Source organism: Schistocerca nitens, chromosome 5 (genome assembly GCF_023898315.1).
Source record: "Schistocerca nitens isolate TAMUIC-IGC-003100 chromosome 5, iqSchNite1.1, whole genome shotgun sequence".
Classification (NCBI taxonomy): domain Eukaryota; kingdom Metazoa; phylum Arthropoda; class Insecta; order Orthoptera; family Acrididae; genus Schistocerca; species Schistocerca nitens.
The window spans coordinates 290,363,673-290,435,761 of NC_064618.1; the positions used below are offsets into that span (position 1 = coordinate 290,363,673).

General features: G+C 43.3%; 1 pseudogene; it reads left to right on the forward strand.

Moving 5' to 3' along the window:
• The first annotated feature begins 45,093 nt into the window (after positions 1-45,093).
• On the forward strand, positions 45,094-45,211 carry LOC126261288 (5S ribosomal RNA; annotated as a pseudogene).
• The last annotated feature ends 26,878 nt before the right edge of the window (positions 45,212-72,089 follow it).

Below are 72,089 nucleotides of genomic sequence, written 5' to 3' on the forward strand. Positions count from 1 at the left end.
TTAAGTAGACGTACGAGAAATTATGAAATTATTATTTTAAAACATAACTGTTTAATGAACTCCAGTCTTCAAGGAGTGGATTTATTGCAGAGGCGCTGCAGTCTGGAACCGCGCGACCGCTACGGTCGCAGGTTCGAATCCTGCCTCGGACATGGATGTGTGTGATGTCCTTAGGTTAGTTAGGTTTAAGTAGTTCCAAGTTCTAGTCGACTGATGACCTCAGAAGTTAAGTCCCATAGTGCTCAGAGCCATTTTTTTTATTTTTTTTTATTGCAGAGGAATGAAATGCACAATTCCAGGTACAGCACCTCCAACGTGACGTCCCCGCAGCCGACATCATGTGTACACCGAGCACAGGGCGCCGCCTGGACAGGAGTGTGGACAGTAGTTTGCGTAAGGCAAGTCTGCGGGACGGAATCGATGCGGCGGCGCTTGCGTACGAGGCCAGGCAGAGCGGGCATCGGTATGCCCCTCCCTGCATTCCGGCGCACAGCCTGCGCGCCTAATGGGATTGGCCGGAGACCGCTGCCATTGGCCGGCGCCGCGCGTGGGAGGGCCCGGGCTCGGGGCAGCAAGGGTTGGCAGCCCGCCTCTCTCTCCGCTCTCTGCTCTCCTGGCCCGGACGCCGAGGCAGAGGCTGCGCCGCCATACCACACAGCTCGCTTCTCCCACACCCACGTCTGCATCACGTCGGTCGTGAGTTCTATCATGTCCTAAACGTGGTTATCCCATGCATCTTTATTACTCCTCTGCAACTGACGCTTATGTGCTCACCACGGAGTTTATAAAACTACCATAGCGAATACAAGAGAAAGTGTTCTGGCTCTCCTAGCTGACCGGTTCCACCGCTGGATGTCAGGTGCTCTGCTTGTGACCCAAGGAAGCACACCTTAGTGCGGCATTCGCAGTACATGAGCACGATACGCGAACAGGATCTTACGTAATGAAATGAAAAGTATGTGTGTTTAGTTAACATACCTCAGTGAAAATCAGTTGCCAGCTAGTTTAGATTAGTTTCCGGCCAGACTTCGACATTTTTCGAGAAGTTTTTATAATGAATAATTTACTTAGCTTTCGCTGACTCACTACCATCTGATCTTGTAGCTTATTTTCCCGTCAAGAAGATTGTGCCGTTGGCTACAGACTTACCGAATTAATCTTACGTTCTTTCGTTGAAATGGCGTCGGGTACAACTGACTTAAAGTTAATTCGTGGCAAACTTTCGATCTCGTGATTCATGCCAATTATCCTGTTCATCAATTCGTCGATAAAAGTTATAAGTGACACAGTCATAATTAAGAAGAACATTTATTTTATCACAAAAATTATTTCTTACTTTATTAAAAGTGTTTTTTAAATATAGGATGTCAAAAACAAACACGCTATGATACTGCGTTCTTCTGTTATTTTTCAGTTACCATTTCTTTCATACTGTGTCAACTATGTTTATTACTGAGTCTGGAACGATATTGCTTGTAGAAGATCTAACTGAGTTGTCTTGCGCTTTTAATCTGCCAGCTGTTTTAGCAATAGATTTATTTTGTCATTCTCTGTTCTCAGTTTATTACGTAATCCTCTCTGGCTTCCGGCGGCTATCTGATTTGGTGAAGACTGCCAGTCTCGCTAGCGGGATGAAAGCAGAGGTCACCATCTGCAGCATCGTCGACAGGACTGACTGCGGACCTTTGGTAAAGAGCCGAGTGGAGGGTCTGGATCATAGGCTGAGACGCTTCTGCGACCGTGTGGGCTGCAGATTTCTCGACTTGTGCCATAGGGTGGTGGGGTTTCGGGTTCCGCTGGATAGGTTCTGAGTCCACTACACACAGCAGGCGGCTACACGGGTAGCAGGGGTCGTGTGGCGTTGACTGGGCGGTTTTTTAGGTTAGATGGCCTCGGGCAAGTACAGAAAGGGCAACAGCCTCAAAGGGTGCGGGGCAAAGTCAGGACATGCGGGGACCAAGCAGCAATCGGTATTGTAATTGTAAACTGTCGAAGCTGCGTTGGTAAAGTACCGGAACTTCAAGCACTGATAGAAAGCACCGAAGCTGAAATCGTTATAGGTATGGAAAGCTGGCTGAAGCCAGAGATAAATTCTGCCGAAATTTTTGCAAAGTCACAGACTGTGTTTAGAAAGGACAGATTGCATGCCACCGGTGGTGGCGTGTTTGTCGCTGATAGTAGTAGTTTATCCTGTAGTGAAATAGAAGTGGATAGTTCCTGTGAATTATTATGGGTGGAAGTTATACTCAACAACCGAGCTAGGTTAATAATTGGCTCATTTTACCGACCTCCCGACTCAGCAGCGTTAGTGGCAGAACAACTGAGAGAAAATTTGGAATACATTTCACATAAATCTCCTCAGCATGTTATAGTCTTAGGAAGAGATTTCAATTTACAAGATATAGACTGGGACACTCAGATGTTTAGGACGGGTGGTAGGGACAGAGCATCGAGTGACATTGCACTGAGTGCACTATCCGAAAATTACCTCGAACAATTAAACAGAGAACCGACTCGTGGAGATAACATCTTGGACCTACTTATAAGTCAGCAAGACTCAGCGGAGCAGCGCCTCTGAGGAAGTCCAGCGCAGTTCTGGACGAAACGTAAGGAGCAGAAAAGTTCTTGGACCACGACCTCACATCCCGAAAAGTATATCAACAGCTACTTATAACAAACAGACCCGAACTTTTCGACTCTGTAAGCGCAGGACAAGGAATCAGTGATCATAAGGCCGTTGCAGCATCCCTGAGTATGGAAGTTAATAGGAATATAAAAAAAGGGAGGAAGGTTTATCTGTTTAGCAAGGGTAATAGGAAGCAGATTTCAAACTACCTAACAGATCAAAATGAAACTTTCTGTTCCGACGATGACAATGCTGAGTGTTTATGGAAAAAGTTCAAGGCAATCGTAAAATGCGTTTTAGACAGGTACGTGGCGAGTAAAACTGTGAGGGACGGGAAAAACCCACCGTGGTTCAACAACAAAGTTAGGAAACTACTGCGAAAGCAAAGAGAGCTTCACTGCAAATTTAAACGCAGCCAAAACCTCTCAGACAAACAGAAGCTAAGCGATGTCAAAGTTAGCGTAAGGAGGGCTAGGCGTGAAGCTTTCAGTGAATTCTAAAGTAAAATTCTATGTACCAACTTGACAGAAAATTCTAGGAAGTTCTGATCTTACGTTAAATCAGTAAGTAGATCGAAACAGCATATCCAGACACTCTGGGATGATAATGGCATTGAAACAGAGGATGACACTCGTAAAGTTGAAATATTAAACACATATTTCCAAAGCTGTTTCACAGATGAAGACCGCACTGCAGTTCCTTCTCTAAATCCTAGCACGAACGAAAAAATGGCCGACATCGAAATAACTATCCAAGGAATAGAAAAGCAACTGAAATCACTCAACAGAGGAAAATCCATTGGACCTGACAGGATACCACAGCCGTGTACCGCAAGTCTCTAGAGGAACGGGAGGTTCCAAATGATTGGAAAAGAGCACAGGTAGTTCCAGTTTTCAAGAAGGGTCGTCGAGCAGATGCGCAAAACGATAGGCCTATATCTCTGACATCTATCTGTTGTATAATTTTAGAGCATGTTTTTTGCTCGCGTATCATGTCACTCCTGGAAACCCAAAATCTACTCTGTAGGAATCAACTTGGATTCCGGAAACAGCGATCGTGTGAGACCCCACACGCTTTATTTGTTCATGAGACCCCGAAAATATTAGATACAGGCCATTTTCCTTGACTTCCGGAAGGCGTTGTATACAGTTCCGCACTGTCGCCTGAAAAGCAAAGTAAGAGCCTACGGAATATCAGACCAGCTGTGTGACTGGATTGAAGAGATTTTAGAAAACAGAACACAGCATGTTGTTCTCAAGGGAGAGACGTCTACATACACTAAAGTAACCTCTGGCGTGCCACAGGGGAGTGTTATGGGACCATTGCGTTTCACAATATACATAAATGACCTAGTAGATAGTGCCGGAAGTTCCATGCGGCTTTTCGCGGATGATGCTGTAGTATACAGAGAAGTCGCAGCATTAGAAAATTGCAGCGAAATGCAGGAAGGTCTGCAGTGGATAGGCACTTGGTGCAGGGAGTGACAACTGACCCTTAACACAGACAAATTTAATGTATTGCGAATACATAGAAAGAAGGATTCTTTATTGTATGATTATATGATAGCGGAACAAACACTGGTAGCAGTTACTCCTGTAAAATATCTGGAAGTATGCGTACGGAACGATTTGAAGTGGAATGATCATATAAAATTAATTGTTAGTAAGTCGGATGCCAGGTTGAGATTCATTGGGAGAGTCCTTAGGAAATGTAGACCATCAACAAAGGAAGTGGCTTACAAAACACTCGTTCGAGTATTGCTCATCAGTGTGGGATCCGTACCAAGTCGGGTGACAGAGGAGATAGAGAAGATCCAAAGAAGAACGGCGCGTTTCGTCACAGGGTTATTTGGTAAGCGTGATAGCGTTACGGAGATGTTTAGCAAACTCAAGAGGCAGACTCTGCAAGAGAGGCGCTCTGCATCGCGGTGTAGCTTGCTGTCCAGGTTTCGAGAGGGTGCGCTTCTGGATGAGGTATCGAATATATTGCTGCCCCTTACTTATACCTCCCGAAAAGATCACGAATGTAAAAAATAGAGAGATTCGAGCGCGCACGGAGGCTTTCTGGCAGTCGTTCTTCCCGCGAACCGTACGCGACTGGAACGGGAAAGGGAGGTAATGACAGTGGCACGAAAGTGCCCTCCGCCACACACCGTTGGGTGGTTTGCGGAGTATAAATGTAGATGTAGATGTAGAAAAACACAAGTTTCAGTTTTTTACGCTGTTGTGTTTTTTTTACTGACACTACTGCTGCGTCCGACATTGATTCGTTCTGCATATTTTCCTCGACTGAAGAAACAGTGACACACATCACAACATTTTCTGGCTTACAATATTCTGGGCCACAACTTCTTTTTTTACGAATGTTCTACGGGGAATTTTCTTTTATGTAATATTTTAAAAAGACGTTACTGTAAACGAGGAAATAATCAGGGAACAACACTGGCTTTTAGAGAAAATCTTTTACTGCTGGAATTTCAGCCCGTTTATGTAATATGTTCCTCTACGACACATGAGCCGTACACTAATCAATTTTTAGTCAGATATTTGTATTTTGAAGGAACTGCTCTCAGCAATTTTAAAAGTTTTACTCCCTTTTTTGGATTTCTGAAACATATTTGCCTTTACTTTCTCTACAATCTGATCAGTACGCTGGAACTAACATGTGGACTGTTTCTTCCTTCTTCTCTTTTAAATACGAATAAATAGAAGTCCTACAACCACTTCATGACAGCAGACTGCAGCTATTCAACGTTTCCCACAGAACACCGTAAGCAAACCCACAAAACAAGCACATAAAATACACAGTGCTGTACAGAGGCGCACCAAGTCGAGTCTCAAGTGAATAGTGCTGCTCGTGTTTCGCGGGCACGCCACGTGTCCTCTGGTACCTGTGCTAACGCGCAGTCAGCACACTTTCTCTTCTAGAACTACTTTTCGATTATTCCAAGTTGATCAAATGAACACCGAAATCTTTCCGTGGGAGCTCTGAATTCTCTTATTTTATCTCTATGGTCGTTTCGTCTTATGTAGGCGGAGCTCAGCAAAATATTTTTGCATTTGCAGGAGAAAGTTGGTTCGAAATTGTGCAAATGGCTCTGCGCACTATGGGACTTAACATCTAAGGTCATCAGTCCCCTAACTTTCCTGAGGTCATCAGTCCCTTAGAACTACTTAAACCTAACTAACCTAAGGACGTCACACACACCCATGCCCGAGGCAGGATTCAAACCTGCGACCGTAGCGGTCGCGCGGTTCCAGACTGAAGCGCCTAGAACCGCTCGGCCACACCGACCGGCAGAAAGTTGGTGAATGAAATTCTACGAAAAGACCTCGTCATAACTAAATAGGCCTTTGTTTTCATAATTGCCACCCAACTCGCCTATTAGTGACCTTCTCTGCTCTACTTCGCGATAATATGAAACGAGTTTGCCTTCTTAGAACTTTTTCAATGTCCTCCGTCAATCCTACCTGGCAAGGCTCCCACACTGTGCAGCAGTATTCGAAAAGATGTGAGACAGACGTGGTGTAGGCAGTCTCTTCAGTACATTTCTTGCATCTTCTAAGCGTCTGGCAATAAAAAGCAGTCTTTGGTTCGCCTTTCCCAAAAATTTTCTATGTTACGGTTCCTGTTAGAGTTGTTCGTAATTGTAATCCCTAGATATTTAGCTGAACAGACGATCTTTAAGGCAGGGTGTTCAAAAAGTCTCTCCTCAGTGCCGTACAATTGTTAGCCGCGCGTGCCGTATGCCGCAGTGAATATACCGAAATAAACTCAGTGAAATACAAGTTATTAATTTATTGAATATTCATTTTTACTTACAAATTTTCGCATTAAATGTTGAAAAGTGTCCCCCTTGTTGCTGATACATAATTCATTTCGTCTACTCATGTTTCCAAACACAAGCTGTAACATTTCTTCCGTAACAGAAGCAGTGAAAGTGGATATTGCAGTTTTTAATTTATCAATGGATATTGGACGGTTTTTATAGACAGTTGCTTTCGCTGCACCCCAGAAGAAAAATTCAGGTGGTGTTAGGTCAGGCGTTCGTTGAGGCCAAAGTCCCTGTGAAATTATGCGATCACAAAAAACATCAGCAAGCAGTGACATTGAAACGCGAGCTGTATGTGCGGTTGCACCGTCTTGTTGAAAATAACCGTTCAGTATTTCACTTAACACAAGTTCTCCTATGAATGGGTACAGAATACCACTACAGTATCGTTGTGCGTTTACTTTTTCGTTGAAAAATATAGGACCCACAATCCCACGTCTAGAAATTGCAATCCAAATTCCCATTTTCACAGAATGAAGTGGTTCCTCATGAATACACAATGGATTTACAGTACTCCACATACCAGAATTTTGCGAGTTCATGTACCCGGATAAATAAAACCACGCCTCATCAGTGAAAAAAGTTTCATTAAGAATATCCCTTCCATTTTGTTGAACGAAATTTTTGAACCATTGACAATAACGCAGTCTCTTCCCATGATCAGTATTTTTCATTTCTCGCACGACTGTCACTTTGTATGGGAAAAGTTCTAATTTTTTTCCTTACAGTTATGTGGGCCGTTCCGACACTAACATCGGTTTCCTGGGCTCGTTTTATTACTGACGTGTTCGGACTCACGGACATTTTATCGGAAATATCGAGTAGTTTATCCTCAGACAAAACGCTAGGACGACCACTTCTCGGTACATCTGTCACTGAACCCGTACTTCGAAATTTGTTAATCAAATCTCGCACAGTATCGCGATGTGGGAAAGTGTCTCCGGGAAAACTGAATTAAATGTTTGACGAACTGAAACTGTGTATTTATCGCCAGCTTTGAACACTTGTTCTACCAAAAACACCCGTTCTTCAATGGTTTACATTTTAACAGCGACAAAAACGAAACAAACGAACAAAGGAACTAAACTTAAACGTTAACGTCAACACGTAATGACACACACCAACGATACTACTGACGCAGGCTGATATAAAAGAAACAGTGGAATGTTGGGAGAGTCCACTTGAAGGGAAGTAACCAGGCAGGCGAACAATCATAGGGCACTGGCGGCTAACAGTCATACGGCACTGCGGAGAGACTTTTTGAACACCCCGACTTAAAGATCGTCTGTTCAGCTAAATATCTAGGGATTACAATTATGAACAACTCTAACAGAAACCGCAACATAGAAAATGTTTGGGAAAGACGAACCATAGACTGCTTTTTATTGTCAGACGCTTAGAAGACGCAAGAAATGTACTGAAGAGACTGCTTACATCACGTCTGTCTCTCAGTTTTTCGAGTACTGTTGCACAATGTGGGAGCTTTGCTAGGAAAGATTGACGAAGGACACTGATAAAGTTCTAAAGAAGGGAATCTCGTTTCATATTATCGCGAAGTAGATCAGAGAATGTCACTAATAGGCGAGCTGGGTGGCTGTTATGCTTCAGTCAGCTGCCACTTTTCGCGTCATGCAGATATGTTGTGTAAATCATTCTGCAATTCATATTCATTTTCTGACGAGCTTTTGAGACGGTGGACGACAGCATTATCTGTAATCAATCTAAAAGGGCGGCTCATATTGCCTCCTAAATCACTTACAAACATTATCGTGTAAAACATAAGGACAAAATTAAGTTTTACATGATGTGCCAGTGCAAAGTAACACAGCTCGATGAAACTTGGTCAATTCAGAGAAAAAACTATACTGTATACTAAAGAAAGTAAATGAAATGAATAGCAGTGAGACGAAGAGAAATTACACGTTTTATTGAAAGGCAATAATTTCATTGAAGCCACCGCGATTCATGCTAGTTCCCGGGATATTACAAAATGCAGTACATGGTTGTTAATAGCATGTGCCGTTAACACGGACGGCAATGCATTCTCTGCAATGTGCTCCTCTTCTGGCCACAAGGTTGGTAAGGAGTTCCGCTGGTACGCCGTTCCATTACTGCACCAGAGCGGGTGACAACTGCTGGATGGTTGCTGGCGCATGTTGTGCTGACGTATGCCTCCCCAACAACGCAACCCACAAGTGCTCGATGGAATGTAAGTCAGCGGAATGGACAAGGCAGTCCATTCGCCAAATATCCTCTCATTGCAAGAGCTTCTGCACCTGCGCTGTGAACGATAAAAATTCCTTTCGAAAGTCAGGAAAATCGGCATATTGCCCGCTGTTCAAAATGGTTCAAATGGCTCTGAGCACTATGGGACTTAACTGCTGTGGTCATCAGTCCCCTAGAACTTAGAACTACTTAAACCTAACTAACCTAAGGCCATCACACACATCCATGCCCGAGGCAGGATTCGAACCTGCGACCGTAGCGGCCACGCGGTTCCGGACTGTAGCGCCTAGAACCGCACGGCCACTCCGGCCGGCTTGCCCGCTGTAACTTGGCGTAACTGCCCCTCGATATATTTATTCATTTGCGCGGTGGTTGCCTGTTCCAGGCTGTATCCCACATATTATTCTGCTTCGCATACGCGATTAGCTTATCAGAATTTCATTTCTTCATTTTACTTTCCGAATTGTTCGGTGTTTACCATGCATTACTCGCAGCTGTACTGATGTAACTCTTGAGCGGTTAGGACGTAGTTACTAGTAATGTAGACGGGTGATCACATTGGATTTTGGTATCAGACTGCTGGTGACATCCAGATTTCTCTGTTCACATCTCTTCTAGGCGCGCGGGATCTCCTCTAACAGTGGAACAGCAAGCTTCCCACGCTCTAGTACCTGGGTTCCCGAGAGAACAGCTCTGTGGCGAACGGCGGCCCGGATATTATCCAAATGCCGCGTCTGGTCGATGGGAGATACATCAGAAGGCGCTCAGGCCGTTTTACAGACATTAACGTCCGGTACCTCACGGTCTCAAAATATGGTAGAAAACTCAGAGATTCTGTGCGTATGTAAAGCACATCAGTGGCAAAAAACAGCCAATACCGTCACTGCGCGATAGCGATGGAAATGTTACCGATGATGGTGCCACTAAAGCGGAGTTACTAAATACAGTTTTTCGTAATTCCTTCACGAAAAAAGACGAAGTAAATATTCCAGAATTCGAAACCAGAACCGCTGTTAGCATGAGTGGCATAAAAGTAGATATCTTAGGTGTTTCTAAACAACTCAAATCACATATGAAAGGCAAATCTTCCGGTCCAGATGGTACACCAATCAGGTTCCTTTCAGAGTATGAAGACGCAATAGCGCCTTTCTTAGCAATCATAAACAACAGCTCACTTGACGAAAGGTCTGTTCCTAAAGACTGGAAAGCAGAACAGGTCACACCAATATTCAATAAAGGAAATAGGAGTAACCCACTGAATTACAGACCCATATCACTGACCTCAATTTGCAGTAGGATTTTTGAGCATATACTGTACTCGAACATTATGAATCATCTTGAAGAAAATGACTTATTGATACATAACCAACACGGATTCAGAAAATATCGTTCTTGTGCAAAGCAGCTAGCTCTTTATTCCCATTAAGTAATGAGTGCTGTCGACAAGGGATCTCAGATCCATTCCATACTCATAGATTTCCAGAAGGCTTTTGATACCGTTCCTCAAAAGCAACTATTAATCAAATTGCGTGCATATGGAGTATCGTCTCAGTTGTGTGACTGGATTCGTGATTTCCTCTCAGAGAGGTCACAGTTTGTAGTGATAGACGGTAAATCATCAAGTAGAAAAGAAGTGATATCTGGAATTCAGCAAGGCAGTGTCATAGACCCTCTGCTGTTCCTGATTTACATAAATGATGTAGGTGATAATCTGAGCAGCCCACTTAGATTGTTTGCAGATGACGATGTAATTTACCGTCTAGTAAAATCATCAGACGATCAGTTCCAATTACAAAATGATCTAGAGAGAGTTTCTATAGGGTGCGAAAAGTGGCAATTGGTACTAAACACAGAAAAGTGCGAAGTCATCCACATGGGTACTAAAAGAAATCCCATAAATTTTGGGTGTACGATAAATCGCACAAATCTAAGGGCTGTCAGTTCGACTAAATACCAAGGAATTACAATAACGAGCAACTTAAATTGGAAAGACCACATAGATAATATTGTCGGGAAGGCGAAACAAAGACTGCGCTTTGTTGGCAGAACACTTAGAAGCTGCGACAAACCCACTAAAGAGACAGCCTATATTACACTTGTCAGTCCTCTGCTGGAATACTTCTGCACCGTGTGGGATCGTTACCAGGTAGGATTGACGGAGGATATCGAAAAAGTGCAAAGAAGGGCAGTTCGTTTCGTGTTATCGCGCGATAGGGGTGAGGGTGTCACTGATATGATACGCGAGTTGGGGTGGCAGTCACTGAAACAAAGGCGGTTTTCTTTGCGGCGTGATCTATTAACGAAATTTCAATCACCAACTTTCTATTCCGAATGAGAAAATATTTTGTTGACACCCGCCTACGTAGGGAGAAATGATCATCATAATAAAATAAGATAAATCAGAGCTCGAACGCCGGCCGCGGTGGTCTCGCGGTTCTAGGCGCTCAGTCCGGAACCGCGTGACTGCTACGGTCGCAGGTTCGAATCCTGCCTCGGGCATTGTGTGTGATGTCCTTAGGTTAGTTAGGTTTAAGTAGTTCTAAGTTCTAGGGGACTGATGACCACAGATGTTAAGTCCCATAGTGCTCAGAGCCATTTGAACCATTTTTTGAGCTCGAACGGAAAGATTTAGTTGTTCCTTTTTCCCAAGCGTCATTCGAGAGTGGAATGGTAGAGAAGTAGTATGAAAATCGTTCGATGAACCCTCTGCCAGGCATTTAAGTGCCACTTGCAAAGTAACCATGTAGATGTAGATGTAAATGGTTGGTCAGGCTGAGACTCGGATGTCCTTAAGGGGCACTAACGAGTGGTTTTGGCCGTCCACAGTTAAACAGCCTGCTATGTTTGCTTTCGCGGCACTATCTGGCTAAGGCAGAAATATTGCGTCACGTACATTTCGAAAACTTTCCCAGCGTTCCTCCCCTGCGCACGAGGTTGGCAGCCTCCCTAAAATTTGCTGATTTTCCTATCGTGGGGAACCGGCCGATGGAACCTTCGCCCCGCCTTTACCGGCAAAGGTTTTTACTTTAAATTACAAGATGGGAGACAGTGAACCAATTTCCAGGTATGGGATTGGCGGTTGACTTACGCCCTTTTGCTGATTGGTCGCTGAGAAGCTTTTCGCAAGTGTTGTTCCGAGCTGTGGAGGAAGACCTTATGCGCCAAATGGAGGAGAGTCATGTTGGTGTCTAGTTAAGGAGATGGTTGGTTCAAATGGCTCCGAGCACTATGGGACTCAACTGCTGAGGTCATTAGTCCCCTAGAACTTAGAACTAGTTAAACCTAACTAACCTAAAGACATCACAAACATCCATGCCCGAGGCAGGATTCGAACCTGCGACCGTAGCGGTCATGCGGTTCCAGACTGGAGCGCCTTTAACCGCACGGCCACTTCGGCCGGCAAGGAGATGGTTGGACTTTGGCCTTTTGCCACGTTATTCCGGAGTTATACTGAAACGTTTTCGCGACTTCGAAGTTATTCAGCTGCGTCAGTATCGACAAGATGATGTTTTCGGCTTCACGCAGCCAACTCACTACAATCAGCGGCGTTCTCCATTAGCAACTCATGCCTCAGCGGTCGGCGCCACCATCTACGGTTACGCGGCCACAGTAACACTCAAACTGCGATTTAAGCTTTCAATCTTCTCAGGTTGTGTGGCAGAGAGTAAAAAGAGAGGCTTAACCTCACTTAACGGTGCAGTTAGAACTCTGAGGTACTGTTTGATTTACAGGGTACTGTTTGATTTACAGGAACTCGTGCATTTTTTCTACAAGGCAACTTTTCTTTTCTAGGGCATTTTCAATCACTAACCGCCATTAATCAGTTATCGGCTGTAGGTCTCGTGACTGGCAAAATTATTTTGCAACTGTTTGATTCGAAATTACAGTCCAGTTGTGCACACTGTTGGGACCATGTCAATTTGTTTCTTTCACTACCACGGTTGAAATTATTGTTTGTGTGCCCGTAAATTGTTATGTGACCACTATTTGAGTCGACTTTTCCAGTGTAATGTTGGAAGTGATCATTTGTAATTAATTACTCTAAATATATATTATTAAACTAAAATCGCCCTAGTTTCTTCTTGAGTAAAAATAGTTACCTAGGCCTTAATCTCCCATTTAGTATTTATTAGATTACCCCATTTATTGATTGAGTGAATTGTCTAATAGTAAAATAGTGGACGAGGCCGTTTGATAGTTTAAGGTATTTAATTTCAGCATTTCTCATGCGCAGTAGTCGGCTTCTCCGGGTAATCCATGTACTTCATGGGCGTATTTTATCATCTCTTAGGATAAGGTACTGTCAGTTAGCAAGATTTGCTCATTTGCATACCCTTGCTGAATTCTTCGAGGCGGTGTCTGTACTACCAGAACACCGACTTTTGACACATTCTGGATATATTTGGAGTGGCCTATTTTAGCTGCCTCACCCTGTATAATGCAGTACTTTGCATTCGTTTGTAATTCTTGATTGAGTTCACGCCAGTGTACCGGAAACCAGGTGCAGTATCTTGTTCAACGTTTTGAATTTTGTGATTTGCAATTTTACCTTCAGCAGAGTTTTTATTAGTAAATCTAGCGAAATTTAAACGTCACTGTACATCCGTTATAAAGTTGACAGGTAATTTATATTTGGGTATGAACAGTGACATTTGCTTCATCGTATGACAAAAACACAAACAGTGTTAGCTCAAATGGATTCGGTGTCGTCAGCCAGTGGATCGGCACGACAATGTAAACGTCGAAAAGCCACTGATATCACTGGTAAAGAATTACTGAGGAAGTTGGATCAACCAGATTTTGATGTCGGTGATCCAAAGCTATCGAAGTTTTCTGACGAAGGAGATGCTTTTATTGACTCAACTGATAGCGACAGAAGTGACTGTGACAATAATTGTGTTGATCATCGTGATGCCAATGGACTGCAAGAACCTTACAGTAAGCAAAACTGCAAGAATCCACAACTGCGACCACTAAACAAAAAAAAAAAAAAAAAAAAATTACCAACCCAAGACTGTATTTACAAGTGACGTTCAACCACCGCATATGTATCGCCAACAAACCGCACGTGACTATGATTCTATTACAGACACGTCAACCAAAGACATGCCGTAATGTTAAACAGAGTGGAGCTTGTGACCGCCGGTGGGCTCACGGAGGAATTTTGTAATAAACAACCCTCGAAACTTGCATTTCAGTGAAATTTCGAATTAGTAGTTTATAAGACAGTAATCAAGGACGCGATATTATTACACAATTTACGGGTTAATAAACCGGCTACATTAAAAAGACGGAGAGTACTGAAATCATAAAGGTATTCAACACGATTTATTTACATCGTTGTGGATAACTTAACTTTTTTAAGAAAGAAAAAAATTCGAATTCATGTTCATGAAATATCAGCACTTCAGTTTTAAAGATATAATGATATCTATGTTCTTAGGCAAATGCAAGATAACAAAAGGAATATATCAATCAAGAAAATTTTATCAAAGTTTGGTTAAAATACAGTACTTTCCCAAATAACCAGTCTTAAAAAGAAACTAAATATATTTCCATGACTACTTGTCTCAAAATGGCACTTTCAGTAGCGAGCGAAGTTAAAAAGTTTAACCCGTCTTGTAGAGGTTCGAAGCCTGTTTTTAATCAACTTCAGTTTTGAAAAAAATCTTTTCACTGCTGTTTGTGATCATAAATACTTTCTTAGGGCGATTTCGATGTTAAGAAAAACACTTCTGACTTGTTATGGGTTCTGGTTTGGATGCAGTGAGGTATTCCGAGCAATCTAATTAATTTCAAACTATCAGAATTCCATTTCCATTGTTTTAGATGTCTTAGTGGTTTTGTTAACTTAAGTGCCACGCACTTGACCGGGAGCTACTGGGAATTTGACGAGAGAGATCGTGAGATTTGAGAGTTGAGTGCTGTCTTGATTCATATCAGTTGTCCACTGAAGTGCGCTCTGAGGATGGTTTATTCAAGAGAAGCACCCACGTAGCGAAAGTAGACGTCCAACCTAACTCAGTTATGAGAGTAATTAGTGGTACTTTCCGGTCTACACCTACTTGCTGGCTACCAGTGCTTTCAAACATCTGTCCGCCAGACCTCCGTCGAAAGGCTGCTCTTTACAACCTCTGTCAGCAAGTTTCTGAAAACAACTCGATCACTCTTCATGACGATTTGCTATCACTGCCCACGAAACGCCTCAAATCTGGAAGACCAGCATATGAAATGGGAGTCCAAATTCTATCCACAGGATTCGTCCAGGACGCAGAGTAGAAACGTGAGTGGCAAGCTACAAGAACCCGAAACCACGAACTTGTAGACAATCCAATAGTTCCAGTTCCAGGCTTCCACCAACCAAGCGAGATGTGGGTGCAGTTAAACAGATATCGGACCGAAGAGGGTAGGTGCAAAACAACATGCACAAGTGGGGCTTTTCAAGTGACAGTGTGTGTGACTGTGGTGACACCCAAACAATGAGCCACATTGTGAATGACTGTCCAATCAGAGGCTTCCATGGTGGCATTGAAAAACTCCACCAAGCATCCCACGAGGCACTCCACTGGATCTAGTCCATCAACATCCGAGTGTAGTCTGAGCCGTTTTAAAACTTGTGTACTATATATAATTTCACATGTTCATTTTTATATATATTTCTTTGTTTTGCGAAATGTGTATTACTGTAATTGATGCATACGATAATAATAATAATAATAATTCAAGAGAAGGAGATTCACAAACTGAGCAAATCAGTAACGAGCTGATCCATCTCTAGTTCTTTTGCAAGTAGTTATTCGACTTGGCAATGGCTGACAGAGTTATTAGACGTCCTCCTGAAGGATATCAGCGAAATTCCTTTCAATTGACTCGCTCGATCGTTAATATCGCGGCATGACCAGAGGTCCCTGCCCATAATGCTCCAAACATCCTCAACTGGAGAGAGATCCGGTGACATTGCTGGCCAAGAGAGGGTATGACAAGCACGAAGACAAACAGTAGAAACTCTCGCCATCTGCGGGCGGGCATTATTTTGCTGAAGTGAAATGTTCGTACAGTAGTGATGGCCGGGAGTCCCAACCAGGGGAAGTTCCGCCGCCGAGTTGCAAGTCTTTTCAGTTAACACCACATTAGGTGGCATGTGTGTATATGCTGCTGAAATGATCAGGACAACACAATACTCAGTCTCTGAATGGAGAAAATTGCCGACCCGGTCGGGAATCGAATCCGGTCCCGCTACATGGCAGTCTAAGGCGCTCACAAAACGAGACGTAGAATATCGTCGACGTACCGCTGTGCCGGAAGAGTGCAGAGGATGACAATCAAAGGAATTCTGCTATGAAAATAAATGGCACCCCAGACCATCACTCCTGGTTGTCGGACCGCATGGATATCGACAGTCGCGTTGCTATCCAACCGCTGTCAAGGGCGTCTCCAGACACGTCTTCTGCCTGAACTCTCACTGATCGGAATAGGTCTCCACTGACGAGTCCCTCTTCAAACCGAGCCCCGATGACCAGCGAAGACATGTCTGGAGGCCCTTCGAACAGTGATGGGATAACAACCTGAAGGTCGACAACTATACGGCCTGACAAACGAAGAGTGATGGTCTGAGTTTGAATTTATTTTCATAGCAGGACTCTTTTGTTTCTCATCCCACGGCAACATTACAGGACAGTTGTACGTCGACGATACTCTACGCCAAATTTTGCAACTCTTCATGGCGAACCATGTCTGACTTACCTTTCAGCGAGATGACCCCCGTCCGCACATGGCGAGATTTTCTATCCCTTATCTTACTGTTTGCCATACCCTACTTCGGCCAGTAATTCTGGCTATCTAACGCACCAACTGGACAGTATTTGGTACGGTATCCATCAGGAGAACACCCAAAAACTCTATTAATCAATGAAAAGCCGAGTAATTGCTAGCACAATGGCTAGAAGTGGACCAATGCCTTATTGACTTGCTCAATTTTTGAAGCTCCTTCTTTTGAATCAATCATCCAATTTTTTTGAAATTGACAAACTGCCTATTGGCTTCTGTCTCGGGTTCTTCGGCCGACGTTCATCTAATGATTTTTCTGACGTTTCGCCAGCACGAGTGGCTGGCATTGTCAAAGCTTCACCCTCCATTGCCGGTGGTGAACTGGAGCCGAGCTCGCGGGCGCAGGCTATATGTACCTGGCGCGCCAACGTCCGAGGGCTTCTCCGCGGTCATTTCCGGTGCGGTTCTCCTCTTGCTACCTGCGACGGTCGTTCGCTGCAGTACGGGAAGCCAGGATCCGTTGACCTTAAGGCTTTCCTCTTTCTTGTTCAAACTGTTCGCGTGTTTTTGTATTTCTACAGCTTCTCTGAACAAGCGCGTGTGATAGTGCTTCTCTACAGCCAGAACTTCCGTGTCGGCGAATTTTATTACATGGTCGGTCTCATTTAGTGCGTGCTCTGCCACGGCCGATTTCTCCACCTGCCCCAACCTGCAATGTCGCTTATGCTCTTTGATCCTGGTGTTAATGGATCGTCCAGTCATTCCGACATAAACTTTTCCGCATGTGCATGGTATGCGGTATATTCCCGACATTGCAAGTGGGTCTCTTTTCTCCTTCGCCGATCTAAGACACTCTTTGATCTTCCTTGTCGGTTTGAAAATCGTATTTACGCCATGTTTGCGCAATATACGGCCGATTCTGTCCGTCACTCTGGGAATGTATGGCAGAAAGGCCGTACCCGACAATTCTTTTTCCGGTTCCTTACTTCGCCGAGGGTTGGGCTCTGTTACACTTCTAATATAATTTGTGGAGTAACCATTGCTCCTCAGGACAGTTTCCAGGTGTTGCATTTCTCGTTTCAGGTGTTGCGGCTCACATATTCCTCCTGCTCTCGTTACGAGCGTACTAATCATGCCTCTTTTCTGGCTCGGGTGGTGGTTTGACAGTTTGTGCAGGTATCGGTCCGTGTGAGTCGGTTTTCGATACACGCTGTGTCCCAGATCTTCGCCGTCCCTTGTGACCAGAACATCTAGAAATGGCAGTTTCTTGTCCTTTTCTACTTCCATGGTACATGGTACATGTCAGAAAAATCATTAGATGAACGTCGGCCGAAGAACCCGAGACAGAAGCCAATAGGCAGTTTGTCAACAAGTGGCCACGAAAGCCTCAACAATTTTTTTTGAAATTATTAACATATGTTTGTTGGCATATGTACATCACATCTATCGCTTTCCTTCCCTTTCAGATAATTCCTTCGTGGTGCGTCAACTTTTTATTTTTTTTAAATAATGTACTCAGCCTAATAAGGTCACACAAAATAATTACGTTTCAGGCTTTTATGGTCATAAGGAAACCCGCCACGCAGTATAAAAGCAAACACATGTTTATTTTAAATTTCGGAGATGTGAGTCCCTGGGCTGTAGCCTGGATAAGAACGCGTTCTGATGCTGATTACCTAATAGGGACCGACCGACTGTCGTGTCATCCCCTGCCAATGGCTTTACTGGATGCGTTATGGAACCGCTACTTCTCACTTAGCTCCTGAATTGGCCTCACGAGACTATGTGCACCTTCTTCAGGTCCTCTCACTAATGGAAAATTTCTGATAGTGCTCGAAAACGAACCTGGGTCTTCCGCATACCAACCAGACCGTCTGACCTCTGAGCTATGGAGGTGGAGGCAGCTTAAACAGCCCGCATGGAAATGCAGCCCTCTGAAGAGGTGAATAGTTACTCGAGTCCGTGGACACAGGCAGAGGAGAACCAACGTAGACTTTTTATTCTATGCAAAGGCACACATCGAGACCTTTCAGAATAGGTACAGGCGACTGCAACGAATCACTGCCTAAGCCTAGATACTCAACCTGAACATGGAATCCCGGGTTCGATTCCCGGCGGGGTCAGGGATTTTCTCTGCCTCGTGATGACTGGGTGTTGTGTGATGTCCTTAGGTTAGTTAGGTTTAAGTAGTTCTAAGTTCTAGGGGACTGATGACCATAGATGTTAAGTCCCATAGTGCTCAGAGCCATTTTTTTGGAACATGGAAATACAATAGGAACGTTTTATTAACAACAGTTTGAAGATATTTACGCTGCTATGTACATCAGATATTAACCTGCCAGGTTAGCCGAGAGCGCTAATGCGCTGCTTCCTGGACTCGGGTAGGCGCGCCAGCCCCGGATCAAATCCGCCCGGCGACTTAACGACGGAGGCCGGTGTGCCAGCCAGTCTGGATGTGGTTTTTAGGCCGTTTTCCACATCCCACTAGGTAAATACCGGGCTGGTCCCCACGTGCCGCCTCAGTAACACGGCTCGCAGACATCTGACCACATTCACACTATTCCATGGATTACACTAGACACAGACAGTTGGGGTACACTAATTCCGTCCTGGGGGGGGGGGGGGGGAGGGGATATGGGGTGGTAGTAGGAGGGGCATCTGGCTACCCCTTCAATTAACCTTGCCAAATCCGATTAACCATGCCGACCCTGCGTCATTGTGCGAAAAAGGCACAAGCAAGAGAAAGACAAGAGAAAGTACATCAGATATTATGAAAGACAAACAAGAACAAATTAAGCAAATCGGACCTGCATGAACAACTGCGTTATCCATTACGTTAGTGGATTATAAATTCTCTTTATTAGATAACTCTCGTCACATTAAATGTATACGTGAATGGTGCATGATATAGAGAATAAATGTCAGCATTCTCTTTAGGGAACATCGCCACAACTTAATGAAAATTCATATGTGTGTGGGCACGCCCAATCCAGTACGTACTCGATGTCCTTCTCCCAGTATTTGTAAATATTTGCATTGCAGGTTCATTTCTACAACGAGCTTTTTAATGGACCAAAATACGAGGGGCAGTCGAATGTAAACGAGACACATGGGAAAAAAGTAAGTAATCTGTTTATTATTCCTAAATAATCGTCATAAATATTTATAATTTTCTTGAAGGAACAGTTACAGCTGTCAAGTACTTGAAATAATGCAATACAAACCTCCAGCTGAACCAACTCAACTTCATTCCTCTACCGGTTTCGGTTCAGAAGACCATCTATACTGGAGAGAAAGCTGGATATTGGTGACTTACGCATACATATTAGTACAACTGTCTTGAATCACACAGTATTTGCTGACAATTACAGCAACTTATGTCAGAAGACCACCATCACAAATTTGAAATATGGTAACCATAATCGTCAGGTCTTATCACCAATGTCTAGCTTTCCCTCTAGTGTTGATAGTTTTGTGAGCAGAAACCAGTAGAGGAATGTAGCTGTGTTTAGTGCAGCTGGTGGGTTGAAATGCATTATTTCAAGATGAATTAATATATTTATCCCACTGTGAGACAAGGCAGTCAGTGCCTTCACGGAAAAATGTTTGCTGCTGCTGCGGAACTATAATTGTATCCAGGGGTGCATCTCTTCATTAGAAGCAAATCGAAGGACACCAATGACTTTTTTCAGGGCTCCACAAACACGTAAATATCATGGGGAGAGATCGGGTCCTATGGGGGACGTGTAAGGGCATTCCAGCGAACCTAGGGAAACATTTTTCCATGTATGTATTGACCGTCTTCTCTCACAGTGGGATAAATGAGTTAACAGTTACGCGATTATTTTCTAAATAATAAACAATTTACTTGCTTTTTTTTCATGTGTCTCGTTTTCATTTGGTTGCCCCTTATATACAGCGTGTCCTCATACTCACTTTACGTTTCTGTGAGCCGGCCGGTGTGGCCGTGCGGTTCTAGACGCTTCAGTCTGGAACCGCGTGACCGCTACGGTCGCAGGTTCGAATCCTGCCTCGGGCATGGATGTGTGTGATGTCCTTAGGTTAGTTAGGTTTAAGTAGTTCTAAGTTCTAGGCGTCTGACGACCTCAGAAGTTAAGTCGCATAGTGCTCAGAGCCATTTCAGCCATTTACGTTTCTGTGATGTATAATAGTTGCAAATACTTTTCTTTTTGCAGGAGAGCTGAGAAAATACTTTCCGTAGGGAAGTCGGTGCTCATTTTTACTACCCGTATTTGTGATGTAACGTATGAACGGCTGATGGAAGATTCCTCCGAGTAATTAATCTGAGGATTATCTGTACATAAGTCACTGATTGTTGAAAAAACGATGTCTGTAGTATTCTGTTATAATTAGAATGAATATTTCCTTTTAGAATACACTGTTACGCACGTGGCTTGTGTTTTGTCGCTGAAAGACGATGTGAGCCGCAACCCCACTGTGAGACATCACCGAAACCGTTTTATGGTGTTTCGTGGGCGATATTCTGCCTATTTATTTGCCCAGCCCTTCCCCTAGAATCTACAGGCCGATAATTTCCAACCCATTGTTTCCGGCGAGTAACGCATAATTAAGTTAGCGGGCTTTCAGATGTGACGTGCAGTATGTTTCCTAACAATATTAAAGACCGGTTTTAAGTAAAAATATGTATATTTTGAATCAAGGGGTTGTCTCGGTTGTCCGTGCAGACTCGGGTTTACATTAACCTGGATAGTCGAGAGTTTGTAGTGATCAAAGTGGCGAATATATTGATGGGAACTGGTAAGTACTGATGCGTAACTGCAATCTGGAAGTTCACTGTTAGATGGGAAACAATCCATTACCTAATGCGCTGTCACCCGCAGCCTAGGCGTATCTATGAAGAGCTTGGCGTACAACGCAACTGTGGAAAAAACCAACCGCCTCACATCGAATAATGAAAGTGCTGCATGTCCTTAGAGAGTAGGATTATGGAAACAGAGTAACAATATGTCATGAAATGCTAGAGGACGTCAATTATAAAAATGTAACGGGAAATATTGACTTTAGCGGTGAATGGCATTCCGTCGTACAATCAACAAACTTAAGAGGCGAAAGCTTGCATGAGGTTGGAGCTGCGAGATCACTGGTTTTGAGCGGATGAAAATATAAATTCGTTCTTGGAGCAGAAATTCTACACACGTGAGGTTACTGTATGAATTTTCGGAAGTCCTTTTGATTTAGGATGCAGTTTTGCATAGATTATTTCCAGCAAGATGAAATACCGTTCAGTTTTACTATTAACAATTTTTAACTTTGTGTCACCGCTCGCTATACGCAGAATAACATCAGTTAGCTTAGATTCTTCGTTGGTCCCATGGACGTAGAGACAATCTAAAACCACGTTGCTAATTTTTGCCTGACATAATGCTACTCTTCACGTCTTCCTATCTTGTGCTAATCCTTTCATCTCTGGATATGAGTTTCACCCGACATCCTCGAAAAGATACTCTACGTACTGAGACGTTTGTGTGTGTGTCCCTGCAACTTTTCATCTTTACTGTATCTCCCATTCACAAGTTAATTACTCGTGGATACCTTAGCACGTGTTCCACTAATCCGTTCCCCCTTCTGACAGTTTTTGCGACAGACACATTTCCCCACCTACATTTTGCACTAGCCCCTCATTCTGTCAACTTATGTTTTAACATGATATCTTTTTGTTTTTAGATATCTCTTTCGCAGTCACAGTTTTAAACATATGTAGGATATATACCGTCTTTTGCGCCTATAATGAAAGTCTAAATAAGACTTTTATTACAATCGCAAAAGACGGTATATATCCCATATTACGTTCTAAGGCTCTTACGTGGCACCACGTTTCAAATTCTTGTAGTTTATCAGTTTCCATTTTGTCCAATCTAGAATCTCGACTTTCACACAATGTTGTTTTCTAGACGTAAGTTTCAAAAATCTGTTTCTCAGTTTCATGTCAGTATTTGATATCAGTACCCTGTGTCCACCACCAAACTGTCCGCGTAGTTGATGACTACAGCACTCTGTTTTACATTTTGATCTCATGTGACAGCCAGCATTTCTTAATTACTTATTTAGTTTATCTGCAGATGATATAGGCATCACTTGAGCAAATTCAATAGATTACTTTAAAAAATACAGGTTGTTAAAAAAACGTATTTCTTATTTTGGTAGATGGTAGCGCGGACCAAAACAAATCAAAAACTATCCAATTAACATTGTCTCTAAAATGCATACCTTCAGAGCTCTGAGTACTTATTCATATCCGATACTGTGAAATACATCTCTCTTACTGTAAACTTTTTGCTATTACGAACGACCTAAAAAATGCAGTAAACAAATGGGAACTATTATAGTGCTACTGTGAAACAGCAGAGCTTCTGACGTAATTTGCTTTCTATTACGTACTATTTGCACTTGTGAGTCATCGCTAAGGGAGATAGTGAATATGGTGTCCAGTCATAGTAAGGCGCGCATCCGTCTGCCGTCTGAAACCACACACTCTCTGAAAAATTCCAGGTCGGCCACGAATGCGCTCGCAGGCAGGCACATCACGTTTCCGGAGTGTTTGTACATCATTAATGGAGTTTGCATACACTAAAGACGGCCAACGCATTGAACCTCTCTGACCAATCAATTGGCCTTAAATGTCTGTGTGATGTGTTCTACGATGATTCTGAGAAAATGGGTGGTGTTCTATCATGCATGAGCTACCCCTCCTGCCGTTGTTGGAATGATACCTTCTCTAGCAGGACAAAGATCGTTTGATAGGAACTGACGATACCTTGCACCGGTCAACCTATTCTACGTACGCTTGTTCCAGGGTCTTCTTCCAGTTGCAGTATTCGTTCGTCCACAAAAGCAGTAAGAATGGCGTGAGGTTTGCCACAAGCCGCCGTTGTTGGAGCTGTGGACCAGGATCTGCCATTCGCTGGAAAAGACAGTTGAATAACTGTCCAGATGGGTACCTTGCGTTCTGTATATTTTCGACATACAGGATACGGGATTGGTGGTTGCTTCCATTTGCTAGACCATAACATAAGATCATATCTGGAATTTCTCGTGGAGGAATAGGCTTTCACTATGCTGGTAAGTGGGAAAACAAAACTACAATGTAAAAGTATTTCATAAACTTCTCAAAATAGAATTAATATATGCGTAGCACTTACATGGAACTGTGAATATGGTTTACAGTAACAACACTAACAGATGTGTCCACGGACAATATCAGATGTATGTAATCTGATTGGCTTACCACTTTCTACAGCAATTGCCTTATTTTGGTCCACCCTAAGACCGCTCAAAACATGATTTTTTTTTCAACCTGTGTAATACAATTACATTGCTAAGCAGTGACGTTTTGTACGCAGGGGAACGCGGTGCACAAGGGGATAGCGGAACATAGCGGAATTGTGCTGTTTCCTAGTATGCCAAACCCTAGTAGAGAATGCTGCAGCTTATTCTAATGAAATTTAGATATGCCTCTGAATGGAAGATGAGATATAAGAGTCATTTTAACCTGAATTGGAGTGCGACTGCTAAGTGGAAGGTTGTCTTTCACGTCCCCAGTTGTGTTTTTATAATTTTTGGTAAATATAAACGCAAGATAAGCCATTAATTCTTAATTATAAGCTAATCTTAAAGGGCTTGCCACACGCTATACGTCACTTACATAATACGGCAAATTCATCAGTTGTTTTGCTCCACAAAAGTTGTTAACCTTATATGTGCTCTTGGAGCAGAACGAGACGGGCCAGAATCGGATAGAGTTCCGTTTTGTCGCTACAGTTTTTCATGCAAGTAAATTGATGGACAGCTGTTGGATTTTAAATGAATATAAACAACAGTTTCAGACGTTTTATCTACTGAAATGCTAGGTTAATGTGCCCAGATCAGCGTTGGTAAGATATTTTCGTGAAGCTAAGAATAAATCAACTACAGGGTTGACAAATAAGATGATAAATTTAAAAATGTGTCACTACAAAACAGAAACGCGAGGGGCTGGTAGGGTACCTGAACTCAACTGAGAACAGACTTTTTAGTCCAACAGTGAAACATCGCACTATCAGGTCTTTAGCCCAGCAACTAGCAGAAAGAAAAGTGTTTTGGTGAAGAAGCTTGTCTAGCTGGCCAGGACGGGGTTGTAGGATTTATTACCAGGGATCCTCTGTTGTGTATTCGCAAGCCAGAAAAGACATCTGGTGCACGAGCGAGGGGTTCCAGTAAAGCAACGTTAACAGCAACAGTAACTTGGTATGAAGCATTAAAATACTTGTACATTTTTGAAAATCAACTCAAAATATTTTCCTATTGTCAACGATTGATGATTCCTAATCCTTAGTCTAAATTGTTCATTAAACAACTTTATGTCTTAGTTTTAAGACAATATTTCTGGTAATTACAACGTTTGTGCAGTAATTTCACATAAAATTGCTTTATCCCATTCCGCCCCGTGGGTAGGGCAGAACGCGAAATGTGCAAGCGTTTCTTCAGAAAAATGCAAAAAATACGGAACTTACAGTATTAATTGATTTTTAAGTAGGATAATGTTAAGTTGTACTACAAGGTGATTTTTATTCCCTGTTTTCTTCTGCTCTTTTATAAAAATTTTTAAACGTTAATTATCCCATTACACCCAGAGTTCTCCTATGAATTGGTTACATCGCCACATGTCCGACGCCTCTGAACGCCAGGCACAGCCTACCCGCGTCGGTACTACAGCGTGGCGCGAGCAGCGCCACTCAGGTGTCGCCCTCTAGCGACTGCCATGGGGGGTGGCCGGAGCCAGCTACGAGAGCACATGCAGAACGGTTGCAATCAGAGAGCAACACGGAAAAATGAGCCCCGGACTGCGTCAAACTGCTACACGACGTGCTCCGGACAGAAGGTGCCTTTGGTCGGTACCGGTGACACCGTAGATTGTACCGATTATTAACCTTTCTGGGTTATATTGGGCTGTGGTGATTGGAACGGTCCTCGCCCAGGAATCTGAATACCGGGCGTGTTGTATGTGGCTCAGCTGTGGCGTATATTCTGACAGTTGTGTTTTCTTTTGTAACTGTATGCATTGAGCAAAGATAGGCGAATGAGGGACTGTACTAATTTTGATAGGATGAGCACGTGTGTTATATTCATGTCTGGTTGTAAAGTTTTTCTTGCCTAAGATACCAAATTAAATTAAGTTAAACGCTTCATTGTAAACATCTTTTGCCATATTGTTTTTAATCAATTATTTCATGTTGTTTTTAAAACTTTGGGTTTACAAACTTATGCTTAGGACTGTTGTATTACGCCTGCCTCCTCACCCCCAGCCCTTCCACTTAATGCCCTGTTACAACTTACTGACTTCAGAATCTTACCTAATCTTACCTATTGATTTGTTAAACATCTACTGTTTTCATCTAAATGACGCTGTATCATGGACTGAACTGCTTCTGTAATTCACTTAGTTTGAAGCTTTGCCGGCCGCGGTGGTCAAGCGGTTCTAGGCGCTCAGTCAGGAACCGCGCGACTGCTACGGTCGCAGGTTCGAATCCTGCCTCGGGCATGGATGTGTGTGATGTCCTTAGGTTAGTTAGGTTTAAGTAGTTCTAAGTTCTAGGGGACTTACGACCACAGATGTTGAGTCCCATAGTGCTCAGAGCCATTTTTTTTGAAGCTTTGTTCAGTCTCATTGAGAACTTTTGAATTAGCACATCAGTACACTGCGACTCGCAGTTCCGATGGCTTCGCATATATGCATTATTCGAGGACCTTTTGCCTAAATCCTCGTTGAATTCAGCTTTATCGTACCTGCAGCCGTTTTGGGAATACGCAAAAATGGAGGATCCTGAACACCTCAGCATTTTTGCGGTTAGCTGTGTTAAATTGGGAGAGGAATTCACAAAAACTTTCAGTACTTTTGGTTGGTTGGTTGGTTAGTTGATTTAGGCGAGGGGACCAAACAGCGATGTCATCGGTCCCATCAGATTAGAGAAAGATGGGGAAGGAAGTCGGCCGTGCCCTTTCAAAGTAACCATCCCGGCATTTGCCTGAGGCGATTTAGGGAAATCATGGAAAACCTAAATCAGGATGGCCGTACACGGGTTTGAACTGTCGTCCTCCCGAATGAGAGTCCAGTGTGCTAACCACTGCGCCACTTCATTCAGTCAATACTTTTCAGAAAGCTCGGGTGAAAGAATGTTTGTTTGGCACGTGATTCATAAGTGGTATCTAAATTAGACTAACGTGCACTCAAGACGATCCAAAACCTAGATACGTATCTTCCTAGTCTGACGACATTCATATTTAGTGTGTGCGTTAAAGGTGCTCCAATATAATTGATTCAGTATACGAGAAACATCAAAAGAAGTACAAATCAATAAAAGTTCTACTCCTTCAATTTTCACTTAAAAAACTTAACACGCAATGCATAGTCGAAAACTTATGCCTTGGTGCACGAGAGACAAGTTTGACAGGAGTCAAGATCTTCTTCACGCGACAAATAAAGATGACCGTGCTTCCTCACGAATACAACAAGGGTATATGAAACGAAACAGAGTCGTCTCTGTGGCTCTGGATAAACGGGACATATACGGATGTGCCCTTTAACTGAAATTGTGTTGTTCACGATGAGTGTGTCTTATGAGAACATATAGTGATTTATTTTTATCAGCAGTGCAGCGTTTGATACGGGGAAAGTGAGACCTGAATCGTGCCCAAAGCTGCCGGATTTTGCGCAGTCCTGTCAAAGAGTATGTCGAGTTTTGCGACAGAGATATTCAACAAACCCGTTGGAAAGTGAACCATTCGCCATGGTACTCGGTGTCTCGCCATCATATGCTCGCCTTCATGCACCATTATGGGCACAGTTATGTACAATTTAAAGTTCAGGTTGCATATTCTGATGTTATGGACTTCCTTTATGACAGAATCCCAGAAGACCAATTCACTGGACAATATCATTCTAAGCCAACGTGCTAGACGACAGATTAGCTGTCCAAATCTTCAAATTAAACGAGCACCCATGTTCGGCATAATGTTCTGAGACTGTAAACATGGGCAAGTCAATATAACTGAGACTTAGTAAGTCACAATTAGTCAGTTACACATGTGTAATCAAAAATGAGCTAGAAACCTCACACATTCTCACGTAGTATTGTGATGACACGAGAAAATACCCTAGAGTATGGTACTCTGCGACTAGGCAGTCGTCTGCCGTATTCACTACAACCAGCAGCAGCGTTTCCGCTACAAAATCCGTACACAAATACCGTACCGGAATACCCAGCATCTGTAAATACGAGTGTTGTCCAGAAAGTAAGTTCCGATCGGTCGCGAAATGGACACCACAGTGAAAACCCGATGAAGCTTTGCACAGATGTGTTGGGTAGTGTCTCTAGTATGACCGTCGATCGCATCAATACTCTCTTTTCAGTTGTGAGCGTACCGTGAGCGAGTAAAGGTGCCTAGAACAAAGATATCTGCTGCCAAGTAGGAGGGCCGCCTGAGAGGCTTCGCCTTAATGAATGCAGCCCACCTAACACAACTGCAACGCACCTACTTCTTCATGGCAATTCTCAGCCACACTCTGCAGGGGATGTGAAGATGCTCCTGCAGCCTTTTCGATGGGAAGTGTTCGATCACCTACAACACAGCCCTAATTGGCTCGTCCTGAGTATCATCTCTGTTCACATGAAACGCTGGATACGAAGACAACACTTGGGCGCAAGCTACACGCTATAGACCAGTGTAGAGAATTATCGGAAAGCACAGGCGGCTGCCTTCTATGACGATGGTGTTGGAAATTTAGTATAACGCTCCGATGTTGTCGCCAACACACATTTCACGTGAGGATCACGAAGATTCGAGGAATTAAGGCCCATACGGAGGCATATAGACAATCGCTTTCCCTCGCTCTGTTTGATAGTGGGACAAGAAATGGAATGACTGGTAGTGGAACAGGACACCCCTGCCACGCACCATACGGTGGCTGGGGTAGTATGTATGTAGATGTAGATGAAGTCATTAAGTTTTAATTATCACCTCGACAAAATTAAATTACTTAATTTTTCATTTATTTTCAGGTTCATGTCTGCAGTCTTGTTACACGTTTCAAGGTGATAATTTAAATTCTGTGGTTACCAGCCGTATTATAAAGTTTTTCCTATTACATTCACACATGGAATATGAGAAAAATGACTATGCTATTGTTTAACTAATCTGCACGAACTCTACGGGGTGAATCCTCAAGCGACTATGTAGAAAAGTATCTGGAAAGCGTAGCTAACTCTTGTAAATAAAATGTTTCTGATTTTCACTGTGGTTTCCATTTAGCGACCGATCGGAACTCACTTTCTGGACAACCCTCGTACATGCAGCTGCATAAACGATACAGTAGAACTGGCCAACAAATGTCAGTCACAGTTAAAAATTAAATTGCGTAATCTCAAGCACAACGTCACAGCTTGGCACTTTAATACAGAAATGGCAATCGACAAATAAACGCATAGTAACTGGCATACCAACACGTGAAATTAAAATTTATCTCTGTAACCAACTGTATCTCTATAGCCAGCTGTAATCAATAAAAATTGGACACACGCTGCGTGGAATGTTTTATAACAATAAATCTATACTACCACCTCCTAATATATTCTGAAAGTATCTGAAGTGAAAAGGCCACAGGGACTCAGTGTAGATCAAGCAAATGGCTAATTACGATTCATTGGTAGGATAGGGGAAACTGCAATTTGTCTGTAAACGAGAGTCTAATTAACACGGAACATTGCACGCATACAAAGGAGGCCGATGCGAAGCGTCAAACGCTTGTTTCATAGGCGAGAGAGGAACAGGAATGTCGAAAAACTGGCAGAGACTCGAAGAAAGACGGTGTACACCCCGCAAGAATGTGCTTCTAAAATTTCAAGAACCGTCTTACGGGGCAGGAACTACGAACATTTTTCAATCGCTTGAGGATTCACCCCGTAGAGTTCGTGCAGATTAGTTAAACAATAGCATAGTCATTTTTCTCATATTCCATGTGTGAATGTAATAGGAAAAACTTTATAATACGGCTGGTAACCACAGAATTTAAATTATCACCTTGAAACGTGTAACAAGACTGCAGACATGAACCTGAAAATAAATGAAAAATTAAGTAATTTAATTTTGTCGAGGTGATAATTAAAACTTAATGACTTCATCTACATCTACATACATACTACCCCAGCCACCGTATGGTGCGTGGCAGGGGTGTCCTGTTCCACTACCAGTCATTCCCTTTCTTGTCCCACTATCAAACAGAGCGAGGGACAGCGATTGTCTATATGCCTCCGTATGGGCCTTAATTCCTCGAATCTTCGTGATCCCCACGTGAAATGTGTGTTGGCGACAACAGAGTCGTCCTGCAGTCATCTTCAAATGCCGGCTCTCTACATTTTCTCAACAGTGGTCCTCGAAAAGAACGTCGGCTTCCCTCCAGTGATTCCCTTTTGAGTTCTCGAAGCATCTGCTTGCTGTTCGAACCTACCCGCTTCTGGATTGCTTCGATGTCTTCCTCCAATCCGACCTGTGCGGTTCCCAAACATTCGAACAGTACTCAATAATGGGTCGCTCTAGTGTCCCATATGCGGTCTCCTTTAAAGATGAACCAAATATTCTTAAAATTTTCCCAATAAACCGGTGTCAACCAATCGCCTTCCCTATTACAATCCTTGCATGCTCATTCCATTTCGTATTTCTTCGCAACGTTACGCATAGATATTTAATCGACCTTGATTGTGTCAAGCAGCAAACTATTAACGCTGCACTCGAACACTTTTTGTTTTTCCTAGTCAACTTCTTCTATCTTTAGAGCTAGTTGTCATTCATCGCAGCAACTAGAAATTTTGTCTAAGTCATTTTGTATACTCCTACAGTGACTCAACGAGGACACCTTCCCGTGCTCTACAGCATCAACAAACAACCGATGACTGCTGCTTACACCGCCCGTGTATATGTATAATGAAGGACATCGGTCGTATCAGACTTTCTTAGGACACTCCTGACGAGACCCGTGTCTCTGATGTGCACTTGCTGTCTAGGACAACATACTAGTTTCTGCTACTTACGAAGCCTTCGAGCCACTCACAACCATGGGAACCTATTCGGCACCTTCGTTAGCAGTCGCCATTGTGGCACCGTATCAAATGCTTTACGGAAATCTAGACATATGGAATCCGCCTGCTGCCCTTCAAATGGCTCTGAGCACTATGGGACTTAACATCTGTGGTCATCAGTCCCCTAGAACTTAGAACTACTTAAACCTAACTAACCTAAGGACTTCAGACACATCCATGCCCGAGACAGGATTCTACCTTGCGACCGTAGCGGTCACGTGGTTCCAGACTGAAGCGCCTAGAACCGCACGGCCACACCGGCCGGCTTGCTGCCCTTCATCCAAGATTCTCAGGACGTCATACGAGAAAAGAGCAAACTGATTTTCGCACGAGCGATGGTTTCTAAAAGCCTACTGATTTGTGGACACATGCTTTTCCCTCTCAAGGAAACTTATTATATTCGAATTGAGAATATACACTCCTGGAAATGGAAAAAAGAACACATTGACACCGGTGTGTCAGACCCACCATACTTGCTCCGGACACTGCGAGAGGGCTGTACAAGCAATGATCACACGCACGACACAGCGGACACACCAGGAACCGCGGTGTTGGCCGTCGAATGGCGCTAGCTGCGCAGCATTTGTGCACCGCCGCCGTCAGTGTCAGCCAGTTTGCCGTGGCATACGGAGCTCCATCGCAGTCTTTAACACTGGTAGCATGCCGCGACAGCGTGGACGTGAACCGTATGTGCAGTTGACGGACTTTGAGCGAGGGCGTATAGTGGGCATGCGGGAGGCCGGGTGGACGTACCGCCGAATTGCTCAACACGTGGGGCGTGAGGTCTCCACAGTACATCGATGTTGTCGCCAGTGGTCGGCGGAAGGTGCACGTGCCCGTCGACCTGGGACCGGACCGCAGCGACGCACGGATGCACGCCAAGACCGTAGGATCCTACGCAGTGCCGTAGGGGACCGCACCGCCACTTCCCAGCAAATTAGGGACACTGTTGCTCCTGGGGTATCGGCGAGGACCATTCGCAACCGTCTCCATGAAGCTGGGCTACGGTCCCGCACACCGTTAGGCCGTCTTCCGCTCACGCCCCAACATCGTGCAGCCCGCCTCCAGTGGTGTCGCGACAGGCGTGAATGGAGGGACGAATGGAGACGTGTCGTCTTCAGCGATGAGAGTCGCTTCTGCCTTGGTGCCAATGATGGTCGTATGCGTGTTTGGCGCCGTGCAGGTGAGCGCCACAATCAGGACTGCATACGACCGAGGCACACAGGGCCAACACCCGGCATCATGGTGTGGGGAGCGATCTCCTACACTGGCCGTACACCACTGGTGATCGTCGAGGGGACACTGAATAGTGCACGGTACATCCAAACCGTCATCGAGCCCATCGTTCTTGTTGTGTCGATTCCCTAAGGTCTCGACACAATGAGTGGCTAGGTGCACGCGAAACTAACGCAGACGGGCGTAAATTCTGAAACAGGAGACTGGATGAAAACTATAAAGAAAAGAAGAGAGATTTTAATATACTTAACTTTAATGTAGTCTTGTTCTTGTTGAAATACATCTCTTGCATAGTAGTAAGCAATTAGCAATGATACACATGGCGCCTTGCTAGGTAGTAGCGATGGACTAGCTGAAGGCTATTTAATCTGTCTCTCGGCAAATGAGAGGAATACTTGGTAGGTCTAGTCGCAAGCTATGTCGTCCGTACAACTGGGGCGAGGTCATGTCCGTGTCTTGTGACCTGCCCTGTGGTGGCGCTACGTTTGCGAATACACAGTGGCGACACGCGGGTCCGACATGTACTACAGGACCGCGGCCGATTTAAGTTACCACCTAGCAAGTGTGGTGTCTAGCGGTGACACCACATTTCTACCATTCCTAGACCGGCAAGGGAACTTGCTGTTCCAACAGGACATTGCACGTCCGCATGTATCCCGTGCCACCCAACGTGCTCTAGAAGGTGTAAGTCAACTACCCTGGCCAGCAAGATCTCCGGATCTGTCCCCCATTGAGCATGTTTGGGACTGGATGAAGCGTCGTCTCACGCGGTCTGCACGTCCAGCACGAACGCTGGTCCAACTGAGGCGCCAGGTGGAAATGGCATGGCAAGCCGTTCCACAGGACTACATCCAGCATCTCTACGATCGTCTCCATGGGAGAATAGCAGCCTGCATTGCTGCGAAAGGTGGATATACACTGTACTAGTGCCGACATTGTGCATGCTCTGTTGCCTGTGTCTATGTGCCTGTGGTTCTGTCAGTGTGATCATGTGATGTATCTGACCCCAGGAATGTGTCAATAAAGTTTCCCCTTCCTGGGACAATGAATTCACGGTGTTCTTATTTCAATTTCCAGGAGTGTATTTAAGGATTCTGCCGCAAACCGATGTTACAGATATTGGTCCGTAATTTTGCGGGCCAATTCTTTTACCCTTCTTATATACAGGAGTCACCTGTGCCTTTTTTCCAGTAGTTTGGGACATTGCGCTGGGCGAGAGATTCCCGTTAAATGCAAGTTAATTAACTTCTGATTGTACAGAAGAAAAGAAAAAAAACCTGCTGCACAAGTCATTAACTGAATACAAAATGACTTTACTGATCAGTTGATGACTTCTTATCTTGCGACCTTCTCAGCTTTCTACAGACTACATACACTACTGGCCATTAAAATTGCTACACCAAGAAGAAATGCAGATGATAAACGGGTATTCATTGGACAAATATATTATACTAGAACTGACATGTGATTACAATTTCACGCAATTTGGGTGCATAGATCCTGAGAAATCAGTACCCAGAACAACCACCTCTGGCCATAATAACGGCCTTAATACGCCTGGGCATTGAGTCGAACAGAGCTTGGATGGCGTGTAGAGGTACAGCTGCCCATGCAGCTTGAACACGGTAGTACAGTTCATCAAGAGTAGTGACTGGCGTATTGTGACGAGCCAGTTGCTCGGCCACAATTGAGCAAACGTTTTCATTTGGTGAGAGATCTGGAGAATGTGCTGGCCAGGGCAGCAGTCGCCCATTTTCTGTATCCAGAAAGGCCCATACAGGACCTGCAACATGCGGTCGTGCATTATCCTGCTGACATGTAGGGTTTTGCAGGGATCGAATGAAGGGTAGAGCCACGGGTCGTAACACATCTGAAATGTAACGTCCACTGTCCAAAGCGCCGTCAATGCGAACAAGAGGTTACCGAGACGTGTAACCAATGGCACCCCATATCATCACGCCGGGTGATACGCCAGTATGGCGATGACGAAGACACGCTTCCAATGTGCGTTCACCGCGATGTCGCCAAACACGGATGCGACCATCATGATGCTGTAAACAGAACCTGGATTCATCCGAAATAATGAAGTTTTGCCATTCGTGCACCCAGGTTCGTCTTTGAGTACACCATCGCAGGCGCTCCTGTCTGTAATGCAGCGTCAGGGGTAACCGCTGCCATGGTCTCCGAGCTGATAGTCCATGTTGCTGCAAACGTCGTCGAACTGTTCGTGCAGATGGTTGTTGTCTTGCAAACGTCCCCATCTGTTGACTCAGGGATCGAGATGTGGCTGCACGAGACGTTACAGCCATGCGGATAAGATGCCTGTCATCTCGACTGCTAGTGATACGAGGCCGTTGGGATCCAGCACGGCGTTCCGTATTACCCTCCTGAACCCACCGATTCCATATCCTGCTAACAGTCATTGGATCTCGCCCAACGCGAGGAGCAATGTCGCGATACGATAAACCGCAATCGTGATAGGCTACAATCCGACCTTTATCAAAGTCGGAAACGTGATGGTACGCATTTATCCTCTTTACACGAGACATCACAAAAACGTTTCACCAGGCAACATCGGTCAGCTGCTGTTTGTGTATGAGAAATCGGTTGGAAGCTTTCGTCGTATCAGCACGTTGTAGGTGTCGCTACCGGCGCGAACCTTGTGTGAATGCTCTAAAAAGCTAATCATTTGCATATCACAGCATCTTGTTGCTGTTGGTTAAATTTCACGTCTGCAGCACGTCATCTTCGTGGTGTAGCAATTTTAATGGCCAGTAGTGTAATAATGATGCGCAGAGTAGAGATGTAGATGCCGTCCCCATTTAGGAAAGTTGTTACTGCTATACACACTGACACAAGTCTCTTGTAGCAATTCTACATCGTATCGGGTGGTCAAAAAATCGGTTGAATGTCGCTCACGAAAACTGTGTTCCTCATATCACATTTCTGTATGACCACGACTACGGTTTCTTCCTTTCGTTGAAAGTTCACGCTGCGAACCTGTGAAGTCTCGCACGCTTTCACCTGTCAGTGCTATGCACGCGATATGCTGGTAGGCGCTGCGCCTGTAGCGGCGACACAGAGGGGAGGCCGGGTCGCAATATGGCGCCCCTAATCAGAGTCATTAGGCCACTTAATGGCTACCGTGACAGGAATGCCGTTAATGGAGACGCAGCCGTGTTGCACAATTTAAACGCGCCGCATAGCGTCATTAACGCTGGCATCCGCCAATAGCGGCCGGCAGCGAGCAACAGCGGGCCAAGCGCCGACCCAGGTGCGCTCCGTCCATTCCAGCGGCGGGGTGCCGGCGCGTTTCCGATACCGCCACCCAGGCTACATCCAGGCTCAGTCTGTAGCACTGGGACCGACGTATTTTACAGTTCCTTTCCTATCTAAATTTCTGGTCATTAAAAAAAATGTAGCACTATGAAAACGACGTGCAACAAACATAAAACTCACGTGAAGTGTACTAATGGCATGAATATGCAAATTACATTATCTGATCACCTTGAGAGTTGGCAATACTCTCTTAGAATGTAAAGGTTGGCTACAGCGCGCATACACAAGCTCTGGAATCTAAGATATTGTTGTCGCGCTTCGCAGCGCACGGATTAACTAGTGGCAGTTTTGAAGCCAGTGTAGGAGCCCGCCTGCTGTGGTGCGCACGTATGTTGGGCGAGGATTCGTCGCCGAGCTGCCGTACTGCTGTGTCCGCCAGCAGCGACACAGGATTTGGTAGTGAGTTGATGTTTTTTGTAATTTGCAGCGCGCTTATTAATTTAAAGAAAAGGGTTTGTGTATGTGCGTAGCAGCAGACGGTAATTTTGATAATGATAGGAGTTGAATTCTTAAGGGAAACCATTGTTAGGGGAATAGATTAGAGCTCGCGACTTTCAACCTCTTACTGGACATAAAAACGGGCGTGTCGACCCATCGCTGACAGCCTTAACTCTGCCGCTGACACTGTCAGTGAGGTGTCCGAATGTCTGTGGAGGGATGACTGCTCGTTCTACCTCAAGCGCCGATAGCAGAGAAAGTAATGACGTTGGACGCAGGGGTCTGGAGCAGTTTCGACGTTCTGACTCATCCCAAAGGAGTTCCACTGGGTTTAGATAGGGACTCTAACAGGGTAGTCCGTTTCAGGAACGTTATTGCCCACAAACCACTGTCTCACAGGTGGTACTTATTACACAATTATCGACATCCTCTATAATGATCTTATCTAACTTCTCTGTCTGTTTTTACTTAATGTGACCTCTGTGTAACTATGCTCTTTAATGTAGCATCCATGTAAATGTTTTATTGATTACTTAGGATAATTTATATAATTGTAATTAATCTACGTATGTAATGTCAAAAGTAATGTGCTGTAAATGGTTTGTGCATTGGGAAAATAGGATTGTAACCAAGTAAAACTTGGAGTGAAGTCCCTCCGCAACGGAAATGGCTAGGCGGGAATAGAAAAGGTGGACCTGGCGCTCGAACTGCAAGGCTCCTGTGTGACGTGAGTCAGTCGGTGGCTAGCAGCCACAGAGGGCGCATCTTGTGAACTGAAAGAGGTGAGAACAAGTGGAAGATTATATAATATCGTCTCGGATGCAGAAGCAATGCGGCTTATTATTCAGCCCACAGGCGTCTCTGGATACGGATATGGAGGGCCATGTGGTCAGCACACCGCTCTCCCGGCCTAAGTCAGCCGCTACTTCTGAATCAAGTAGCTCCTCAGTTTGCCTCACAGGGGCTGAGTGCACCCCGCTTACTAACAGCGCTCTGCAGACCGGATGGTCACCCATCCAAGTGCTACCCAGCCCGACAGCCCTCAACTTCGGTGATCTGACGGGAACCGGTGTGACCACTGCGGTAAGGCCGTTGGCATTATACATTGTCACGGTCAGAAAATTAAAAATTCTTTCACAGGGTAACATTATCGTTATATTACTATTTTAATTGTAGGCAGTGGTGTTATATGCGTTGCAGCATTATGAAAGGATGTATTGTTATGCACATAAAAACAGTCATCGTCTCCAGACTGTTCCTCCTCTGTACACAGTACACAATGATGTGAAATGTGTCATATATTTTCGTATTTAGCGTTTTTTTCTTTTAAATCACAATAAGGGGATCACACTCTCCCCACAAAAAATAGCCCCATATCGTAACATCAACTCCTCTGTACTTCACTGTTGGCACTACACTTGACAGCAGGAAACGATCTTCAAGCTTTCGCCAAACTGAAACCCTTTCATAATATTCCGACAGATTATGGAGTGATTTATTTCTCTAAATCAGTAATTCACCGTTCACTGGCGTCGCACTTCTCACCCCTCAGCTTCTCTTAGCACCGACTACAGAAACATGTGGCTTACGAACATCTGCTGGACCACTGCAACAATCTATGCAAAGTCATTACGAAAGCTCGACTGCTGTTAGGACTGTGGAACTCACGAGTGATTCCTTTCGCTGATTTCATGTTACCATCCTCCGGAATGCTCGTAGGTCCCTCTGCGTCATTATACAGGGTGGTCCATTGACAGTCACCGGGCCAAACATCTCACGAGATAAGCATCAAACGAAAAAACTAAAAAGAACGAAACTAGTCTAGCTTGAAGGGGGAACCAGATGGCGCTATGGTTGGCCCGCTAGATGGCGCTGCCATAGGTCAAACGGGTATCAGCTGCGTATTTTTAAGTAGGAACCCCCATTTTTATTACATCTTCGTGTAGTACGTAAAGAAATATGAATGTTTTAGTTGGACCGCTTTTTTCGCTTTGTGTTAGATGGCGCTGTAATTGTCACAAACGTATAAGTACGTCAAAATGCCCAACGGTCGTGGTATATATGCTGCTCGCAATCCTGGACATCATCCAAATGTCCGAACCGTTCACCGGATAGTTACGTTATTTAAGAAAACAGGAAGTGTTCAGCCATATGTGAAACGTCAACCACGACCTGCGACAAATGATGATGCCCAAGTAGGTGTTTTAGTTACTGTCGCGGCTAATCCGCACATCAGCAGCAGACAAACTGCGCGAGAATCGGGAATCACAAAAACGTCGGTGTTGAGAATGCTACATCAACATCGATTGCACCCGTACCATACGAGGTGCATTCAAGTTCTAAGGCCTCCGATTTTTTTTCTAATTAACTACTCACACGAAATCGATGAAACTGGCGTTACTTCTCGACGTAATCGCCCTGCAGACGTACACATTTTTCACAACGCTGACGCCATGATTCCATGGCAGCGGCGAAGGCTTCTTTAGGAGTCCGTTTTGACCACTGGAAAATCGCTGAGGCAATAGCAGCACGGCTGGTGAATGTGCGGCCACGGAGAGTGTATTTCATTGTTGGGAAAAGCCAAAAGTCACTAGGAGGCAGGTCAGGTGAGTAGGGAGCATGAGGAATCACTTCAAACTTGTTATCACGAAGAAACTGTTGCGTAACGTTAGCTCGATGTGCGGGTGCATTGTCTTGGTGAAACAGCACACACGCAGCCCTTCCCGGACGTTTTTGTTGCAGTGCAGGAAGGAATTTGTTCTTCAAAACATTTTCGTAGGATGCACCTGTTGCCGTAGTGCCCTTTGGAACGCAATGGGTAAGGATTACGCCCTCGCTGTCCCAGAACATGGACACCATCATTTTTTCAGCACTGGCGGTTACCCGAAATTTTGTTGGTGGCGGTGAATCTGTGTGCTTCCATTGAGCTGACTGGCGCTTTGTTTCTGGATTGAAAAATGACATCCACGTCTCATCCATTGTCACAACAGACGAAAAGAAAGTCCCATTCATGCTGTCGTTGCGCGTCAACATTGCTTGGCAACATGCCACACAGGCAGCCATGTGTCCGTCTGTCAGCATTCGTGGCACCCACCTGGATGACACTTTTCGCATTTTCAGGTCGTCATGCAGGATTGTGTGCACAGAACCCACAGAAATGCCAACTCTGGAGGCGATCTGTTCAACAGTCATTCGGCGATCCCCCAAAACAATTCTCTCCACTTTCTCGATCATGTCGTCAGACCGGCTTGTGCGAGCCCGAGGTTGTTTCGGTTTGTTGTCACACGATGTTCTGCCTTCATTAAACTGTCGCACCCATGAACGCACTTTCGACACATCCATAACTCCATCACCACATGTCTCCTTCAAATGTCGATGAATTTCAATTGGTTTCACACCACGCAAATTCAGAAAACGAATGATTGCACGCTGTTCAAGTAAGGAAAACGTCGCCATTTTAAGTATTTAAAACAGTTCTCATTCTCGCCGCTGGCGGTAAAATTCCATCTGCCGTACGGTGCTGCCATCTCTGGGACGTATTGACAATGAACTCGGCCTCATTTTAAAACAATGCGCATGTTTCTATCTCTTTCCAGTCCGGAGAAAAAAAATCGGAGGCCTTAGAACTTGAATGCACCTCGTATTTCTATGCACCAGGAAATGCATAGCGACGACTATGAACGTCGTGTACAGTTCTGCCACTAGGCACAAGAGAAATTACGGGACTATGACAGATTTTTTGCGCGCGTTCTATTAAGCGACGAAGCGTCATTCACCAACAGCGGTAACGTAAACCGCCATAATATGCACTATTGGGCAACCGAAAATCCACGATGGCTGCGACAAGTGGAACATCAGCGACCTTGGCGGGTTAATGTATGGTGCGGCACTATTGGAGGAAGGATAACTGGTCCCCATTTTATCGATGGCAATCTAAATGGTGCAATGTATGCTGATTTCCTACGTAATGTTCTACCGATGTTACTACAAGATGTTTCACTGCATGGCAGAATGGCGATGTACTTCCAACATAATGGATGTCCGGCACATAGCTCGCGTGCGGTTGAAGCGGTATTGAATAGCATATTTCATGATAGGTGGATTGATCGTCGAAGCACCATACCATGCCCGCACGTTCACCGGAACTGACGTCCCCGGATTTATTTCTGTGGGGAAAGTTGAAGGATATTTGCTATCGTGATCCACCGACAACACCTGGCGACATGCGTCAGCGCATTGTCAATGCATGTGCGAACATTACGGAAGGCGAACTACTCGCTGTTGAGAGGAATGTCGTTACACGTATTGCCAAATGCATTGAGGTTGACGGACATCATTTTGAGCATTTATTGCATAAATGTGGTATTTACAGGTAATCACGCTGTAACAGCATGCGTTCTCATAAATGATAAGTTCACAAAGGTACATGTATCACATTGGAACAACCAAAATAAAATGCTCAAACGTACCTACGTTCTGTATTTTAATTAAAAAAACCTACCTGTTACCAACTGTTAGTATAAAATTGTGAGCCATATGTTTGTGACTATTACAGCGTCAGCTATCACAAAGCGAAAAAAGTGGTCCAACTAAAACATTCATATTTCTTTACGTGCTACACGAATATGTAATAAAAATGGGGGTTTCTATTTAAAAAACACATTTGATATTCGTTTGACCTATGGCAGCGCCATCTAGCGGGCCAACCCTAGCGCCATCTGGTTTCCCCCTTCAAGCTAGACAAGTTTCGTTCTTTGCAGTTTTTTCGTTTGACGCTTATTTTGTGAGATATTTGGTCCGGTCATGATCAAAGGACCACCCTGTATAATGTCCACCTAGTCTTGGTTTAGCTGTGCTTGTTCCTTTCGTTTGCATTTCAAAATCACATAACCAACATTCGACTTGAGCAGCTGTAGAAACATTGAACCGTCCCTGATGAATTTATTACACAAGTGACATGTAATGACAAGTAGTTCACATCGAAGTCAATTACCTCTCCTTACTGACCCATCCTGATGTTACTGCTTCTCTCCTGACAACACAGTACTCCCTGCCTTCTTCTTACACTGGCGGATCTGCCTCTCGAGACATTAAGCGTTCAGTTCCTCATTACGTAGTGCGTCCGGATGCTTTTAATCAGATAGTATGTTAGCATTTTAGCACTACCACACAAAGCAGATAGGAATAGCGCCATCTACACCATGCACGCAAGGAAACATTACGCAGTGGCTTGTTTTGTATGCCGTATCAAGCCTAGACGACAGCTTCTACAACATACAAACTGTATTAGTCTGAAAGGCGTCAGGCAATCCAATCTTATATAATTTTGGTGGTTTTTCCATCAGTTTCAGCAGAATGTCTTTCCTGTGCCAGCGCTTGCTAGCGTTTTCCAGACATATTTTCCGTACCAGGAAGGAAGATGACTCTGGTAAAATGAATTTATGTGTAGTTATTCTGAGATTAATTACAACTGATCGTCAGTACGACATGTACCTATTACCAACAGTCCCAAATATGGATACTTGCTCATTTTAAATGAATGTGGCGCAACAACAAACACACGCGAGGCAAATTCAGGTGGAGGCTCTCAGTTTAGCGATGCTTTAGCAACCCGGTAAGGCAGTTGAATTATTTCCGAAGCCAGAACGACTTTATGACTCCAGACGATGCCACCCGTCTCTAGGCGTGGGTATGCGTTGTTGGCCATTTTGTGTCAGGCCGTCGGGCGCCGTATTCAAAATTTCGGCCGTTGAACGCAATGGAATATTTTAGACAGAGACAAATGGGCGTTACTTCTTCTGTCTTCTGACTGAAGGGAACGCCTGTTGTTTCTAAAAGAAGCAGTCTGGGGATCGTTCAATATGCCACACCAAGTTTTGTCGCTCACTGCGTGCAGAGGTGAGGAAGCTCAAGTTTGAGAGAGAACTTACCGGTACGTCAGGCAGAGCAGTCGTAGCAGGCAGCCGCTGCTCCGCAGTCTAGTAAGCAGTGATTTTTAGACGGGAATTAGATCGAATTCGAGTTAGGATACCCCGTAACGATGCAGCTCCATCGTTGGGGGCAGTTTTCAGAATCGTCTTTATCTAAATTCAGATGGAAACTAATTCGGCGTTCGATCGGTTACGAAGCACTTCATGCATCGTGTGACCACTTGATTATCGTAGTCGTTCTCGTTGTGAGCCTCGAGATGGTTTCCATGGTTCATTCAGCAATGGAAAGTGGTGAATTTTACTTTCAAACCTTTGTCTGTGAGTACTTGTGCGTCCATGCTGCGCCCTTACACATTCGTCCTTTTTCTAACAAATGATCGGTGCGTCAGCACTGTTTGTTCGTATGGAATCATGTGTTTAATATTTTTATGTGTGTTCCAAGTAAATATAGTCTTGGGTGTGTATTCCACTTGGAAAATAAATTTAATAATGCAGCTACTAAGTCTGTTTAACTTCTTTAGAAGTGTACGCCACCACATGTTTAGCGTCCTGTACCCTGCGAGAGAATACTGCTTAACACGCAAAAAAAAAAAAAAATAAATAAATAAATAAATAAAATAAAATAAAATAAAAATGCGTGATCCCTGATCGGCCCTTCTGGAGTTCAGTAATTAACATACTATTGCACAGGCAAGTGCTCTACCATCTGAGCTACCGAGGCACGACTCACGCCCGGTCCTCACAGCTTTACTTCTGCCAGTATCTCGTCTCCTACCTTCCAAACTGTACAGAAGCTCTCCTGCGAAACTTGCAAAACTAGCACTCCTGAAAGAAAGGATATTGCGGAGACATGGCTTAGCCACAGCCTGGGGGATCTTTCCAGAATGCAGCGGAGTGTGCGCTGATATGAAACTTCCTGGCAGATTAAAACTGTGTGCCCGACCGAGGCTCGAACTCGGGACCTTTGCCTTTCGCGGGCAAGTGCTCTACCACCAGGAAGTATCATATCAGCGCACACTCCGCTGCAGAGTGAAAATCTCATTCTGGAAACATCCCCCAGGCTGTGGCTAAGCCATGTCTCCGCAGTATCCTTTCTTTCAGGAGTGCTAGTTCTGCAAGTTTCGCAGGAGAGCTTCTGTAAAGTTTGGAAGGTAGGAGACGAGATACTGGCAGAAGTAAAGCTGTGAGGACCGGGCGTGAGTCGTGCGTCGGTAGCTCAGATGGTAGAGCACTTGCCCGCGAAAGGCAAAGGTCCCGAGTTCGAGTCTCGGTCGGGCACACAGTTTTAATCTGCCAGGAAGTTTCATATCAGCGCACACTCCGCTGCAGAGTGAAAATCTCATTCTGGATACTATTGGACAGTTTTCTCCGTAGGTTAAAGAATAGGGCTGATGATCAATTCAAATTTTAAGGAACTTCAGGCAGCTTGGCACTCAGGGACAAATAAATAGTATTAATCAGAGAGCTTGTTCACAGTTTGCGCTCCGCTAACCAGAGTCTTAATCAGAGAGCTTGTTCACAGTTTGCGCTCAGCTAACCAAAGTCCTTGGTGTAAGGCTAAATGAACAACTTTTATCATAAGAGAAGGCCGCTATGAAGATTAGTGTAAGTAAAATAAATAGTCATCTTTAGAAGACGTCCACGTTCGTATGTGGAACGATAATACATAATACAATCGAAGAACACTATAACAACTGTTCAAATGTTTATAGTTCTTATAATGAATAAATGTTCTACACAGTAATGTTCTCAGACTAATATGACAATCAATTATCGTTTAACTCTGAACTTTAGTTCACTATTCTGACTAACTGCGTCTCAACCACAATGAGGTTGCTATAAGAGTGGGTGAGCGTCAATGCGCTTTGACGTCAGTAAACTCCCAGCAGCGGTGGCGTACGTAACATCTTGAGGGTGTGTCTTCGACGATGTCTCTCGTTTATGACTGCGTCTGGCAATGACTTTCTTTAGCTTGTGATTCCGTCATAAGGTACCAACTTTATACTGGATAGGGCTGGACAAACGATACTCGCGTTCGAACGAGCTCCAGATTTCCAGATGCACCACAACATTCGATACAGTATCGAGCTGGTTCGAACAATCACGTGACATTCGGCTCGCGCTGCGCGGGTGCAAGGGACGCTCAAGAAACTATGAACTAGCTACAACAAGAAGCTATGGCTCCGTTTAAAACTTCATAATTTCGTGAAACACTGGAGCAAAGAGCATTAAATCCTACCACCGAACGAACTCGTATAGTATCTCAACAAAATTACAATGAGTTCTCATATAGCACCGTTATATATGGATATAGACATTTATGGTGATTTTTCGGTAAAGGCAACAGACAAAGACGAAAATGTTGTCCTCCAAAAAAACAATACTTGACTCGACCTAGTATCACATTTTATTTGTTTGTGAGAGACGGTAATGATTTACGAAGTACATTGCAAATGAGCAATTCAATCCCTGCTCACAAACTTGAGTAACAGATAAAAACGTTACCAGATTTTAATCAGTTTGAAAACAAGACGGCAACTTTAAGATCAAACAATCAAGACAACTAATTAGGAATTGAATGCCTTACAAACGAAAAAGTGAGCAATTTTTATCGCGAGAATGAATTGCATCGGTAAGACCCGTCTTGGAAGTAGTACCATCAATCACTAGATCGAAGAAACTTTGAGAATTGGACAGAATCATGTCTGCCATCTTTTATTTATTAGTTGCCGTTGTTGCGCATGACCTGCACCTTAGAACATGTTACAGATCATGTTTCACAATTATTTTTATTGTTAAAATCCATAGTGCGAATAAAAATGCTAAGAGAGTTTGTTGCGATAGTACCAATAAAAGTCACTAGATCGGAGGGCGATCTAAAGATCTAGCAGAACCTTAGGCTTCCCGAATTGTGTCTTAAACTGTTCGAACAGTTCGAGTCGAGTTCAAACACAGCCTGAATCCTGGATCCTCACTCTTCGAATGATACCATAGGTTCCTCACTCAGAAATCTCATTTGAATGCTTGTTGTTTTCTGAAAAAATATGAAGGAGAAATGTCTACCAGCACGTGTCGGGTTTGGATAGTGGCAGGATCGTCGCGTATCGAAATTCTGACTTTCCGTTCGGCGATAATGCTGCCACTTTGGTCAGGATGTCACGACAGTCATGCGGATATGGAATCAATAGGTTTAGGAAAGGAACGCTCATTTCCATGCAGGATCTTGAGATGATTGACGTACACATACTATTTCTTCACCATGTCAGCCAATTGACCTAACCGTGTAAGTCGTTAATAACTTACGTTCGCAAGGATATTAGCAAAGTTGATGCTATATGTTGGGCGGTTCGGTCATTTAATGCTCTTAGCAGCTACGTAACTCATATCTCTCAGCTAAAGTCACGTAATTGTCCAAAGTTATGGCATCTTTTCACTTTTGAAAACTATAGATCACCTAGAAATTGATCGTGGGTGTTAATACTGTCTCCAGCACTCAAAGTCACTTCATCGTAGTCCACTTTCCTTTTTCTCACCCTCACTCAATGACTGGCTAACGGCCTTGCCGCAATGGTAACACCGGTTCCCGTCAGATCACCGAAGTTAAGCACTGTCGGGCTGGGCTAGTACTTGGATGGGTGACCATCTTGTCTGCCGATCGCTGTTGGCAAGAAGAGTGCTCTCAGCCCTTGTGATGCACACATACTTGACTGAGAAGTGGAGACTGCCGTCTCCTAAACTGACATACAGCCGGGAGAGCGGTGTGCTGACCACATGCCGCTCCATATCCGCGTCCAGAGACGCCTGTGGGCGTAGGATTACACGGCGGCCGATCGGTACCATTGGGCCTTCATAGTCTGTTCGGGCGGAATTTAGTTTCACTCAGTGATTCGGCTTCTCTTCAACAACATGATCTGGATGAGATTTAACGCAATGCGCATATAGCACAAACACTCTTGCAACAAATAACTTTTCAATATGGTTATAAAATTTCCACTAATAACATCCCCTGTTCGGTTTTATTAGTTCTTCACAACACTTTTGTATCGTGAATGTAATAACAGAATGATGTGTTGGCAGAAGAGCCAACACCGTGTTGCTAGAGGAGGCCGAAATGCACGCGTTTAAGCTCACGCAGACTGGCGTGAGGTCTGGAACAGTTAAAGGAGTTGAGTCTAATAAGAAAAGAACGTAGTTCTTGGAATACTTAACTTTAATCCATAATTGGAGAACATCGCTCTGGATGATACATTAATTACAATCTCAATATAAACTGGTAATGGCGCCTTGCTAGGTCGTAGCAAATGACGTAGCTGAAGGCTATGCTAACTATCGTCTCGGCAAATGAGAGCGTATTTGTCATTGATCCATCTCTGCCAAAGTCTGCTGTCCAACTGGGGCGAGTGCTAGGACGTCTCTCTAGACCTGCCGTGTGGCGGCGCTCGGTCTGCAATCACTGACAGCGGCGACACGCGGGTCCGACGTATACTAACGGACCGCGGCCGATTTAAAGGCTACCACCTAGCAAGTGTGGTGTCTGGCGGTGACACCACACAGAAACTCTCGTTGCTAACACGTAATGAATGTGACTTAATGCTCTGAAGACTACCAGGCAACAACTGATACATAAATTAAGATCATACAAAGCTATTCCTCTGTTTTTCTTTCTACAATTCAAAAGAGTATCTTTTTTAATAACAATAAAAGGCCAAAATTCCGACGACAACGTCTTTCGGCTTGGCACGGCCGACAGCTTCACGCGTATGGTGACCAACGTCCAGTGACGCCGTACCTCGTTGTAGCAAGTCCGCCGCAGTTGGTCCCACGTAACAGAAGGAAATAACAACGCCCAGTAAATAACATGAAACTATAGGTATCATAAATATACTCATTTTTTATATTATTAGTCGATACAGCTTAACTACCTTTCCTTTGATATCAGTAATACATACTTAATATATCAAGAGTTCTTATCAAAAACCATGCATCGAACCGCGTCACTGAAGGAAGGTATGCTATATCCTCCGACGAATGTCAGCAGAATCTCGATGGTCGCAAGCGACTAGCTACCAGCAGGACTGTTATACTTTTCACTTGACTGTGCTGGGTAGCACAGCCTCGTAACATTCCTTGAATTATGAAAAGAGCTAGTTTTCAACGAGACAAATATTCTCACTTAGTATGACGATGTCTGGAGTGCCACGGGCTGTCAGCCCAGCGACCATTGTTGGTGCTTCCCTTGGCACAGCAGCCGCGAGCGAACAACAACATTGGTTACAAGGGAGGTTGTGTGTACAGCATCACGATCGACGTATCTGTATGTGCAGTCTCCGAGCAGAACGAACGTTGTAAGTTTGCATTCGTCATCGTCATACAGACCCAGCACCTGCCGGAATGCTTTGTGCTGCTATTGGGACACAGCAAGATCGCATAGCCGGTAATTTGGACACTGGCCGTTATATTTATGCTATCTTAAGTCCGGTGGCTGTACCTTGCATTCGAGGTGTCTGTGAAGCTATGTCACCAAGATGTACCAAGACTGCATGGTAATAATGATGTGGTGGCCTTCGTCCACACAGTGTTTGACTGTTGCCGTTGTCAACAAGATTTCCGGAGATCTCACCCACTGAAAACATCTGGTCACCTATTGCCGAGAGATTGGCACGCCAACACCCGCCAGCTACTGTCACTGATGAACACTAGCCTAGAGTTGAAGCAGCATAGAATTACACTGTTGTTTGTCACCGAAGCTCAGTACGACTGGACGTCCAGATAGCTTTGAGTAATTATTAAGTACCAGATCTGGAAGCTCTGTATACTTAATTTCTCATCCCGTATACCCCTATATTATTTACGTCTCGTATACAGTTGAAAGATGTACGTTTATTTTATATATTTCATTAGAGTTTCTCCACTCAACCAGGTATGGTCTTTTAACATTTTTATGTAAAATTCAGAGGATTGGCCGCTCGCTGAGGCAGGATAGACGTTCTGCGGCAGTTCCGACGACGGAGTATATCGTCTTTCTCTCTTCTTTAGTTTTTAAATGTTTTGATTTTAATGTAAGATGTGTGGCCGGGATTGTTTGGGAAGAGGTAAATGCGGCTTACTTGTAGTCCGACGATAATCACATGTAGGCCGACGATAATCAAAGTTTCTACGCGGACAAAAATATCACTAAAATGGGTCCAGTTTTGGTTTAATTACGTTATCCAAACTCGCGGATAATTCAAAGATAATAAGAAGTAGCATGAAACTATTATTGTTATTGCCCGATAAATAAATTGTTGCGAAGAAAGAGGCAATATAACCACCTACGTAGAGTAAGGATTTTAAACCGAGATAAATAATTTCATTTATATCGCACTGGCTTCCGTTCGGGTAAGCATTTACTTGACAGAAATAAATTTAATTGCAAACTCAGAGATATCGTTAAGCAAATCAAGCAAATCTAAGTCTTGTTACCTACTGCACTTAAATTTATCTATGTAATTCCGTAAAAATTCTGATAAAATGAACTTGGTAAATATTAATACTTGAAAATTATCAGTATTCAAAGTATTGATTACGTAATACTTAATATTTTAGTTATATTCCACGTAATGGATGCCAGTGCGTCATTACGACAAAAGAAAGCCAGATGGGCTATCTTCTACAAAACTCACTCGAAGTAATTATTTCCACTTAAATATTTCCAAGGGGGGGAGCCGATTTGAATAAAAACAGGTGAAATTCACTTTTCACAATATATTGTAACAGGAAACACGTACATCAAATGCTTAGTGCTTCAAGACAAGCAAAGTGACTTAATTCTTCAACAGCAACGACAAAAAAGGATTAGATCTTTGAACCAGGTCTTTTTAACATTAATGAGACAGAATTTCCATGATTACGAAGAACGTCTTTACATTTTATAGTTATTCTTTGACACCAAAAATACATGTTTTATAAGTATTTTAACACAAAAAATATCATATTAACGAGTTGTAGGTTTTATAATTATCTGTCGTATTAGCTACGATGTTTATCGATGGAAATACACTCAGTTTTGTACTTACTTTAAGCTTCACATTTACACGTCTGGTATAGGTTTAGTTTAATTTTCATAGGGCTTCCCAGGAGACGTCACAAGACTACGATGCTGGTGCAGGCACGAGTGTTTCAGAGCACACCGTTCGGGGACATTGCTGAACATGCGACTCCACAGCAAATGACTCCTACACTTGTGATCAAAAGTATACGGACACCTGGCTGAAAATGACTTACAAGTTCGTGGCGCCCTCCATAGGTAGTGCTGGAATTCAGTATGGTGTTGGTTCACCCTTAGCCTTGATGACAGCTTCTACACTCTCAGACCATTTCTTGGGAAATGGAAGCCCATTCTTCACGGAGTGCTGCACTGAGGAGAGGTATCGATGTCAGTCATTGAGGCCTGGCACGAAGTAGTCGTTCCAAAACATCCCAGATGTATTCTATAGGATTCAGGTCAGGACTCTGAGCAGGCCAGTCCATTATAGGTATGTTATTGTCGTGTAACTACTGCGCCAAAGGCCGTGCATTATGAACAGGTACTCCATCGTGTTGAAAGATGCAATCGCCATACCCGAATTTCTTTTCAACAGGGGAAGCAAGAAGGTGCTTTGAACATCAATGTAGGCCTGTGCTGTGATAGTGCCATGCAAAACAAGGGGTGCAAGCCCCCTCCATGAAAAACACAACACCATAACACCACCGCCTCCGAATTTTAATGTTGGCACTATACACACTGGCAGATAACGTTCACCGGGCATTCGCCATACCCACACCATAACAATGGATTGCCACATTGTGTACCGTGATTCGTCACTTCACACAACGTTTTTCCACTGTTCAATCATCCAATGTTTACGCTTCTTACACCAAGCAAGGCGTCGTTTGGCATTTACCGATGTGATGTGTGGCTTATGAGCAGCCGCTCGACCGTGAAATCCAAGTTTTATCACCTCCAGCCTGTCGTAGTACTTGCAGTGGACCCTGATGCAGTTTGGAATTCCTGTGTAATGGTCTGGATATATGTCTGCCTATTACACATTACGACCCTCTTCAACTGTCGGCAGTCTCTGTCAGTCAACAGACGAGGTCGGTCTGTACGCTTTAGTGCTTCACGTTTCCACTTCACTATCACATCGGAAACAGTGGACTTAGGGATATTTAGGAATGTGAAAATCTCGGTTACAGACGTATCACACAACTGACACATAATCACCTGAAGCCGGCCGGAGTGTCCGAGCGGTTCTAGGCGCTTCAGTCTGGAACCGCGCGACCGCGACGGTCGCAGGTTCGTATCCTGCCTCGGGCATGCATGTGTGTGATGTCCTTAGGTTAGTTAAGTTTAAGTAGGTCTAAGTACTAGGGGATTGATGACCTCAGATGTTAAGTCCCATAGTACTCAGAGCCATTTTAATCACCTGACCACGTTCGAAGTCCGTGAGTTCCGCGGTCCGCCCCATTCTGCTATGTCACGATTTCTAATGACTATTGAGGTCGCTGATATGGATTATGCCTTACCTGGCAGTAAGTGGTAGCACAATGCACCTTATATGAAAAACGTTGCTTTTAGGTGTGTTCAGATACTTTTGATCACATGGTGTATCTGTTACCATATCGACCCAACGACGCAGTCAGTTACGATTGCACTGGGTGCAGAATAATCGAGATTTGTCAAGAGATCAATGTTAACACGTCGCCCAGTCGGATGAATCACGTTTCTTGTTTCGTCAGGTTAATGGTCCTGTCTGCACACGCCGTCACCCAGGCGAACATCTGCTTGAAACATACACCTTGATACGGTCGCAGGACAACGGGTGCAGTATTTGCCAATGGGGGCGTTCACCTAGGCGTCCATTTTACCTGTGGTAGTAATAGAAAGCTCCACGACAATTGTGGACTACGTGAACATTATTGCTGACCACCTGCATCCCGTCGAGATTGATGTCTTCCCGAACATTGTCCGTGACCAAGGCCGGATTCGCGCAACAGGAGTTTGAGGGCCATGACAGTGAATTCACGTTGATGAATGGCCACCAAATTTGTCTGACCAGAACATGGCGGATGAGCAATTGCACCACATAATTCGACTGAGATGTACCCATGATGTGTACAACATGTCACATGAACGTACATTTATACAGACGTGCATTTTTACTATACGAGGTGCATTCAACTTCTAAGGCCTCCGATTTTTTTTCTCCGGACTGGAAAGAGATAGAAACATGCGCATTGTTTTAAAATGAGGCCGCGTTCATTGTCAATACGTCCCAGAGATGGTAGCACCGTACGGCAGATGGAATTTTACCGACAGCGGTGAGAATGAGAACTGTTTTAAATACTTAAAATGGCGACGTATTCCTTACTAAAATAGCGTGTAATCATTCGTTTTCTGAATTTGTGTGGTGTGAAACCAATTGAAATTCATCGACAGTTGAAGGAGACATGTGGTGATGGAGTTATGGATGTGTCGAAAGTGCGTTCGTGGGTGCGACAGTTTAATGAAGGCAGAACATCGTCTGACAACAAACCGAAACAACCTCGGGCTCGCACAAGCCGGTCTGACGACATGATCGAGAAAGTGGAGAGAATTGTTTTGGGGGATCGCCGAATGACTGTTGAACAGATCGCCTCCAGAGTTGGCATTTCTGTGGGTTCTGTGCACACAATCCTGCATGACGACCTGAAAATGCGAAAAGTGTCATCCAGGTGGGTACCACGAATGCTGACGGACGACCACATGGCTGCCCGTGTGGCATGTTGCCAAGCAATGTTGACGCGCAACGACAGCATGAATGGGACTTTCTTTTCGTCTGTGGTGACAATGGATGAGACGTGGATGCCATTTTTCAATCCAGAAACAAAGCGCCAGTCAGCTCAATGGAAGCACACAGATTCACCGCCACCAACAAAATTTCGGGTAACCGCGAGTGCTGAAAAAATTATTGTGTCCATGTTCTGGGACAGCGAGGGCGTAATCCTTACCCATTGCGTTCCAAAGGGCACTACGGTAACAGGTGCATCCTACGAAAATGTTTTGAAGAACAAATTCCTTCCTGCACTGCAACAAAAACGTCCGGGAAGGGCTGCGTGTGTGCTGTTTCACCAAGATAACGCACCCGCACTTCGAGCTAACGTTACGCAACAGTTTCTTCGTGATAACAACTTTGAAGTGATTCCTCGTGCTCCCTACTTACCTGACCTGGCTCCTAGTGACTTTTGGCCTTTCCCAACAATGGAAGACACTCTCCGTGGCCGCACATTCACCAGCCGTGCTGCTATTGCCTCAGCGATTTTCCAATGGTCAAAACGGACTCCTAAAGAAGCCTTCGCCGCTGCCATGGAATCATGGCGTCAGCGTTGTGAAAAATGTGTACGTCTGCAGGGCGATTACGTCGAGAAGTAACGCCAGTTTCATCGATTTCGGGTGAGTAGTAAATTAGAAAAAACATCGGAGGCCTTAGAACTTGAATGAACCTCGTATATCGTGCATTTTAAGACCTAACAAGACTCAGCACTGTGCTACATGTGTGAACATGCCCATTTGCGCAAGGTGCTTTTTATCTGTACATGGATTTACTTTTCACAAACCTATGTATAATGTGGTATACATTCACCGCCATAATGGCAACAAGGCATGAACGATAAACTCATCATGAAAGACGATTTATAATCGAAAAAATTTTTTAAGACGAGAAGATAACAGCTGTCGAAACTGATCGTCAATTATATATGTTAATTAATGTGATCTCGGCTATAAAAAGCTTTTTCTAGTTAAATATAAATTGCTCCTTCCATCTGCTACATATGAGAAATTTCAGTCATGTTGTGGAAAGAACTGCAGAAAGTCACAATTCGTCGAAATACACTGGCCGTTAAGATAACATCTTAGAGAGTGGAGTGCGAACATAAGTTTGCGGTACCTTTGAAGACTGTGAGGTACCGAAACTGCACTCAGGTCTTGCAAAATCCGAATGTTTAACGAAGTGTAAAAATGTTTACGAGTGATTAACATGGATAACTCGAAAGTGAGAGTCAGAAATATGGCAGTGCTTACCGATGTCCACCCTTATTGGTCAGCACACGAACGTAGGCAGACCGAGGGAGAGAGTAGGGCACAGATTTGGAGCGCCAAGCGTAATGAATTTTGTTACTGGTTAACTATCTGAAATGAGAGTAAGGGAGGGAGATGTGCAACAACTTCTTACGGGTCAGCACTCACAATATGTATCAATCAACCAATCAAAATTATGCAGTGCCAAAAAACGTGGAGAGCCGATTCTTTCTTGCTAGAAGCGGACAGCAGGAAGTCACTTCTCAGACAGGTGACTTCTCGGACAGACTTCACCTCTGGGTGGTCCCGGCGGAGGTTCGAGTCCTCCCTCGGGTATGGGTGTTTGTGTTTGTCCTTAAGATAATTTAGGTTATGTAGAGTGTAAGCTTAGGCACTGATGACCTTAGCAGTTAAGTCCCATAAGATTTCACACACATTTGAACATTTTTTTTTCACCTCTGTCAACTTTCCAGGCTCGCCTGTGACGAGAAGCTCTCATCCGGCTGAGCTGAACGTACAAGAAACCCCTTGGTGCGAGGTCGCAAGATCAGTATTTACTAAACCAAATTTGAAGTGTGACAGGAGAAATTTTAACTATAAAACATGACTCACCATGCGCGTCAGGATGGCGACAGAAATGTGTATCCGGTAGGTGCAGGGATCAATCTTCTATAGGATGTATGTATTACACTTCACAAAATGGACATCGTTGACATTCAAGAAATGTGCAAAACAACCATTAACTTGGACCACGAACACCGAATGAAAGAAGACGCGTCACAGTGATCACAAAGGTCTGCACCATCAAGATCGAAGGCTAATTGTGTGGGAATTACCAACCGTGCATTACTTTCAGCTAGGTATTCGTTCTTAAAGAATGCATATAGACTCATATTGGTATAAAGGGGTGTTGAGAGCAGATGGAATGTGATTGCATGCAACCGAATGCGAATCAGTCTGTCGTGAAGCTTATCGTGAAATTGGCAGTCCTTTAAGTCGCAACTGCAGACAGTGCGATAACATGTTTTATAAGCACGGTAAAAACAAACATCCAGTGTTTCCAGGTGGTATGAACTGCAATGTCACACACTTTTCAGTAGTGATAGTTTGCTCTAAAGGAGTACGATTTTTATATGCAGACTAGGAATCAAGCAGAGGCAAGTTATTTTTAACAGCTGTTGGCCAAAAGCAGTGCTCATATCATAGTTGTAGTTCTCTTACGCTCATTTTGCTACTCTTGCTTGCTGTGACGTAAATATTCCCTACTGTCCTTCCAAGATCATGCACACGAGAAAGAATCTTAGGGGCAGCGCACTTCCAACTTCTAGCAGCGCAGTAAATAACTTTCCAGACAATTTACCATCCAGATTACCGTCGGCGTAATTGTATACGAATGCATTATGTATTAATGTTAGTTGATCGTGATACAGCTCTCTTGGTATCTCTAATTTCCAGGGTTTCTTTCATATGCATTTCCTCTTCAAAGCCCTATTGGTTGGAGTTGAAAACAGATTCCTCAATGAACGGTGGAATAAGTTAATCTCCTCTATAAATTTTCCGGCCCATTCCGCAGTTTGCTGTGCATCGACAAGTTGATGCTTTATTTGAAATTTCGTCACCTTACTTCCCTCAATTCTGTAGTCCTGTTTGAAGCTATGCAACCATCCACTGCTTCCCTTGAAATCACTGTAATCTGTGTCGCACGCAATTTGATGTGCATAACGTAGTAGGTCACTATCATGCACGTCCTACAAACTGTATCGAGCATCCTTGAAACGCGCAAACACCAGTTTTTGTAAAAAGTGCGCCTTGTGCTCCCTTGAATATCCATAATTTTTCTTATGCACTAGACGGTCAGATTTCTGCGGACTTATACGAAATCTGTTCATAATCGTTTTTTTACTAAGGTGCGGAGGATATTCCGTGTACGTAATTATGTTTAGTATCCTCATCTTGGGCTACGATTGTCATTTGCTACGTTTCACTAGAGACGGGATTTGCGGCTCCTTGTCCGACAAGGACGGTCAGCCACGTGGCTTGACACCTGTTTCAGTATCACTTTCACTTTTTAAACAGGTATTGTCATCGTTGTATTCCTCATGTACTTTGTCCGCATACGACGCTATACATTCCACTAACTCATCTTTCAGAAACGCTAATATTTCATCTACCAATTCTTTCTCAATCTGCGAAATTCCTTGGGTTCTTCTCTGACGAAATGTCAACTTCTGCAACTGTTGTTGTAGATATAGTGCAATGTTTGCTTTTTTTATCGTTGCCATTGCCCTGCTTTGTATCAACACCACTAGCACTCTGGCACTGTTGTGATTTGTTCGTCGACTAAGCAGTTCAACTACACTCCGTAGCCGCATGCTGTGCTGACCATTGGATGCTTCCAGTTCCGCCCCCTGCTGCCATTAACAGCCAATACCGTGGTTGCATGGCAGAAAATATGTAGGTCGTCGAAAACCGTAAACATCATTGGCCTTTTTCGACCTCGCACTCCAGGGGTTGTTTGTCAGACGCAGGTTGTTTGTACAGAGCCAGTGACTCATTTTGCAACCACTGCAGCCGCCTTTGCAGATTGTGAGTATGATGAGTTTCTGCCACTACAGAGGTGAATTATATGGAAAGACGTATTATTCTTAACAATGTACAGCAATTTCAATCTTCGTTCTGTGGACTTACCTGCAGTTAGAGGTTCAACATACTTTCAACCCTGGCAATACATGCACATGTATATTCTTCTGTAGTGTTTGCTTTCTTTACGCACCTGGCTTCGTAGCCACGATACGGCTCCAGGGAACGTTTATGTTTTATCTAGATGCACGTTCATTCGAATCACATTCCTCATCCAGATTTGCCAAGGCATTAGCTTAATATTTTCAATGACTGTTAAATGCATTCGGGAGGACGACGGTTCAATCCCGTCTCCGGCCATCCTGATTTAGGTTTTCCGTGATTTCCCTAAATCGTTTCAGGCAAATGCCGGGATGGTTCCTTTGAAAGGGCACGGCCGATTTCCTTCCCAATCCTTCCCTAACCCGAGCTTGCGCTCCGTCTCTAATGACCTCGTTGTCGACGGGAGGTTAAACACTAACCACCACCGCCACCACTGTTAAACCATTTCTTTTGAATTTCTGTGTAATAAACTGAGTTAACTGAGATCCTAGTTTAATTTTGTAGATGAATGTCGTGTGACTAGGGCCTCCAGTCGGGTAGACCGTTCGCCGGGTCCAAGTCTTTCGATTTGACGCCACTTCGTCGACTTGCTCGTCGATGGGGATGAAATGATGATAATTAGGACAACACAACACCCACTCCCTGTGAGGAGAAAATCTCCGACCCAGCCGGGAATCGAACCCGGGCCATTAGGATTGACATTCTGTCGCGCTGACCACTCAGCTACCGGGGGCGGACAATTTTGTAGATACACCAACTCATTTATCATTATACTGGCGGGCAGCGATTTAATTACGTCAGATACACAGGGCCATATTAATATACGCAAATAAAGATCCAATTAAAGCACCTCTCACCCACATTGACAACTTACGTCTGGAATACTTGAAGACTGGAACAAGGAAAATCCTAAGAAAATACAAATTGGAACCAAGACAGATCATATAAATTTTAATTGCTTGGGATTTGCAGATGAGTTAGCGTTACTAGCTAATAATATGCAAGCAGCCACACATCAAATAATAAGCCTACGAAATATAACACAAAAAATGGGTCTCCAGATATCATTCGGAATGACAGTAATGATGGTAACATACATACTCACTAGTACTAAGCGACATAACAGTATAGCCGCGCGGGATTAGCCGAGCGCTCTAAGGCGCTGCAGTCATGGACTGTGCGGCTGGTCCCGGCGGAGGTTCGAGTCCTCCCTCGGGCATGGGTGTGTGTGTTTGTCCTTAGGATAATTTAGGTTATGTCGTGTGTAAGCTTCGGACTGATGAACTTAGCAGTTAAGTCCAGTAAGATTTCACACACATTTGAACACAACAGTATGCATCAAAAAAGTAAATATCGTTCAGCGTAAATTAAAAACCTGCTTGGCAAGAAAGAACGAATAATTTGATGAACTAACATAGTCTACGTACAATAAAAAATGCCTATCAGTAAAATCAAAACTAAAATAGTACAAGACGGTGGTTCAACCAAAAGACATATGTGCAAAAGAATCTCTTAAAAAGTCACTCAGAGAAACAGAATCGACAAAATCCTAAAAATTGAGAGAAGAATAACTAGAACAAATACAAACAAAAAATATTAAATGGAAGGACAACGGAGGATAGTGCAAATGAAATTGTGTACTGGGAACTGGAGCATATTATAGGTATTATGCGCTTGAACAAGGCTTCTTTCTTTGGCCACATCACGAAGACACCAGAAACGACATTAACAATAAAAATTATAGAGAAACTTAGGAATTTGAAATAACTGGTAGACTGGATCAAGAAAATTAGAGACGATACGGAAGAACTAGAAACAAGCCTGGATGACGTACAAAAACAAACAGAAAACATCAAGAAACCGTTGCGCCCATTTTCCATTTTATATGGCTTCATGACGGATGGTTACATATCGCCTACTTTTCTACAATCTGATGATGCCCCAAAAGGGTGAAACGCATCATTGATATTAAATGATTTGGCAATCAAGACTTTTTAATCTGGAATAATTCGAAACTGGTTCCTGCAGCATCCTGCCTCAATGGAGTGGACTAATTTTTAAGAAAATAAGAATTAAACCAAAAACAGACAACCGAGACCCAGTGAAAAGGGTATTTGCAGATGAAGAAAGACGTGGGCAATACGGGAGGAACGAAACAAGCACTTATCAAAGAAGACGACCAGCAGATAACTGACTAAAGCGGCTCAATGAGGAGATGAACGTATCTAATATATAAAAATGAATCGCAAAATGTGTTGGTAAGCGCATAACTCAACAACGCCTCGACCAATTTGGCCAAATCCTTTTTTAAAATGTTCGTTGAAGTTCAAGGATGGTTTTTACGGCGAGAAAAATTAGAATTATTGCTGGAAAAACCCTAAAAATAGCCCTTTTCTTTTTCCTATACAAATGATTTGTAACTAAAACGTAGTCAATTTGAGCTTTATTGCTATGGTATAAAGTTCATATTAAAATGAATCGCAAAATGTGTTGGTAAGCGCATAACTCAACAACGCCTCGGCCAATTTGGCCAAATCCTTTTTTAAAATGTTCGTTGAAGTTCAAGGATGGTTTTTACGGCGAGAAAAATTAGAATTATTGCTGGAAAAACCCTAAAAATAGCCCTTTTCTTTTTCCTATACAAATGATTTGTAACTAAAACGTAGTCAATTTGAGCTTTATTGCTATGGTATAAAGTTCATATTAAATTACAAGCACACACTGTTGTCTAAGCAATGTAGGTGTGTTCCTAACGTCAAAGATCATATCTATCAAAACAATGTGCGTGTGTGCGTTGGAGCACAGAATACATAGTTGGAGAAGTTTAATATCGCGTTCCGAAACTCGCGTTTCTTTTGTATTAGTTTCGGCACGCGAGATAAAATGCATCAGTTTCCACGTCATTACATCAGTCAAACAAAAATCGCGTTACAATTCGTACGGCTTAAAAGGATTTGACTTCAAGTCATATAAAATGTAAAAAAAAAAAAAGTTGTCTGTGACCTAATCTACTGAGTTTGCTTTTGTCAACTGATACACGAAACAAATTCGTGTTTTGTGCAGAGTGTTTACTTAGTTAGTGTTTGTTTAGTTCGTGATTAGTGAAAAACTAATTTATATTTCATATGCCTCCTATACGACGAAGCAATTTAGGTAGAAGAACCAGAAATGCTACAAACCAAGCTAATTACCGATCTAATCGTACGGCACAAGAACGTGACGACGGAAATGAACGTGAAAGAATTCGGATATCACAAACGCGTGAAGCGCGAGCGAGACATTCAACTAATAATCGCGCAAGTTTGAATCGAGCTGCTTTCAGTTACGATGTGTCAATTGACTACAGTAACTACCAATGTGTTGATATTGGTTCTATGAACTCGGTTTGCTCACACTGTAAGGCATTAAAATACAAAAACGAAGCCAATGGATTGTGTTGCGCAAATGGTAAAGTGAAATTGATACCATTGGACCCACCACCAGAACCATTGTACTCATTGGTTTCAGGAATAGGAACAGATTCTATACACTTTTTGACACATATCCAACAATATAACAATTGCTTTCAAATGACTTCATTTGGGGCAACAAATGTAGTTCGGGAAAATTTTATGCCAACTTTCAAGGTATGTATTATAGCAGTTACTCATAATTATTTTAGCGAACAAAATTTTCTGTCACAAAAGTTAAGATGTGTCACTAATCTTCAATTTCTTAATCACTTATATATCACTTAGTCATCATATTATATGGTGATTCAGTTTCAGTGACACTTTTATTATATTTTATATTACATATATATTAGTTCAAACTAAATATATACTTTTTAAGATCAAATATTATTTAAGTTTGATCACTGACAATCCATTAATTTATACCACACCATAATATTTTATTTTATTTACAGACACAAGGGCAAATATATCACAGAGTAGGTTCACTGTTACCAGTGTCAGATAGCGACAACAAATTCCTGCAAATTTATTTTATGGGCAATTCACCACAAGAAATTGATCTGCGTTGTGCACATAACAATTTACTAAAGAGGTCTATTGTAGAACAATTACAAACTTTATTTCATCAACACAATCAATTGATTATATTGTTTAAAACTGCCCTGGATCTGATGCCATCCGATAATCACAAAATTGTAATCAGAGCTGATAAAACACCTGCAGGTCAACATACAAGACGTTTTAATGCACCAACTATTGATGAAGTTGCTATCGTTGTAGTTGGAGAAAACTTGGAATCCCGTGATATTGTTTTACATCGTCGGAATGATCAATTACAACGTATAAAGGAAACACACCGCTCATATGATGCACTGCAATATCCCATTATATTTTGGCAAGGTGAAGATGGCTACGATTTCTCAATAAAAATGATAAATCCCATTACAGGTAACTAAAATATTAATTTAGCTATGGCGATAATATCTCAGTCATTATATTATGTATTTTAATTTTATATTTGAATGTTATTAAAAGAAAATCTATTTACAGGTTCTGAAACCAACAAAAAAGTCAGTTCAATGAACTATTATTCATACCGCCTAATGATTCGGGAAAATGAAGAAAATCACATATTGAAATGTCGGCGATTATATCACAAATATGTTGTTGACATGTATGTAAAAATTGAAACGGAGAGATTAACATTCATCAGGTTGAATCAAACCAAACTCCGATCTGAAGAGTATATTCACCTTCGAGATGCGATTAATACTGATGGAAATGCACAGAATGTCGGTCGGATGACTATTCTTCCAGCAACATACATCGGAAGCCCTCGGCATATGCACGAATATGCTCAAGATGCCATGTCGTATGTTCGTCATTATGGTACAGCAGATTTGTTTATCACATTTACATGCAATCCGCAATGGATAGAAATCAAGCAGGAGTTATTCCCTGGGCAATCACCCATTGATCGTCATGATATTACAGCCAGAGTCTTTAGACAAAAGTTGAAATCTTTAATGGATTTCATCGTAAAACATAATGTGTTTGGTGAGACACGCTGCTGGATGTATTCTGTGGAGTGGCAGAAACGAGGATTGCCACATGCACACATTTTGATTTGGTTGGTTGAAAAGATAAGGCCAAATGAAGTTGATGCAGTGATATCAGCTGAAATCCCTAATGTACAAGTAGATCCTGGATTGCATGAGGTAGTTATCAAAAACATGATACATGGTCCCTGTGGAACTCTTAATCAAAATTCACCGTGTATGATGGATGGCAAATGTTCAAAACGATATCCACGGACATTAATATCGGAAACAATTACTGGTAATGACGGTTATCCATTGTATCGTCGCAGATCGACAGCAGACAATGGAAAATCAACAATTGTCAAATTAAATCAACAAGATATTGAAATAGATAATCGTTGGATTGTTCCATATTCACCCATTTTATCAAAGACATTCAAAGCACACATCAACGTTGAATCTTGCCATTCAGTGAAATCTATTAAATACATTTGCAAATATGTAACCAAAGGGAGTGATATGGCTGTGATTGGAATTGGTGCAGAGAATTCCAATGATGAAGTTACCCAATACCAAATGGGCCGCTATGTCAGTAGTAATGAAGCAGTTTGGGGAATATTTTCTTTTCCTATTCATGAGAGACACCCTTCTGTTCTTCACTTAGCTGTGCATGTAGAAAATGGACAAAGAGTGTATTTTACAGCACAGAACGCAGTACAAAGAGCTGCTCAGCCACCATCTACTACATTAACCAGTTTTTTTGAGACATGCCAAAACGATCATTTCGCACAAACATTGCTATATTCTGAAATGCCAAAATATTATACCTGGAATCAATCCTCAAGGAGATTTATACGACGGAAACAAGGAAAACCAGTTCCAGGATATACAGATGTATATTCCACCGATGCGATTGGCCGGATTTATTCAGTACATCCAAGCAATGATGAATGTTTTTATTTACGACTGCTATTAGTCAATGTACGTGGCCCAACATCATTCCAACAGTTACGAACTGTTCATGGTGAATTGTGTGGATCCTACAGAGAAGCCTGTCAACGTTTGCAATTGCTTGAAAATGACGCTCATTGGGAGCAAACTCTCAATGATGCTGTAATATCATCACACGCTCATCAAATACGAACATTGTTTTCTATAATCATATCTACATGCTTCCCATCAAACCCAATTGATTTGTGGATCAAGTACAAAGATTATATGTGTGATGATATTTTGTATCAAATACGGAATAGAATGGGAAATCCAAATATACAAATCAGTGAAGAAATTTACAACGAAGCATTGATTTCAATTGAGGACATGTGCTTTATAATGTCAAACAAACTATTAATTCAATTAGGCCTGACCGCGCCCAATCGTCCAATGCATGACGCTTTTAACCAAGAGTTGCATCGAGAAAAACTGTATGATCTCAACGCTTTGAAAGAATTAATTCAAACAAATCTTCCACTGTTAACTGAACAGCAGAAGTATGTATTTGAAACTCTTATGAAAGTAACAAATGATGAAACTGGAGGGATTTACTTCTTAGATGCACCTGGTGGTACAGGAAAAACTTTTTTGATTTCATTAATATTAGCAACAATTCGCTCACAAAATAAAATTGCACTTGCACTCGCTTCGTCGGGAATCGCAGCAACTTTGCTTGAAGGTGGTCGAACAGCCCATTCAGCACTAAAATTGCCATTAAATATGCAAAGCAATGAAACTCCAACCTGCAACGTTTCGAAGAACTCTGCAATGGCAAAGGTTTTGCAGCAATGTAAATTGATTGTTTGGGATGAATGCACGATGGCACATAAAAAATCTTTGGAGGCTTTAGACAGAACCTTAAAAGATCTACGGAGCAATAATAACCGATTTGGTGGTGCAATGATTTTATTAGCAGGAGATTTTCGTCAAACATTGCCAGTGATTCCACGATCAACGCCAGCTGATGAACTCAATGCATGTCTAAAGTCCTCCAATTTGTGGAAACATGTCAAAGTACTTCATTTAAGCAAGAATATGCGTGTCGAGTTGCGAAATGACCAATCTGGAAACATATTCTCTAAACAACTCATTGACATTGGTAATGGCAAATTTCCTATAGACATGTTGACTGGCTGCATTAACTTTCCTCAAAGTTTTTGTCAGTTAACTCGATCAAAAGATGAACTTATTCAGAAGGTGTTTCCAGATGTTTCTCAAAATTACAGAAATCATGATTGGTTGAGCGAACGAGCTATACTGGCTGCAAAAAACATAGATGTAAATGAATTAAATTTCAAAATTCAAGTACAAATTACAGGCGAATTGAGGATATATAAATCAGTTGATTCGGCTACTAATCAAGATGATGTAGTCAACTATCCACCGGAATTTTTAAACTCGCTGGATTTGCCAGGATTGCCACCTCACAATCTTCAATTAAAGGTTGGATCGGTGGTTATAATGTTGCGAAATATCAACCAACCGCGTCTTTGCAACGGTACACGGTTAGCGATAAAAAAATTACTAAACAATGTGATAGAAGCAACTATACTCAAAGGAAAGTATAAAGGAGAAGATGTTCTCATACCGCGCATCCCAATGATTCCGACTGATGTGCCATTTGAGTTTAAACGACTACAGTTTCCAGTGCGGCTTGCTTTTGCTATGACTATAAACAAGTCCCAGGGGCAATCATTAAGTGTTTGTGGTATTAATCTAGAAAACCCATGTTTCTCACATGGTCAATTGTATGTTGCCTGTTCCCGTGTTGGAAAACCATCAGATTTGTTTATCTATGCGCCAGGTAATCAAACAAAAAACATCGTATACCACAAAGCACTACAATGATAATAATAATAATTATGATTCACATGATTAACAATAAAGCGATTACTTACTTTTAAATCCTTATATATGTTTTATTTAATTATTTTTTATTCACAACGCCCCATCACCAGGGTGACGGTTCTGTTCAGGAGAATTTTTTTAAATACGTAGGCAAAAAAACTGCCATATTACAAATCTTTTTGACAGGACGAAGTCTGTCGGGTTAGCTAGTATAATTATAAATACGGGTCCAGGGAAGCATACTTGGTGAGATATGGACAGTTGTTCATAGGAGGGAGTCAAGGCGACATTCGTTCTTGAAATCTGTTTGCAGACATGTTCAACGTAATGTCTATCAATTGCAGTGCATTCGTGACCCTTTAGCGTAAGGAATCACACACTGTTTGAAGTTGAACCCGTTGCACGTGTTGCTATGCATTGAAGAGCGGTGCTGTAGTGCCTGCGCGCTGTTGACTGGAGTGGCGTAGAGATATTACGTCAAGTATACTTACAACCAAATATCTATGGGGTTGAAATATAGGAATGAGAAATTCAAAATGTGTAGCCTCTGAGACCAATCTATTGGGCTTGAAACGTAAGATTTTCATGAAGATTGCTGCGAAAACGTTCTGTTGCATCATCGTGCATGAACTGCGTATGTAATCTATGGCCGCGTTAATCCATCAACAAGAACGCCACACGTCGATGAGAAAAGGATGCTGATGCCCTCCCCCTTTCCGGCTGTTGGAAAGGAGTTATCATCGACCCCCGCATGCAGATTTCGAAAGTTTTTAACACTATCGCTTATGATTCCATCCCTTACCAGGAAATAAAATCTTAGATGCAGACAGTAGATCTGCGTCGCACTTTTGCAAGAGGCATTGACAGAATTACAAGCTGGGACGGTGATACAGCCTGAGAGCCCGGACGCGCTGACGATGAAACGCATACAGCAATTATCTATGAAGTACCACCCAGAGAAGGGGATGACTCCCGCATTGCGCTGATGTTAATAATCACATACTGGTTCCCAGATTTTCGCCCTCCAAATGTAGCACACAAACCTGCATCCCAGGCGTGCAGACTGAGTACTGAGTACTAGAGAACCTGCGTCCCTTAGAATCTCGAAATGTCAACCTACTGTATATTATATTGTAGAGTGCAAACTTTTCATGGACTGGCCATAAGACCTGCCACCGGTCTCTACTGCTGCCTGATCCAGCCCAGTAACAAAGGGAGAACGCACTAAGTAAATTAAATCAGTACATCTCATTCAGAAAATTACCTTTCGTTTGGTATGCATCTAGAGTTGATTAAACTACTATTTCAAAAGCCGTCATAATTAATCTTTAATTATTCGCAATCAGACTAATTTTCCCGAACGATGTGAGATCACCGTCAGCTTGCCTAACCAGAGGACTACAGGCTCGTGCGGAAGGACGAATTTTCTGAGTCTAATGTACACTTTTTTTTTTGGTCATCAGTCTACTGACTGGTTTGATGCGGCCCGCCACGAATTCCTTTCCTGTGCTAACCTCTTCATCTCAGAGTAGCACTTGCAACCTACGTCCTCAATTATTTGCTTGACGTATTCCAATCTCTGTCTTCCTCTACAGTTTTTGCCCTCTACAGCTCCCTCTAGTACCATGGAAGTCATTCCCTCATGTCTTAGCAGATGTCCTATCATCCTGTCCCTTCTCCTTATCAGTGTTTTCCACGTATTCCTTTCCTCTCCGATTCTGCGTAGAACCTCCTCATTCCTTACCTTATCAGTCCACCTAATTTTCAACATTCGTCTATAGCACCACATCTCAAAAGCTTCGATTCTCTTCTGTTCCGGTTTTCCCACAGTCCATGTTGCACTACCATACAATGATGTACTCCAGACGTACATCCTCAGAAATTTCTTCCTCAAATTAAGGCCGGTATTTGATATTAGTAGACTTCTCTTGGCCAGAAATGTCTTTTTTGCCATAGCGAGTCTGCTTTTGATGTCCTCCTTGCTCCGTCCGTCATTGGTTATTTTACTGCCTAGGTAGCAGAATTCCTTAACTTCATTGACTTCGTGACCATCAATCCTGATGTTAAGTTTCTCGCTGTTCTCATTTCTACTACTTCTCATTACCTTCGTCTTTCTCCGATTTACTCTCAAACCATACTGTGTACTCATTAGACTGTTCATTCCGTTCAGCAGATCATTTAATTCTTCTTCACTTTCACTCCGGATAGCAATGTCATCAGCGAATCGTATCATTGATATCCTTTCACCTTGTATTTTAATTCCACTCCTGAACCTTTCTTTTATTTCCATCATTGCTTCCTCGATGTGCAAATTGAAGAGTAGGGGCGAAAGACTACAGCCTTGTCTTACACCCTTCTTAATACGAGCACTTCGTTCTTGATCGTCCACTCTTATTATTCCCTCTTGGTTGTTGTACATATTGTATATGACCCGTCTCTCCCTATAGCTTACCCCTACTTTTTTCAGTATCTCGAACAGCTTGCACCATTTTATATTGTCGAACGTTTTTTCCAGGTCAACAAATCCTATGAAAGTGTCTTGATTTTTCTTTAGCCTTGCTTCCATTATTAGCCGTAACGTCAGAATTGCCTCTCTCGTCCCTTTACTTTTCCTAAAGCCAAACTGATCGTCACCTAGCGCATTCTCAGTTTTCTTTTCCATTCTTCTGTATATTATTCTTGTAAGCAGCTTCGATGCATGAGCTGTTAAGCTGATTGTGCGATAATTCTCGCAATTGTCAGCTCTTGCCGTCTTCGGAATTGTGTGGATGATGCTTTTCCGAAAGTCAGATGGTATGTCGCCAGACTCATATATTCTTCACACCAACGTGAATAGTCGTTTTGTTGCCACTTCCCCCAATGATTTTAGAAATTCTGATGGAATGTTATCTATCCCTTCTGCCTTATTTGACCGTAAGTCCTCCAAAGCTCTTTTAAATTCCGATTCTAATACTGGATCCCCTATCTCTTCTAAATCGACTCCTGTTTCTTCTTCTATCACATCAGACAAATCTTCACCCTCATAGAGGCTTTCAATGTATTCTTTCCACCAATCTGCTCTCTCCTCTGCATTTAACAGTGGAATTCCCGTTGCACTGTTAATGTTACCACCGTTGCTTTTAATGTCACCAAAGGTTGTTTTGACTTTCCTGTATGCTGAGTCTGTCCTTCCGACAATCATATCTTTTTCGATGTCTTCACATTTTTCCTGCAGCAATTTCGTCTTAGCTTCCCTGCACTTCCTATTTATTTCATTCCTCAGCGACTTGTATTTCAGTATTCCTGATTTTCCCGGCACGTGTTTGTACTTCCTTCTTTCATCAATCAATTGAAGTATTTCTTCTCTTACCCATGGTTTCTTCGCAGCTACCTTCTTTGTACCTATGTCTTCCTTCCCAACTTCTGTGATGGCCATTTTTAGAGATGTCCATTCCTCTTCAACTGTACTGCCTACTGCGCTATTCCTTATTGCTGTATCTATAGCGTTAGAGAACTTCAAACGTATCTCGTCATTCCTTAGTACTTCCGTATCCCACTTCTTTGCGTATTGATTCTTCCTGACTAATGTCTTGAACTTCAGCCTACTCTTCATCACTACTATATTGTGATCCGAGTCTATATCTGATCCTGGGTACGCCTTACAATCCAGTATCTGATTTCGGAATCTCTGTCTGACCATGATGTAATCTAATTGAAATCTTCCCGTATCTCCCGGCCTTTTCCAAGTATACCTCCTCCTCTTGTGATTCTTGAACAGGGTATTCGCTATTACTAGCTGAAACTTGTTACAGAACTCAATTAGTCTTTCTCTTCTTTCATTCCTCGTCCCAAGCCCATATTCTCCGGTAACCTTTTCTTCTACTCCTTCCCCTACAACTGCATTCCAGTCGCCCATAACTATTAGATTTTCGTCCCCCTTTACATACTGCATTACCCTTTCATTATCCTCATACACTTTCTCTATCTGTTCATCTTCAGCTTGCGACGTCGGCATGTGTACCTGAACTATCGTTGTCGGTGTTGGTCTGTTGTCGATTGTGATTAGAACAACCCGGTCACTGAACTGTTCACAGTAACACACCCTCTGCCCTACCTTCCTATTCATAACGAATCCTACACCTGTTATACCATTTTCTGCTGCTGTTGATATTACCCGATACTCATCTGACCAGAAATCCTTGTCTTCCTTCCACTTCACTTCACTGACCCCTACTATATCTAGATTGAGCCTTTGCATTTCCCTTTTCAGATTTTCTAGTTTCCCTACAACGTTCAAGCTTCTGACATTCCACGCCCCGACTCGTAGAACGTTATCCTTTCGTTGATTATTCAATCTTTTTCTCATGGTAACCTCCCCCTTGGCAGTCCCCTCCCGGAGATCCGAATGGGGGACTATTCCGGAATCTTTTGCCAATGGAGAGATCATCATGATACTTCTTCAATTACAGGCCACATGTCCTGTGGATACACGTTACGTGTCTACACTACTGGCCATTAAAATTGCTACACCACGAAGATGACCTGCTACAGATGCGAAATTTAACCAACAGGAAGAAGATGCTGCGATATGCAAATGATTAGCTTTTCAGAGCATTTACACAAGGTTGGCGCCGGTGGCGACACCTACAACGTGCTGACATGAGGAAAGTTTCCAACCGATTTCTCATACACAAAGAGCAGTTAACCGGTGTTGCCTGGTGAAACGTTCTTGTGATGCCTCGTGTAAGGAGGAGAAATGCGTACCATCTCGTTTCCGACTTTGATATAATATAATAATTTCGTGTGACTAGGGCCTCCCGTCGGGTAGACCGTTCGCCGGGTGCAAGTCTTTCGATTTGACGCCACTTCGGCGACTTGCGCATCGATGGGAATGAAATGATGATGATTAGGACAACACAACACCCAGTCCCTAAGCGAAGAAAATCTCCGACCCAGCTGAGAATCGAACCCGAGCCCTTATGACTGACATCCTGTCGCGCTGACCACTCAGTTAGCGGGGGAGGACTCCGACTTTGATAAAGGTCGGATTGTAGCCTATCACGATTGCGGTTTATCGTACCGCAACATTGCTGCTCGCGTTGGTCGAGATCCAATGACTGTTAGCAGAATATGGAATCGGTGGGTTCAGGAGGGTAATACGGAACGCTGTGCCGGAACCCAACGGCCTCGTATCACTAGCAGTCGAGATGACAGGCATCTTAACCGCATGGCTGTAACGAATCGTGCAGCCACGTCTCGATCCCTGAGTCAACAGATGGGGACGTTTGCAAGACAACAACCATCTGCACGAAAAGATCGACGTTTGCAACAGCATGGACTATCAGCTCGGAGACATGGCTGTGGTTAACATTGACGCTGCATCCAGGCAGGAGCGCCTGCGATGGTAACCTGGGTGCAAGAATGGCAAAACGACATTTTTTCGGGTGAATCCAGGTTCTGTTTACAGCATCATGATGGTCGCATCCGCGTTTGGCGACATCGCGGTGAACGCACTTTGGAAGAGTGTATTCTTCAAAACCATACTGGCTATCACCCGGCGTGATGGTATGGGTTGACATTGGTTACACGTCTCGGTTACCTCTTGTTCGCATAGACGGCACTTTGAACAGTGGACATTACATTTTAGACGTGTTACGACCCGTAGCTCTACCCTTCATTCGATCCCTGCAAAACCCTACATTTCAGCAGGATAATGCACGACCGCATGTTTCAGGTCCTGTACGGGCCTTTCTGGATACAGAAAATTGGTGACTGCTGCCCTGGCCAGCACATTCTCCAGATCTCTCAACAAATGAAAACGTTTGCTCAATGGTGGCCGAGCAACTGGCTCGTCACAATACTCCAGTCACTACTCTTGATGAACTGTACTACCGTGTTCAAGCTGCATGGGCAGCTGTACCTCTACACGCCATCCAAGCTCTGTTTGGTGCAATGCCCTGGCGTATCAAGGCCGTTATTACGGCCAGAGGTGGTTGTTCTGGGTACTGATTTCTCAGGATCTATGCACCCAAATTGCGTGAAAATGTAATCACATGTGAGTTCTAGTATAATATATTTGTCCAATGAATATCCGTTTATCATCTGCATTTCTTCTTGGTGTAGCAATTTTAATGGCCAGTAGTGTAGATAATACTACAATATCACAGGGAGGCGCATACTGGCAGAGGATTGCCAGCCGTTAGTTTCAAATTCAGGCCACGACTACTTGTCAGGAAAGGACTTGAGATTGCCCGTCGTATGCCGCTCAGCATCCGCAACCCTTGGGCCGCGGTTTCTGACCGCTGCGCAGGAAAGCCGACGGTGACCGCAGCGCTGGTTAGGTCGGTTATACGGCCCTCTTCCTGTCGGCGGAAGCTTGCTGCGTCCAGGGCTTCTCGGCCACAAAAGTGTCGAGAGACGTCTTGATAGCGACAGCTGTGACTATACTGTATTCGTCATAGTAATAAATCTTATGAAAACATTACGCCATTTATTCTTCCGCATTTGCTTGAATCTCATTGGATTTCGTTTCAAGTGGAGCGGAAGCCAAGCTGTGTCCAGTACAGCCCAAGTACGATCATGAGGATACGATTTACGCTGTGTTACACGCACATAGACTGAGCGATAATATGGGACAGTTTAGCGACGCATTACACTTAAATAGCACTGGTCAGCTAGCTGCTCCAACTAAGTGCAATGATGTGAGCAGTTGCAGCTGAGACGTAAAAGGAGAATGAAATAATATTCGGCAAAATTCCAGCACTATCTCACGCTTCTTAGGTGACTTGACGGAAAGCATAAAATGCTCTCATTCTCACCTAAAATAGTATTCTAATTACAAACAACTGCGATGAAAATTCCTAACTTAAATACTGAGTAATTTTTCTGAGCGAGCTATGTGTGATGCAAAAGCGTACTGCAGTGTTTTCACTACTGTTCGGTACTGAAGCCACTGAAAGTATTAATTAGTCAGTCGTCTGATAATCTCTTAGCTCCTCATCCGAATCCGAAAAATGAATTTCAGTTTGGGAACAGTCATCTGCTACGCTGATAACGACTCGATCAACAACAGAATCTACGAAGCCACCCAGGCGCCGCATTTTCTTCTTTTATGGTGTGCCGTTCTATATCCCGCCAGCGCTCGGCAGCGACAGGTTAAAATATTGTGTGCCTTAGTTCCAGTACTTCCGGTAGCTTAACAATCTTGTTATTTCTCGGGCCTGATCTCTTAACTTGACTCCAGATGTTCTGTGGGGCCGATGTTGTAATGGTACAGTAGCAAGTGTAAAAATGCAGCATTTTTATGATGCGTTCGATGCTGTGAAAATGATTGTTATTCACGTTTCTAAGACACTTATCACTGCGGTTCGTGTGAGACTACATCTGCGGTGTAAAACAATGGACATAGTCCAAACAAAGAGTATTTGGTTTTTAATTTTTGCCCTAAAAATTCAATTGTTGTGTTTTCTTAATTTAAGTAACTTTTATTAACAATCTTTCATAAAACGTCGAAAGAAGAAGGCGTGCATTATTTATAAAAAAATGTTGATTAATTTTACAATCACGAGATTTAGGTATTTCAAATTGAACGGAAAAAGGATTTGACCAAGGTGAGACGAACAAGCGATCCATACATTGCACTGAGGCTACCAATCCACTACGCTACCAATCCCGCTATATATCCAGTGTGCATTTGTATATCAACAGTATCAAATACAGTGTCTTGGAAAATTTCGAAGCCGATTTTTTTCTGTAAATTTAAGAAAATTTATCGGCATTTTTGACCACGTTCCACACGCGTGTTTCACTACGGAACAGGAAGCAGGCTCAGCCATTTTCATACTGCATATTAACAGCGCGGCCGGCCGGTGTGGCCGTGCGGTTCTAGGCGTTTCAGTCTGGAACCGCGTGACCGCTACGGTCGCAAAAAAAAATGGCTCTGAGCACTATGGGACTCAACTGCTGTGGGCATCAGTCCCCTAGAACTTAGAAATACTTAAACCTAACTAACCTAAGGACATCACACACATCCATGCCCAAGGCAGGATTCGAACCTGCGACCGTAGCAGTCGCACGGTTCCGGACTGCGCGCCTAGAACCGCGAGACCACCGCGGCCGGCTACGGTCGCAGGTTCGAATCCTGCCTCGGGCATGGATGTGTGTGATGGCCTTAGGTTAGTTAGGTTTAAGTAGTTCTAAGTTCTACGGGACTGATGACCACAGATGTTAAGTCCCATAGTGCTCAGAGCCATTAACAGTGCGACAATCAGAGCACAGCAGTACAGAGACTGTGACTGTACAAGATTTTTGAAGAAAAAGTTACGTAGCTAAAGCTTTATTAAGAAAAGCTTTGACGACTGTTAATACATTCGAATATCTTAAAGCTTCATTTACTGTAACTTAGTAATTCTATATAGAATACATAAGTAGGACCTACTTCCAACAGCGGTACAAAACCCGTGTACGTGTGCTACAGATTCTGATCAATCATTGCGTTTGCGTTTGTTTACATCAGGTTTACTCTTATGCTGAAGAGCATATAATTGATCGAGTTGAACAGAGGTGTGAAGTTACGACTGTCGTGAGTTCGGGACCAGCCGCCATCTTACGGTCAGTGAACATGCTTTGTGCATAGTTTGCCACCGCGGACCGTGCCGCTCTCGAGGTTGCCAAGAGTAAAATTCATTCCCGGGCTCATATTCTGTAGCGTTCGTAGTTATTCTGTTACCGTTCAGTACGCTATAGTATGATGATACCGGACATAGTTTAAGTGCCCTGCCCGGGCTTCTGTTACCTTTCACGCTAGTGAACAAAGTTCTCCATGTTTTCTCTACTCGCACTCTCTTGTAGTTAAAGAGCTGGACTGTTTTAATCCAAAGATGATCACACGATTGAAAGTTTTTTTTTCTTTTTTTTCCTGCAGCAAGAATCAATAGGACTTGGCGTTCATAAATTCACCCTCATACTCAT